The following is a 72,089-nucleotide window of genomic DNA, read 5'->3' as shown; positions in this document are numbered from 1 at the left end:
ACAGTTATTGGAAGACATGCAGCTGGACCTAAGGCAATCGGTGTGACACCAACATCATAGATGTCCCTCCCATCCCATAAAACACATAACAGAACCTCTTAAGAAACAATTTGTAGACCTTTGGAATAGTCGTTCACAAAATGCAAAATGTTCTATACGTTCACCAAACTTCTGTATTTATATATGTAGCGAAAATTGGAACAGAACTCTATTAGCAAACACTAACGACTCTTGAAGAAATGAAACATGATAGTAGTCCATTAGCGCAATACTTTACTTAATATAAATGTTCCAACATTTGGTAGCTTTCACTTTGATTGCCAGTTTCGTACTGAGTGCGACCCCCATACTGCTGTTATCCACACAAGTCGTAGCAGAATGCATATAGTCATTCCAGCTGATAACATGCCTTATCTTGCTTACAACGGATTTTCCAAGATGAACTGCAAAGTTAATGACTTTTATTTTTCTACTTTCATGAAACGTAATTTTTTAATCTCACCTAATATTGTTTTCATTAATTATTGCTATTATTTTGTGTTGATGTTTTATTATCATTAGCTATTTTTATAGTCTTTTGATTCAATTTATAACTTGTTGTGGTCACAAAAATTTGTATTGAAGGAATCACCCTTCAAGTGTTCATTCTAACTGTTACTCTTTGTTTGTAAGATGCATTAATGCAATCATGTTTTGTAGAGGTGTCATTTTATACTTTTAGATTAGATTAGACTAGATTTACTTTCATTCCAATTGATCCGTAGTGAGGAGGTCCTCCAGGATGAGGAACATGTCAGAAAAGCAACAATACATGACAAATGTTTACAACTAAAACAAATAAGCTAATGTACCATTCCACAGGTCCCAAGTGGAATGATCGTCATTTTTAATGAACAGTATATGAAAGAGTCATTTTACAAATACTAATGCACTGAATTTAAAATAAAAAAGTTTTTTATTTATTTATAAGGTAATAAACATGTAATACAACTACTATAATATTTATTTACAATGAACACATTACTGCACTGAAATGGTGCAGAAGTTAGATTGTACACACACACACACACACACACACACACACACACACACACACACACACACACACACACACACACACAAATCAGTTGGTTTTACTGAGAAATTCATCAATGGAGTAGAAGGAGTTGGCCACCAATAAATCCTTTAGGCTTCTCTTAAAGTGAATTTCATTGGTTGTTAAGCTTTTTATGGCTGCTGGCAAGTTATTGAAAATGAGTGTTCCTGATTAATGCACACCTTTTTGTACAAGACTAAGTGACTTTAAATCTTTGTGAAGATTATTCTTATTTCTAGTATTGATTGGTTTGAAAAAGTGATATATTTTTAATGACAAATTTCATTAAGGAATAAAAATAATGGGAAGCAGTAGTTAATATCCCTAGTTCCCTAAACAGGATTCTGCAGGATGTTCTTGAGTTCACACCACACATAACTCTTACTGCACGTTTTTGTGCCCGGAAAATTTTAGCTTGGCTTGATGAATAACCCCAAAAAATAATCCCATATGACATTATGGAATGAAAGTTAGCATAGTATGCCAGCTTTTTCATTTTTATATCCTGTATGTGTGACAAGATTCGCATTGCAAACAGAGATTTGTTAAGACGCTTCAGCATTTCTGTGCTGTGCTCCTCCCAGTTGAATTTATTATCAAGCTGTAATCACAAGAATTTGACACTGCCCACTTCTTCTATCTTCTTGTCATCATATGTTAGACATATACTCGTGGAACACCCCTTACAAGTTCTGAACTGTGTGTAGTGTGTTTTTTCAAAGTTTAGTGACAAAGAATTGGCTAGAAACCAGAGATTAATGTCCACAAATTTTTCATTAGCTGATCTTTCTAAGACTACACTTGATTTGCTATTTATTGCAATGTTTGTATCATCAGCAAACAAAACGAACTTGGCATCTGGCAATGTTACTGATGAAAGGTCATTGATATACACAAGAAAATGTAATGGCCCCAAAATGGAACCTTGTGGAACCCCACATGTAATTAGTTCCCAATTGGATGATGCCTGATAGCTTGATACATGTCTCTTTCCTAATAATACCCTTTGTTTCCTGCCAGAGATATAAGATTTGAACCATTTTGCAGCATTTCCTGTTACACTATAATATTCTAATTAACTTAAAATGAAATTGTGATTTACACAGTCAAATGCCTTTGACAGATCACAAAATACACCAGTTGCCTGCAATTTTTTGTCCAATGAATAAAGCACATTTTCACTGTAAGTTTAGATAGTCTTCTCAATATCAGAACCTTTTAGAAATCCAAACTGTGACTTTGACAGTATATTATTTGAGATAAGATGGTTATAAAGCCGACTGTACATTACTTTTTCTAAAATTTTTGAGTATGCTGGCAACAGAGAAATTGGACGGAAATTTGATGCTATTTCTTTATCTCCCTTCTTAAACAGTGGCTTAACTTCAGCATATTTCAACCATTCAGGAAATATTCCATTGATAAACGACTGGTTACACAGATAGCTTAATATGTACTTAGCTCAGAATCACATTCTTTAATTAACTTTGTTGATATTTCATCATACCCACTAGATGTTTTTGATTTTAAAGATTTTATGATGGACATTATTTCTGTTGGGGTAGTGAGGGTCAAATTCATATTATGGAAGTTACTTAAAATGTCTGATCTGAGGTATTCCATAGCAGTATCTACCGAACCTGACAACCCCATCTTTTCACTAACAGCTATAAAATGTTTCTTAAAAAGTTCTACAACACTATACACATCTGTCACCAATGTTTCATTTACTCTTAATGTTATTTGTTCCTCTGCATGTCTGGTTCTACCGGATTCCTCCTTCACCATATTCCATATTGTCTTTATTTTGCTATCTGATATGACTATCTTTTCCTTGTAATAGATTTGCTTTGATGTCCATATTACAATCTTTAATATTTTGCAGTATTTCTTGTAACGTGCTATAGCATCAACATCAGAACTGTTTTGGATTGACAGATACAGTTTTCTTTAACTCCCGTTAGATAAATCTATTTGATTTTGTAGTCATTCTGATTGATGCTTAGAGAGGTTTAATCAAGTAGATAACGTAGTACCTTCTGCATGTTAATAAATTTTCAGGTTCACAACTTTCATTTGGTCTATTAAATAGTTACAACGTTACTTACAGGACGTAATCAGTGGCGCTAAGGAAAGCGAAATAATTTCTTTCACGTTGTGTTTTAATCTTCGTTGTTCAAATGTTTCAGTTGCTTTTACTCTTTAAAACTGTCTGTGAAACTAGCGTAGGCTACTTTTGCAATGCTGCCACTGTTACAGTCGTTTGCCAGCAACAGTAGTCACTGTGCAGTGATAAAACAACTATACACACACTTCAAAATATGGGTTGTTGAATAAAATTAAAATATTGTTACCACTGGATTTAAGGCATTACTGAGGCTGTAAAATTCACCTGTGGTGAGTTCTTTCAGGGAAAGGGGAGGAGACATACAACGTACCCCCAGGCCCCAAAACCAACAGACCTTTATTATTTGAATTTTACAGGGAGATCGCCTTTTTGTTCATCGTCTTTCTGCCGCTACCATGACAATTGATCAGTTCACCGCAGATCGAGGTGAAACATCATTGGCAAAGCATACTTGTTAATCAGATAACACTACAGGACACCTACTTGGGAGGCTGAGGGCTCTTGGAGCCATGGCCGAAAAACGTTGCTCTCTTCTGTTCCAAGCCTCTACCAGATCTTTACCTTTACATATCCCATCTCTTCCGAGGTGGGACTGGGGCTACTGGAGCTACTTTCTCTTGTTCTCCTGGTAATCCTCACCATGTAATACCCATGGGCAAATAAACCAATGTAGTCTCTTTTTTTGAACATGTGAACCATATATTATTTACAAGCCCACACTGTTTTCCAATCCTGTCGTGTTTTAAATAGGGACCTGCAAGAAGTTTCTGCATACTGCATTTTCATTTACCATTGCAGTCCTCTCTTGTGGTATGAAACACATTTACTTTACCAGTACTTTGGCCCAAAAACTAATCCCAAATTGCAGCAGTGACTCTGACTGAGCATAATTGACAATTTTTGAGAACTCCTTCATTGTACACCTGGTGGATATTTTTGCCATGTGTTATAGTACTTAGCTTATAATTGTTGTAATTGATTTGAGTGTCCCATTTCAGGTTTTCTTGCACCCATGTTTGTAGAAATTCTGTGGAGTTAACCATTTCTAATTGTCTACTAAAGAAATTTACAGTAGGGTTAATGGATGTTTGTTTTGTATGGTACAAAGAAGCATTGCGATAGTATTAGTATTTTAACAATAAAGATGTAAGTGGTGAAACATTCTGTGATATGTGAAGTGCAATTTTGTACTTCATGTAGCAGGTCTGGAACAGTTTTGCCCTTTATTAATATATATTATTTAAACTGCAAATTTTATATATTTCTGGGAATTGCTGGATGCCTCTAGGTCAGTGAAATGAAATGACTCTATGGCATTATTGGGCAGGAGACCCCATCTGGGGTTGTTCAGCTGCCTAGTGCAGGAATTTTTATGAGACGCCACTTCAGCGATTTGCATGTCAATGATGACGAAATGATGATGAGGACAACATAGCACGCAATTCTCTTCAAATCAGCCACACTGCCGTTCAGCTACAATTGCTCTGGTCAATGATAAACATCAAGAGTAACACTCAGTTCAAAATGGAACATTATGGCACAACATGATGTTTATAATATTCTCTTTTCTCGTGTGTGATTTTTTGCTATTTGCTCCCTAACTTTCAGCTGTGATTTAACAAGTTTATGTGTAAACACCATAACTCCTACATAGTCCAATTCTGAAAACAGTGTAACCACCATAACTCCAACATAGTCCAATCTCGAAAGCAGTGCAGAGCGATCTATCAGATAAAAGGCTTTTGTGAGATTCAGGGATACTGTTGATACATGTTTTTCAGGTCCATTGCGGTTAAGAGTCCTTCACAAAATCAAAAATGATAGTTTTTATCGACTCGTGTATTCTTCATCCATGTCAGGTACTTGATGCAAAATTGTTTTTCTTCCTGAATCCAGAAAGGCCTGTTTAAAGTACTTTCTTCATTATTTTAGTAAAATTAATTGCCTAAGACTTGCACTATCAGGTGCCCGAAGCAAAAGATGTGCTTTGTTGCTGGCGTACATTTTGGCGATTTTTACTGAGATAAACTGACACTTCAATGTTCGTTTTCGTTACATAAATTTAGAAGTTGTCTCACAATCAGCTAAGTAAAGAAGCAATTCAAGGCGCACATTTATTTATACGGTATGAAAAAGCCGACATTAATAGTTTTCTTTATGTCAGACCATGTGTTCCAGATTCGTGAGCCAATTTGAAATTCTAGATTCGCGTATTTTGCTGTTCACGCCTCCTCAGCGTAAACTTTCATTGACTGTATCAGTATGCATTTGTATTGTGATGTATTGTGAAATTTCTAACTTTTGCAAGTGCCGTGATAAGCTCGTACTGTTATTGGCAATTGTAGGCTAAAAATTATTTATGCTCTTTTAAAATTTTTTAGAACAATTGTCCTATCCTCATTCAAAAAGGTGTCATATAATTTCACTGTATAATTACATGAGAAATATTTTATTTTCGAGAATTTTCGGGCGCTCACAAAACTATACTTTTGAAAATTTTCCCAAGTTACCGATATGAGTGTTTTGGATAACTTATTTAATAGAAAGTCACTATTTGTGTTTCACAGTTACTGCCAAAGAATAGGTCACCCCGAATTTCGGTGTATATCAATACAAATAAACGTGTATTTTTGAGAATGTTCGGAAATTACCGTTGTACTATGCATAAACTTATCCATAGTATTAAATTGACTTTCATGATTTAGTTATTGTAGCAGATATTGTAACTGATATACTGCATTTAATTTAGTTTTCCCTTTCAATATGAGCTTATATTATCTACATTTATCGTACATTAACTGTATTTTCGAGTTTGTTAGCGACTATAATTAACCTGAAAGAGTGGTAGGAAACTAGTAATTTTTAGCACAGGATTTTCCATTGCCGTAATAGCAATGTCATTTTGTGTATTTAGTTCAGTCAGCAGGCTTAGTTTACAATGATTTGTTGACTTTGCACCAGGCACAATACAGCACAACTGTGAATGCTGTTGTTGGTCACGGGATGAGTTGGTTGACTTTCGTTACGAACCGGAAATCGCCCTGACTATATTCAGACGATTGTCAGCTGCTGAGAATCGGTGTATGAGAGGGCATAAATACAGGGTGATTCAAAAATAACTGTACATACTACTAGTATAGATGAAATGTACGGATCAAATTAAGAGCACAATGTTAAATAATGTCTTGTCTGAAATCGCTTTGTTTCAGAGTTATGCAGTAGAGAATGGATTTCAATTGCAAGAGAACAACACAAAATTAAATCTAGCTCAGAAAGCAGCAACATGAAGGGACGAATTTCATCACAATTACGTAGTGTATGTTTACCCCAAAACATGTTCAGAATGATGTCCGTGTAGACACCGATAGCGTTGTGTTCGACTTCTCGCCACTCCCGGAATGTTTCAGGCTCCGTTCATCTCATTCTGCTCATTTGCACAGTTGTTTTTAATTCCTTGCTGTACTTGTGCTACATTTCCGATTACAACACCGTGCACAAGCTCTCTGAGAGAGCTCCAAAGTTCCAGGGGGGTAAGATCTGGAGGATCAAGCAACTAGTCTTACACGACCTCTTGCCTCCCAAGTGAAATGTGAAGGGGCATCGTCGACATAGCAACATTAGTCGATTCGCAGGCAAACACGACACGCCATAAGTCTGTACTGGCCCATGATGTAATGCCTACCACAAATGACATTATGCATCATATAACTCGGAAACAAATCAATTTCAGACGAAACTTTATTTAACATTTTTCTCTTATTCTGATCCATAAGTTACGCCCACGAAATGTGTACAGTTACTTTTGAATCACCCTTTATTCTGTGACATGTACAATTCCATGTGTTGTGTTATTCTTTTATTTTCAAATTGTTGAATATTCCATACTTCATGTATTAGGGAATCTGATGTATCTATACATGCTAGTATTAATGTAATGTAATATGTAGAAATAAATCATTAACTCTCAGTAGTTAACTACATATCGATCTGCCTTATCAACACTTCATTGAAACTGAGCCAGTGGGACTCAGTTCACTTGTTTTGGGGAAACCTGCTTTGTCCTGTGTTAAGTGCAGCCAAACGAAGAAGGTAGGGATCCATTAATCGTCGGGAGTTCAAACGTATGGCGAATAATGGTATCCCTAAGGGAAATGGCAGCAAAGGACAGAAATGAACATAAGGTGCACTCCGCGTGTATCTCTGCCAAAGCTTTCGTAAGAAAGATTCTCACGCACAGCGTAATACGACAATATAATATAAATACTATGGTAATAACGCAGTCTAGTCCACAGTCTAATATAACAGTCGCGACACTCGCTGCTATAAAAGTTGTTACCGTTTGACAGATGGAGCGACACTAGCGTTCCAAGCGGCGAGTAAGGTGAACGTCAGACGCGTCGTAAGCATAATGTTTATTTGCAACCGTTTCCTACGTAATTTACGAAATACTTGAGTTACTTTCTTGCCTCCAAGCGTTTGTGTAGTATCATATTATCACAAGGCATATATGTTTTTAAAAATGGTTCTTAAATAAGCGCAAGTGTGGACAAAAACCATGAATCGAGTGGCAAGCTACAACACATTCGTGAAGAAACACTTGTGACGCTGGACAGAATTGCAGCTTACCACGTTGATACCAAAAGAATATAAACACACAGATTCACGTGTAAGAAGCACAGACATGTACCTCTACATGCAAAAGCGATCGACAGCTCATTTATCGTTCTGTAAGCCTGCAATGTTTGTCATTGCCGCCTGTTACCACAAGTATGACCTTCATCTTTATATTATTCTAAGTGGGACAAGCAACTGCCAAATAGTGGGAGAAATATGCTGAAAACATTACAATGAGCTGATTACATTACATTTCACCAAATATTTGAATAATTTTCAAAAAATCTGTCAGTGAACAAGGTGCTAACAAAATAATGTCATCACAGGAAGGAAGCAAGAAAATTTAAGTGACTAACAACAGAAGTGACTGAAATACATACCAAAGAGGTCAGCAGCCCAAATGAGCCAACTTCTTTAGTTTATTATTTGCTTTCTTGTTGTTAGAAACTATGTCTTGATTGCAATAAACATCGGGATCCTACTGTCTTCAACATTCAGGGAAGGACATAAATAAACCGAAGGAGCAAAGTAAAGATTTTCTCAGATTATCCAACATGTGGTTCGAAGCCAGTGAGTTAGCTATTAACTATGAAAAGACTGTAAATATATCCTTCAGCTTATCCAATGCTGATACTGAGTACACTTCTACCAAACTTCTTGGCATATACTTAGATACGAAATTAATCTGCCAGAGTCACATAGACAACATATCTCGAAAGCTTTCGTGAGTTATCTATCTACTGAAAAAATTACGCACCTGTGTTTCTGAGAGCGTGCTGATTAATTCTTATTATGCATTCTTTCATTGCCATATTAGCTATGGTATTCTTCTATGGGGTAATTCTCCATGGTCTAGGAAAATTTTTATTTGGCAGAAGAAAGCCATCAGGAGCATCTCTGGGATTACCAAAAATAACATATCATGTAGGTCATACTTCAAAGAATTACAGATAATGACAGTCCCTTCTCTTTTTATATACAGCTGCCTTTTGTACATAAAAGAAAACTTTAACAGCTACAACCTTAGGCAGTCCGTTCATAATCATAACACTCGTCAAACATTTAAGATAGGCATACCAACAACTCGACACAAGAAAACACAAGTGTTATGAATACATGGGAATAAGGGCTTTTCAACACATTACCTGTGCAGGCACATTGTGTCTCTCTTAATATATATAAAAGTAAGATTAAAAAATGGCTGAAAGGCAAATCTTTTTACAGTGTTAAAGAATTTGAAAACTCTTCGAAAATAGACCTGACTTACGAAACATCTTGCAACTCTGTTTGTACCTCTTCCTAAGCTATTTTTGACTCTGTAGTTCCACATTTAAATGTTAAACATGTGGAGAAATCCTTATGTATGAAATGTGTTCTTTTATTATGCACATTCTTTAAAATGCACACTTTAGTTATGTGGGATATCTTTATGTATCAAATGTATTCCTTTATTATGTATGTTCTTTTAAAATGTATACTTTAGCTTTGTGTGATACCTCACAATAGTTATATTTCTTAATATGTAAATTGTAGATGGCTCATGACGACATCTATTGCATGTAAATGCTTAAAGATGGATAAATAAATAAATAAATAAATAAATTCATTTGTCCTTGTTCACTTGATCTTTCTGATACAGTTTCTGTCGCTGTCTGTAGGCACTTTCCTTGTCCTGTAATAGTTTTGCTCGAAGTCTAGCGATCTGCACATTCTGACACTTCACACACTTTGGTAAGACATGAATAACTGCACTCAATCTAACCACTTCATCGTCAAAGCAGGTCTGTGTTGACTATTCACACGAATCTGGCACTGATACATGGAGAGTGGAACTGGCTGCTTCTGTATCACAGGACTGTTTTACAACTTTAAATGGATTGTCGAATCTTTGTGGCAGTTTCCTTTTCGTCGTCAGTTGAGGTGGCTTATTTGGAATGTCAAACAGTGTGGATACTGATCATGGTGCACAGCTAGTTACAATATATGACATAGTTCCATTCAGCAGTACTAAACAGTCCTCCAAAGTAGTACGTTCAGTCAACGATTTAACAATTGCAAATTTCAGGGAGAGCCTACAGCAGTTAGACTAGGGTGAGGTGTACCGTGAACCTGATGCCAATTTAAAATATAATTTACTTCATGACACTTTTGTAAATGCATTTGGAAACTGCTTCCCCAAGAAAATAGTTAAATATACTCGTAAGAAACCATGTAACAAACCATGGCTTACTAAGGGTATAAAAAATCTTGTAACCGGAAAAGGGAAATGTATCTGACAGCAAGAAAGAGTAGTGACCCAGAAACTATCAAACATTATAAAAACTACTGTGGTATATTAAGAAAAGTTATTAAAAAATCCAGAAGTATGTGTATCACAACTGAAATCAGCAACTCTGATAATAAAATTAAAACAATTTGGAATATTATTAAAAGAGAAACAGGTCAACCAAGAGCACAGGAAGACAGTATTACCATCAAATTGTATGAAAACTTTACGAACAGACAGTCAGAAGTTGAAAATATTTTTAATAATCATTTTCTAAATGTTGTGGATATAGTAGGAACCAGGTGTTCATTAGAAGTGGGCTAGGCTGTTAATGGAAGAGGTCACACCTATGCAATTTGATACAATTGAAATCTCACCCACTTCTCCCTCTGAAATTAGGAAAATAATAAACTTGCTTAAAAGCAAAATCTCACATGAAATTGACGGCATTTCCAGCAAAATACTAAAAGCTTGTTCTCAACAGATAAGTAACATTCTCGGCCACCTGTGTAATAGCTCTCTGGAACAGGGCATTTTCCCTGATAGACTAAAATATGCTATTGTTATACCTTTGCATAAAAAAGGGGATAGATCTGATGTCAAAAATTACCATCCAATCTCCCTTCTAACAGCTTTATCCAAATTTTTTGAGAAAGTAATGTATTCAAGAGTAGCTTCACATATCTGTAAAAATGAAGTACTAACAAAATGTCAGTTTGGTTTACAAAAAGGTTTTTCAACAGAAAATGCCATATATGCTTTCACTAATCAAATTTTGAATCATCTGAATAACCGAACACCACCCATTGGGATTTTTTGTGATCTCTCAAAGGCTTTTGATTGTGTAAATCATGAAATTCTGCTAGACAAGCTCAAGTATTATGGCATAAGTGGGACAGTGCACAAATGGTTTAATTCGTACCTAACTGGAAGAGTGCAGAAAGTTGAAAGAAGCAGTTCTCATAATATGCAAAGATCAGCACATTCCTCAAACTGGGGAACTATCAAGAATGGGGTTCCACAAGGGTCGGTCTTGGGTCCTTTGTTGTTCTTAATACATATTAATGACTTGCCATTCTATATTCATGAAGAGGCAAAGTTAGTTCTCTTTGCTGATGATACAAGTATAGTAATCACACCTGGCAAACAAGAATTAACTGATGAAATTGTCAATAATGTCTTTCAGATAATTACTAGGTGGTTCCTTGTAAACGGACTCTCACTGAATTTTGTTAAGACTCAGTAAATACAGTCCCGTACAGTAAATGGCATGGCGCCATTAATATATATAGACCTTAATCAGAAGCATATAGCTAAGGTAGAATATTCAAAATTTTTAGGTGTGTCCATTGATGAGAGATTAAATTGGAAGAAACACATTGATGATCTATTTTCACTCATTGCTTGCATATGGCATCATATTTTGGGGTAATTCATCACTGAGGAATAAAGTATTTATTGCACAAAAGCGTGTAATCAGAATAATAGCTTGAGTCCACCCAACATCATCCTACAGACATTTATTTAAGGATCTAGGGATATTCACAATAGCTTCTCAATATATATATTCTCTTATGAAATTTGTTATTAGAAACCACACCCAATTCAAAAGTAATATCAGTGTGCTTAACTATAATACTAGGAGAAAGGATGATCTTCACTATTCAAGATTAAATTTAACTTTGGCACAGAAAGTGGTGAATTCACTGCCACTAAAGTCTTTGATCACTTACCAAATAGTATCAAAAGTCTGACAGATAACCAACAAGTATTTAAGAAGAAATTAAAAGAATTTATGAATGACAACTCCTTCTACTCCATAGAGGAATTTTTAGATAGAAATTAAGAAAAAAAAGCTGTTGTATTAACTTAATTATGTTGTCAAATTAACTTCATTACGTCATGTATTGGAAAATTTGACTCGTTCCACATGATCACGAAATATCGTATTCATGATCCATGGAACTAGTATTAATCTAATCTAATCTAACCACACGAGTTTATTATTTTCTGCGTTAACGAACTGGTTTTGTTACAAATGTAGCGAACAAAAGCTAATATTATTATACAGGTAAACCAGGTATTTTTTCGTAAGGTCGTCTCATCTGCTATTAACTAACCATTTTCTGCTCCTAAAACGAGACACGAATCATTAATACACATGTAGTTTACAAGTGAATCCTGACGATACAGTTTAGTAACATAATGGTATATACCTCTCAGGACCCTTAGGAAACCTAAAAAAAAGACAACTGTGGTGTCTTCTTCCTGTTGTTGCTTGCAAAAACAATTATAGAAATCAAACAAACATTATTCCCTTTCACGATCACGCCGAACTCACAATTTAACTTACTGGCCGCTTGGGGCGCTTCTGGCGCGGTAGGCAACAAAATCGAGGCGAAGTGTCACGACTGTTGTGAAGTGTCACGACTGTGGTCTAGACCGTGGTAATACGGGCCTATCCTTGATGTCTATGCTGCAGATGATTGAAGATCTGTGACTGGTACCCTATCGAAAAAACGACTAATCGAATGATATTTACCTCTGTCTGTGATAACAGTGTGTCAGAGGCTTAAACTGTGGTTGTAGAGTGATGTAATAAATGCAATGCGCTTGTGGGTGGGGCCTGAATGGCAGCAATAATTAAAGGTATTTGAAGAAACGTCATTATTTTATTGGTATGTATGGTGCACTGCGTTTACTTAGATGACTGGCATGTGGACATCTACCGTTTGCTGCCTAACGTGTAGTGTTTGGTAGTTATTGATGTAAATCGGCAGAAGTTTGTATTCCGTGTTAGTTCAACCGCATAGTGCAGTAATTTTCATTTAATGCTAACTAATGCGCGTCCACAGTGCCTAATGTTAGGTAGAGACAAACGGATAAAGTAGAATGGTGTGAAGGCTTGTAAGCATTTTTGGAGACAGAATTTCAGCTATTTCCCCATAATGGGTTCGTGGCAGATGATGTCGCTATTTGCTGTTAGTTCGGTGGTAAGATTCTGCATGTGAGTATTAAGAAGACATGCTTTGACAGTTGCTTTCTAAATGTAGGGACTTTTAACGAAATCACTGTATGTTGATGTGCGCTCGCTCAATTACACTACATCCTTTCCTTCCACATCCTAGTACATGATCGCCAATTCCTGTAGCTCTGGTCAGAATGCTAATACCACATGGAATGTGAAGTAGCAATCCCACCCAATAGTAGCATTCCAGCCCAAGCTGTCGAAGTAGCCTGTCATGTGTGTTTGCTTGTGTGAATGGATGATGTGTGTTCCTCTTTTTTTCCGACGAATGCTAGGGTCGAAAGCTTATGTGTAAGTGTCTTTTAATTGCGCCTGTCTGCAACTTGACATGTAATCACCACGATAAGTTACAGTGTAACAATCTCTTTTACTGCGTTGTTGATATTCGTATCTGTAGTTTCCATAGTTTTAAGTACAACTACGTGAATTCTTTTGTTTAGTTATGACATCCATTCTTTGGTTATATTGCCAGTTCTGTAAAACCCCAGTTTGTCTAGAATAATATTTTTATTCACACACAGGCTTTAAATTGGTCGCAGAAAATGCCAACCAGTGCCATTTTGTTATTTAATGCTTGCAAAATGCAGTGAGTGAACATGTAAATAACATTATCAAAGTTGATGAACAACTTATCTGAACTTCAGACTGTGATTACTGAAGATATTGTCACATTGTTACTACAATCACAACCAAATTGATAAGCAGGGTTATCACTGAAGTAAATCACTTAGCACTGAAATCACATTTATCACAAACGCCAACAAATAGAATGGAACTCCTGGGTGGAGCATGGTGCAATTTTTACAAATGTTAGTCATTCCAGAAAATACAAACTTAAGAGTTTTAAGAACCCCCCCCAGATAGCAAACAATTGCTGGTGGTAAAGTTTGAACTGGTGACGCACGGCATGCCAGGCAGTGGTGCCAACAGCTATGCTGCGTTGCATGCAATGCACCACATAGCATTGCTGTGTGTCCGAGAGAAAGTGACTCACTGCTATGGAAATTCTCATTGGAGCTTACAACAGCATCCTGGATCTAGGTCTTGTAATGGTCCTCTGTATGCCAGCACTGGTGGACCTTTGCATTGCTACAGTGTTTCGCAATGGTCTATTTCATCTGTTTTCTCTCCACTCCAGATCTGATGGCATCTGTAAAATTCTCACAGAAAAGCTGATTCTCATTGAAGTTGTTTTATGGTTTGGACTAGATCTTGTTGGCAGTTTGATAGTAGCTTCTTCCACAGTCCTTAGTGGTAGCAGAGCACGATTCTTTGTTGATGGCACTGAGCTGCCAATCCTAGACTGTTTTGGCTTTTCCTACATTCTCACATCCGGAACGAGTTGTCACTGCTCATGCCAGTTAAAGATCCTGCTGCCATTAACTGCTGTACTCTATTTCTTCTCTTACCACCTGGCGTATGACAGAGATAATATTGTGATGGTCTTCCATGGCCATAGGGACCACATTTGGGAGTTGGTCATACTTCTTTCTCCTGACTCTTTCCTGTTGCATTATTTCATGTACTTACGGTGCCTAATGAAGTCCTCATTTGTTGTGAACATCCTTACCAGAAGAGCATAGTGCATGTCTTCTATGACTCCCTTCATCAAATGTGAGATTTTGTCAGCTTCTGTCATATTCGTATTCACAATGTACCACAGGGCCAAAATGATTTGTATGGAAGGCTGTGTTGCTTCCCCAGGACATTGATTTTCTGTAAAGCAAATTTATTGCTGATTGTCTATTCGACTTGGAATTGATCCCAGAAAATGAGCTTCTCTTCTTTTTTCTCAAACCTCTGCTGGGCTGTGCCATCCATGTAGATTTCCATTTTCCACACACATCATGCTATTCCATCTGTTGTATTTGGTGATTTGGTTGATTCCTTTCAGCCATTTCACCAGGTTTTGGAAACATCTCTGGGAAACACTGATTGATGCATGATGTACAGCTGACTTGCCACTGTTTTGTATTAGTTAGTTACCTGATATATGGGCTTTGGGAATGATGTACTGTATTCCAGTTACTGTCTGTCTGAGTGACAGATTTTACATTTCCTGATTGGAGCCAGGGTGATGTAGGTGTTTTGAAGTACCTTGCACCTCTGCCAAAAATTGTTGCCATAACCTTAATCACATCAAAATCCAAAAGCTGATGTCCCTTTGATATACAGCACTTAGCACTGAAATCAGTATATCATGAACACCAGTGTACAGATAAAGAACTGAACTCGTGGACAGTGTGTGCTGCTATTTGTACAAGCCCCGAATATTTCATAATTTATTAACGTAACGAAAATGAGAAATTTTAAGAACCTCCGTGAAGTGAAAAATAGGAACAAACAAATAATTGCTGGTGGCCGGGTTTGATTGGGGGCCTGCAGAACACCAGAGAGAGATGCTAGCCACTATACCACATTCCATGCCACACAGTTCGCAGCAGAATTGGTGTTGCTCGGGTGGTATACCCTTCTGGAATACATCACCTTATCAAACAAAAAATTAGAAAATGTTGTCTGCATTAAAATGGGCAGCAGTTATTGCTTGCTCTTTGATCACATGTCTTATATACAGATTTAATGATGCCATATTTCAAAATCAGTGGGAAAATGCCCAGAGTTAGTGATCAATTACATATTTCAGAAAAGGCAACACTTATTACATAGGAACATAAGTCCTTAGCTCTGTGTTGCAAGTGCCGCCAAATTCAGATGAGCTTCTACTTTTGAGAAAATATGTATATAATTTCCTTAATTTCAGAAGGTGAGACATTTAAATGATTGAATTTTTTGAGAGTTGATTTTTCAACACACTGATTTTCATCTTGAACTGATTATCCTTATTTTTTTGTAGCACATTTAAGGAATGGTTGTTAAACATATCTACTGACTGTGGTTTGTCATCTGTAGCCCTTCCAGTTAAATCAGTAGTGATTTTATGTTTTGTGGCCTATTGTCCTCCCTCTCATTTCAAATACGAGGGTTGGTACTTAAATAGTGGCAACTATTTATTTACAGCTCATACAAAATAGATACGTGTTTCAAAGTATTACTGACCTTCAAAATAGTTGCCATCATTGTGTATAACTCGTTGCCAGTGATGTGGAAGTTGTAGGTTACTCTTAGCAATGCCAGTTGTGTTGACAGTTTGAGTGGTGCGGTCTATTGCCCAACGAATTTGTAGCAGTTCTGAAGCGAATGCTGTGAAGTGTTTCATTCAGTTTAGAAATCTAGTTGAACTTACGAGGGCTTAAGTCAGGGGAGTGCAGTAGGTGGTATAGCACTTAGCAGCCCCATCAGTCAAACAAATCAGTAACAGCTGTACGCCCTTGAGCATTGTCCTGCAAAATGATGGTCAGGTCCTACAGAAAGTGTCATCACTTCTCTCTCTATGCTGTTCATTTTTGGAACACAACCTACGACCAGCTTAGAGACAGATTATGTCATAGTGAACCCTATCGCGGTCTCCAACACCTTGGGCCACTATTTTGTGGAGATTTCGAGCTCCACTCACTATCACCCTGCCTTCCTCCATTGGAAACGGGTATGTGCGACTCGCTTGATACCCTTCTCTTTTCAGAATCGTGGTTGCTACAATGCAGCCTTTACTTTGAGGGAGCTAGATCATGCTCTCACTTCATCCTGATCCTCTGCCCCAGGACCAGATGATGGTAACATTCAGATGTTGTAGCACCCTTTCTCTTGCGGGCAAGCACTTTTTCCTTCTTATATGCATTCGCATCTGGCCAGAGAGCACATATCCCGGATACTAGCATGAAGTCACTGTCATAACCATACCTAAACCTGGTAAGGGGAAACACTTTCCTTACAGCTACCACCCCATTTCTCTGACCATCTGTGTGTGCAAGGGTGATGGAATGTATGATTCATGCCCGACTGGTGTGGTGGCTAGAGTCTCGCAATTTACCAATCACTGCACAGTGTGGATTTCGAGTGCACTGTGCTGCAGTCGACAATATTGTCACTTTGTCAACCCATGTCGTGAATAGTTTTCTGCGGAAATACCAGACTGTGCCCCTGTTTCTCAATTTGGAGGAAGCCTAAGACACCTGCTGGAGGACTGGTATCCTCCATTACTCTCTGCACGTGGGGCATCCATGGCTGCGTGCCCCATTTCAGCTACGCGTGGGTTCTGTCTTGTTGAACACCATTATGCAGGAAAATGGTGTGCCTCAGGGTACTGTCCTGAGCACCATCCTCTTTGCTATTGCCAATAACCCTATTATAGCCTGTCTCCCGTAAGGCGTCTCTGTCACCCCTTTTCTTGATGATTTTGCTGCCTATTGCAGTTCTCCATGGGCTTATTTCTTTGAATGTCATCTTCAGCATTGTCTCAATCATCATTACTCGTGAAGCATCAACAGTGGATTTTGCTTTTCCACTGTCAGGACTGTTTGTATTAATTTATAGCGGCACAATTTGTTTCTTCCACCATCTTTACATCTTGGGCCTGTTGCTCCTCCATATGTTGAAACTATGAAATTCCTGGGGCTCATGCTTAATAGAAAAGTTTCGTGGTCCAAGTGTCTTACCTGACCGCCTGATTTACCTGGTCCCTCAATGTCCGACATGTCCTCAGCTGTACTTCCTGCGGAGCGGATCAGACCACCCTCCTCTGTTTGTACCAGGCTCTTGTCCATTCGAAACTAAACTATGGATGCTTTGTGCATCCGCGTGTCTGTCCATCTTACACCACCTCTATACCACCTGCCATAGTGGACCCATTGGGCCACTGGTCCCTTTTGCACTAGCACAGTTGAGTCTGTAAGCAGAAGCTGCTGACACCCCAGGGGACTCACCACTCTTTGGCGGGTTCATGCTTGGCTATCATGTGGACACAGCCTTTGCAGCATCTTTTCCCTTCCGTGCTGCATGTCTCTCCTTTTGTTATTCTTTCCCCCTCCCATGGGGAACATGTCTGGGGTGTTATTGGGAACGTTCCACATTGTCTGTCGCTGACATCAATCTTACCACTGTTTTTCATTCCCTTTTCCTTTATTTGTTTCCCTTCTTCTATCATTCCTCAGCTTTGGCGTTTGAGGTTCCTCTTTTTCTTCTTCCTCCCTGTGCGCTCCTGAAGGCCGGCAATGTCTGACCCATTACAGGTGACTGGGTAACACGTAATTCCCAGCCCCGGGTTGACAGGGCGGGTGCATGTATCCCCTGGTACAGGCCAGGCCCAAGGTGATTGCCTGAGCTGCTACCTTTCCAAATTGCGGATTGGTCCTCCATCAGGTGTGACCTGAGGTGTGAACAATCACCTTAAGGTGAGTGTACCCCCTTGTGAAAGGGGCCCCTAGTTGGCAGGAGCACGCCATTGGAGATGCTGGCAATCATAGGTGATTCTCTCGCAATGAGCCAATCACCTTCACAATCAACATCAGTGATACATAAAAAGAATGAGGCTAACAATTCAAAGTCCTTCCAGATGCACCACGGTTCCTCGTGGTCTCACGTACTGAAGACAGTCAGTCCTTTGCGACTGTAAGCCCGTCTATTATTCAGAAAAGTGTTGATGCAGTTGCCAGCCCTGTGAAATCCTGCTCTCATTTATGGAATGGCATTTTACTTTTGGAGACTACTTCTGATTCTCAAGCACAAAAACTGCTTACTGCCTTACTTCTCCAGGGCTATCATGTTAATGTCGAGGCCCATAGAAATCTAAATTCTTCCCATGGTGTTATGTACACTAGGCTGCACAACGGTCTGACCAAGCCTGAAATCCTATCTTACCTCTATGATCAGGATGTCACTGCCATCCATCAGGTGATGAAAAAGGTAGATTCATCCTTAGTGCCCACCCAAACTCTTTTTCTAATCTGATAGTTTGGTGCTTCTGTCAAACATGAAAGTAGGCTGTGAAAGTATCACAGTCTGATCGTACATTCTGAAACTGATTCGCTGCTACAAGTGTCATTGTTTCAACCATACTAGACACCGAGCCAAATGTGTAACCTGTGGTAGGGATGTGCGTGAGGGCGATTGTGTGCCTCCGTCTCTCTGCTGTATCAACTGCAGTGGCGGTCGTGCTGCCTCCTCTTGGGATTGTCCCATGTATTTTGATGAGTAGGCTGTCCAAGTAGGCTGCTAGAAGTAGCAGCCGATGTTATTGTGGACCCTGTTGCTATCTCCAACACCTCAGGCCGCCATTTTGCGGACATTTCAAGCTCTTCCCTCCACAACCCTGCGTTCCTCCATTGGAAACGAGCGGAGGAGACTTGCGTGATAACCTTCTCTTCTCAGAATTGTGAGTGCTACAATGCTGCCTTTACTATCAGGGAGCTAGATTGTGCTCTCAGTTCATCCTGATTCTCCACGCCTTGGCCAGACACTGTCCACATTCAGATGTTGCACCTCTCTCTTGCAGGCAAGCACTTTCTGCTTAACACGTACAGCTGCATCTGGGCAGAGGGCACATTCCCTGGACATTGGCATGAAGCCACTGTCATACACATACCTAAGCCCAGTAAGGGTAAAAACCTTCCTTCTAGTTACTGCCCCATCTCTCACCAGCTGCTTTTGCAAGGAAGTATGATTCATGTCCGGCTGGTGTGGTGGCTAGAGTCCTGCAATTTAATAATGACTGCACAGTGCGGATTTTGAGCACAGCGTTCCGCAGTTGACCATCTTGTTACTTTGTTCACCCATGTCATAAATGGTTTTGTGCATAAATCACAGACTTTGTCCATGTTTTTCGATTTGGAGAAGGCCTACGACACCTGCAGAAGAACTGGTATCCTCCGTACTCTTTACACATGAGACTTCCATGGCTGCCTGTCCCATTTCCTTTAGGAATTTTTAAAAGACTGAGTTTTCAAGGTGCATGTGGACTCTGCCTTGTCGGACACCTTTATCCAGGAAAACGGTGTGCCTCAGGGTTCCGTCCTGAGCGTCATCCTCTTTGCTATCGCCATTAACCCTATAATGGCCTGTCTCCCGCGGGCATCTCCGGCTCCCCTTTTGTTGACAGTTTTGCCATCTTTTGTAGTTCTCCATGGACTTACTTCGTAGAGCATTATCTTCAATGTTGTCTCAATCATCTTTACTCGTGGAGCATCCACAATGGCTCTCATTTTTCCACTGATAAAACTGTCTGTATGAATTTCTGATGGGGCAAATTGTTTCTCCCAGCATCTTTACATCTTAGGCCTGTTGGCCTTTCATTAGTTGAAACTACGAAATTCTTGGGGCTCATGCTTGATAGCAAACACTTTTGGTTCTCCCATGTGTCTTACCTGGCATCCCGCTGTTGCAGTCCCTCAATGCCCTACGTGTCCTCAATGGTGCTTCCTGGGGTGCTGATCCAACCACCTTCCTCCATTTGTACCCATCCCTTGCCCTTTTTAAACGTGACTATAGGTGCTTTGTTAATGCATCTGCACATCCATCCCTCTTACACCATCTAAACACTAGCCACCATCGTGGCATCCATTCGGCCACAGGCACCTTTTACAATAGTCCGGTTGGGAGTCTGTATCCTGAAGCTGCTGAACTACCATTGCCCTACCTCTGTGACTTTCTCCTCAGCAGGTATGCATGCCGTTTGTCTGCCATGCGTGGCCACCCACCCTATGCCTCCGTTTTCAATGATTCTTTTGTTTGCAGTAGGGGGCACGTCCCTCTTCTCTGTTACCTCCTGGAGTCCGTTTTCGGCACTTGCTTTGGCAGCTTTATTTCGCACTACCTTCAACTTTCCTGGTGGGTGTGAACCCTTCACCATCTTGACTTTGTGAAGGGGCCTGTGTTAACCTTGGCCTTCATTCACTTGCTAAGGACACTACTCCAGCCTCGCTCTATCGCCTTCAGTTTCACGACCTTCGCGTGGAATTTCGTGATAGTACCTTTGTGTATGTTAATGATTCTTGGCCTGATCGTGGTGTTGGTTGTGCCTTCATCATTGGCGCCCATGTTTTAGATATTGGCTTCCGGAACACTGCTCTGTATTTACAGTGGAGCTCTTCGCTTTGTATCAGGCCATGCAGTACATCCGGCAGCTCAGGTTTCTAATTGTCATTTGCTCCGATTCTCTGTGCCCTTCAGAGCTTTTGTGTGCTGTACACCGCCCATCCCTTAGTGCAACGGGTCCAGGAAAGCTTTCACTTGCTCACTCCTGATGGAGCCACTGTGATATTTATGTGGGTGCCTGCTCACGCCTGTCTGAAGGGCAACGAGGCCGAGTCCTTGAACCTCGGCACGCTAGTTCTTCCATTCCCTCCGAAGATCTGTGTGTTACCCTCTGTCACAGGTGGTGTCTTTTTGGCATCACAACTTGTCTTTCCTTCATGGGAACAAGCTCCGGGAAATTAAACCTCTCCCAGCAGCTCGGCAGACCACCTCTCGGCACACTCGCCATGGGATCATGTTACCTAGGTTGCATATTGAGCACTGTCTTTCTTTTTTAGCCATTGCCATTTGTAAAGTGCTCATTGTCCTCAGCCATTGACGGTTCACCATTTCCTTACAGGATGCCTTTTTTTAACTACTTACGTTCTCCTTAGTGTTTGCTGTCTGAATTATCGGTTGTTTTAGCGAACGACATGCGGGCTACCAACAATGCTTTACTTTTTATCTGTCGTAGCAATACGGCTAAGGACAGTTCATCTTTATATCAGGACCTTCTTGTTGTCTCTGTGAAATACTTTATGGACCTTTCTCCAAGTCAATGTTTTTAGTTGTCTTTCCTTCTGTCGACAGGGCTTAATGTACAGTTGTTTTTAACTCCTTTTTTGTCTTTGTGTTCTGCAGTTCTGACATGATTGCGTATGACCCTAGTTGTTTTTTTCGCCCTAAAACAAAAGAAAATGAAGCCACCATTCCTAGTCTTGGGCACCCGTAAGCCTTTGTGGGGTGGAACAGCGATCACTGGCTTTGGTAAAGACCTCAAAACCTTGCTGGCACAAGTTGATTTTTGCCCCTTAAATTATGGTGCCCCCACACACTTCACAGTGACACATGGGACTTATTCGGCCATTGATCTCTCCTTTTGCAGTCCTGGTCTTCTCCACCTATCACTGGAGGGCCCACCATGACCTTTATGGTAATGACCACTTTCTGATCTTCCTGTCCCTCCTTCAGTGTTGCTCCCCTGGATGCCTGGCCAGATGGGTTCTCTGTAATGCTGACTAGGATGGCTACATCACTGCTGTTGTCCTTAGCTCCCCATCGCAAGACAGTTTAGATGTGGCTCTTTAGCATACAATGGCAGCCAGTCAAACCATCGCCACTTTCTCAGGATTCCTCCGTTGGAAGACGGTACCCTGGTGGACCCCAGGATTGTTGTGGCCATTGGAGTTCATAGGCAGGTTGTCCAATACCATAAGAGGCACCCTTCAGTGGAGCACCTCATTGCCCTTAAAACGGCTCCATGCCCATGTTCGCTACCTCATGAAAGGACGAAAGCAAGAACCCTGGAAATGGTATATTTTTCACCATTGGATTACGTACCTCTCCATCACAGGTATGGGCAAAGATCAGACAACTATATGGATTCCAATCTCCTGCAGGTGCACCAAGCATTTCCATAGCAGGTGCCATTTATACTGATCCAGATGCTGTTGCCAAGTATTTTACTGAGCATCACACTCGTGCATCTGCAACTGAGAACAACTCCTCCTCCTTTCGGCTCATAAAACAACGGGAGGAGCGAATGCGGTTATCTTTTACTACTCACCATCTGAAGCCATACAGTGCTCCATTCAGTCAATAGAAACTCTACAGTGCCCTAGCCCATTGCCCTGATATGGTCCCAGGGCCAGATCGCAGTCACAACCAAAAGCTGAATTATCTCTGAATAGATAGTCAGTGTCACATCCTTGCCCTCTTTAATCGGATCTAGGGTGAGGGTATGTTCCCATCTCACTGGCGAGGAAGCACAATAGTTACACTACTGAAACTGGGTAAGAATCCTCTAGAGATGGACAGTCATTGCCCAGTCAGCCTTACTGATGTCTTAAGTTGCTGGAGTGCATGGTGAGCAAGTGGCTGTGTTGACTTCTTGAGTCTCGAGGTCTACTGTGCATCTCATGACAGTTTTTGCAAAGGCCGCTCCACTGCTAATAATTTGGTTCACTTGGGAGCCCACTATCCAGACAGCCTTTGCACTTCATCAGCAGTTCATTGCTGTCTTTTTTTTTTTTTTTTTTTACCTACAGGAGGGTTATGACACGATGTGGCATCACCACATCCATACTAAGTTACGTTAATGAGGTCTCCGGGTCCACTCCCAATTTTTGCCAATAACTTCGTGTGGCCCCATACGTTCTGCATTCAAGTGGGCACTTTTACTCAGTCATCCCCCCCCCCCCCCCCTTTCCTAATCCAAGAAAACATGATCCCACAGGGCTCTGTACTGAGTGTACCCCTCTTTCTGCTGTCCATCAATGGTCTAGCAGTGGCTGTGGGGTCTGTGGTATCGCCCTCCTTATATGCTGTTGATTTTATTCTTTTCTTATTGCTTCTGAGTGTCACCTACAGGGTGCCATATGGAAAGTGGAGTCTTGGGCTCTTACCCATGGCTTTCAGTTTTCAGCCAAGACTCGTGCCATGCACTTTTGCTGCCATCGTTTTCCCCCTCTCACACCCAGAGCTTTACGTAGATGATCAGTTACTTCTTGTATTTGAGACACACCACTTCCTGGGACTAGTGTTAAATTCCCTGTTGGTGGCACCTCAATACACTTTGCCTCAGTAACACTAGCTGGGGTGCAGATCGCTTTACCCTTTTGCGGCTCTACAAAACCCTGATTCTGTCCCGTCTCAATAATGGGGGTCTTGCATATGGTTCAACATCACCCTCAGCATTGTAGATACTGGACCCCATTCATCATTGTGGGGTCTGAAGCAATGGGAGCCTCCTGGACTAGCCCTGTGAACAAAAAACTAGTCACTACTGGATTCCCACCATTATCTATCAGGTGCCAACAACAGTTGCTGAATTATGCTATACGCATTCATAGCTTCCCTGAGCATCCAAACTACAGTGTCCTTTACTGTGGAAGGGATCTCCACCTCCCACAATGGCAACCCAGAACTTTGTTTACAATTGCTGAAGGTCACAAGTGTCTATTTGGAACTGCAACTTTTCCATTGTTGCCTCTGGTCAGGGAGACATCCCTTCTGACCTCATGGCTTGTGCCCTGACCTAAGATTTGCCTCAAGGTCTCCTTTGGTTTAAAAGATTCTGTTGATCCACTGATTTTTTGCCATCTGTTCTTGGCTGTCCTTGAGAAGTAACTGGTTTTGGAAGTGGTATTCACCGATGGCTCAACAGTCAATGGACAGGCAGGCTTTGCATAAACAGGTGCACAGTGTAGTGAACTCCACTGTCTGCCAAATGGCTGCAGTGTCTTCACTGCTGAAGTGATGGCCATTAAATTAGCCTTCAGGCTGTAAACCATTGCTACTTTCCTCACCCACTGGTTACAACTATACAGGATCTTGTCTCAGACCTCCATAAAGTTGGGCAGCCAATCATTTTTGTTTGGACTCCTGTTCCTGTTGGAATTTTGGGAAATGAAAGAGCTGACTGGTTGACCAAACTGGCCACCAGGATGCCAAATCTGGAAATGGATGTCTCAGAACCGGACCTTTGGTTGTCTGATATCCCCAAACAAAGGACAATTTGGGAGACCACAACCATGTGACAGTCTTCCCTTTGTGCTTTTCTCAGCAAATCCACTGTCCGCTCTGTAGACTTTGCATTGGCTACACTTGGCTGACTCATGGCCACATTCTCAGACATGAAAATCCCCTCGCTGCCAATGTGGAGCCTCTCTGACCGTGGTCCACTTATGCATAGGCTGACCTAATTTGTCTGCTTTGAGACATCTTAATTTTCCTGACACATTCCCTCTGGTGCTAGCAGACGACACCAACTCGGCTGATCTGGTGTTAAGTTTTTCCTGTGAAGGTGGTTTCTATTTGTCCCTGTAAGATAAGGCTTTTTGGTGTCATTGACTGCTTACGGGGTTGGTAGGGCACCCCTCTCCACCTCCCCTCCCCCCTCCAGGGGTTCCACTGGCCCTTGCTGGGTGGCTCAGCCTGGCCACTGCCCTTTCCACCTTTTTATTCTCTTTGTTCTTTTCATTTCTTATTTTTTTCTTATTAAGTCAGTTACACTTAGGCTTTCCAGAATTTGTCTTTCGCCTCCTTCCTTTGACGGCTACTCGTGGTTTGCCACTTGACAGATGAAGGGAATGATGACCAGCCGTCACCACATACTAATAACTGCTTGTTGCTGCCTGACAGATAGCACAGTAAGGAATCCATATACCTCATAAACAGTTCAAAATTTCCCTGTGGAGATCTGTACAGAGTTACAATGAACACATTTCTGTGTGAAGATCACTAACCTACAAAATATACTTTTTTCAATGGTATCTTGTGTTCTATGTTTATATGCATAAACTCTTCCTTTTCCCATTTTAGTTTTATGTAACATGCTGGAGTATAATCTCTTATATTTAACACTATGGTTATATGATGTGCTGATTAGCACTGTATGTATCTGTCTTTTCAGAGCCCTCTGAATTTTCCAAACAGACAAGAATCTCTTATGTGTTGTTATTCAGTTCTCTAATATTCTCATGAAATAAACTACTGTTACTTTTCTGTGCATTCTGAAGCATTGTGTGGGGTGTTTCTGTTTTAACTTCTCTCACAACAAGGTGCTGGAATCCTTGTTCCAACCTAAAAATGGTACCCCTTTGACACCAGTAACCACAGGGATCTTGCTTTGTATGATAGTGTCTCTCTGTACATTTTTTTTACAAGAATCTCAGCCATCCTACCTTTCCCTGAATTTTTTTTTACAAGAATCTCAGCTAATGTATCTTTCCCCGATCATGCTGATTATCTTGATTATGCTTAAGGATATTGATAAATTAAGCTGCTCAAAAGTTTGTCACTACTTTGACAACAGGTGTAAGACCAACAATACAGAAACTTAAGACCACTGGTGTCACCGAAATGTCATTTTACTTCGTGTGGCTTTGCACTTTGCGGTGAGAGAATAAAAGAGAGTATTTGAAACACCTTGTTAAATTTATGCAGAGTATCAAGAAATAGATGTGTATTATGAGGAATACTCATTCCAAGAAAAGTTGAATAACGTACTTCTTCCTTCTATATGCATCTTGTGAATTGAACATTACAATGAAATTTGATCTTGAACAGTGGCTTGCAGACAGCTGTTCTTTGCGCGCACCTTTCATTTCTGGAACAGCATAAGGAAAAGGGAATGATAATGACATAATATGTACCCTCCAACAGACACTTTAAAGTGGCATATGAACTAAAAATGTAGATCTAGACACAGAAAACTGAAATACATGCTGACCACAAAGTTGGGCATAGAAGAGTGTTTTATATCTTAAACACTTGTGATTTATGTAATAATAACCTGGAAGAAAGATATTGTACCTCTGGATGCAACAACTGGAAATCACTGCTATTTGACCCCACTACCCTATGTCGATGTAAAAGTTTTAAGCCAAGAAAGTGAAGAGTAGCTGAAGATGATTGTGCATAATCCATATAAGCCATGTTCCAATTGGCTACGTGGTGGTAGTCTTGGCAATTGAAATTGATAAAGACGTGATAGGCAGCATAATGTTGGAGCAGTTGTCATATGTACCAATTACACCAAAACTGCAGATTATTATTCCTTCGTCGGATGTCTATATGTGGATCAAATTTAATTAACATTGGATGCGTAGATGAAAAGATATGCATCTGCAAAGTTGGCCAAAATTATCTATGTGCAATTTTAGGGTATTTTTTGAGGGGCAACATCTCAACTGTGTCTAGTTCAACCCTTTTTTCCTTGCCATAGCTGGAAAGAGCATGCTTTAAGCTTTAAAAGCTGGCTTTATGGATCTTGCATATTGATGTGTAAGAATACCTATCAAAAGTGGGGAAAATGGATTACTGATAAATACAAAAAATTAATACAATTTGAAGTTGTAAATGAAAAAATGTGTGATGTATTGTCTTTTAATAGTATAAGATTTGTATAAGATTTGCCTGTGGTTAGGGAATGTGACTATGATGATAAGAAGTGTTTTTACATTATTTTACAGTATAGAATATAAATATAATAAAGCCTCAGAAAATGTTCTTAAGATTATAAAATCTAAAAGATCGTAATGGAATGCTATGTCATTTTAGAACGTTTTAATCCTGCAGTGCATTGTGGTGCCTATATGCATTGTCATTCAGTTTCCATTGGCATTATAAAGCAGCAATGGTTTTTAAGGCTCTGTCCTTGCAGCAATGATACAAGGGTTGTTCAACACACATTTTTAAAAAAAGCCATTAATTTATGTAGACAAACGTCATTGTTGGTACTTCACATTTGATGTTTGTTCTGTGTGCTGAAGAAGTTTCAAACCATTTTGACAGATGACAGAACTGTAGTACAGCATCAAAGTGGTGTCTACAAATGACTCACATTATAAGCAGCATGCTGTTATTAAATTCTTGTGCGCAGAAAAAGGAAGTGTGGTGAACATCCATAGAAACATTTGTGTGCAATGTATGGTAATGCTGCAGTTGATAGGTGTACAGTTGGGTGATGGGTAAAGAGAGTTACTGCCTCAGGAAATGCAGAAACAGAACTCTATGATCAGCCACACTCGGGATCTCCTGTCGTAGCCACTGCTCATGACATGCTGAATTGTGTGGCTGCCGTTATTCATGCTGACCATTGCATCACAACTCGACAATTGGCTCTACAGTTGTCGGTCACCATTGGAAGTGTGTTGGCAATGATAGAGACTGCTGGATATTCAGAGGTGCCCATGATGGGTTCCACAAATGCTCACAGTGGACCACAAATTCAAAGAAAGGCCATTTCATCTGAATTGTTGGAGTGTTTTGAGACCGACGGAGAGGCTTTTCTGTCATGGATCATTACGGGGATGAAAGCTGGCTGCACCACTTTGCATGCTTGTACCAGCAGGGAATACATGCTCTTCCACAGTGTTGGCATATGGCCATAGAACGTGATGGAGACTACATCTACATATATACTACGCTAACCCCCAAGCGATGTGTGTGGCAGAGGGCACAATTCGCGCCAAAATCATATACCCCCCCCCCCCCCCCCCCCCTGTTCCACTTGCGGATTGCATGATGGAAAAACAACTGTGTGAACGCCTTGGTACAAGCTCTTATTTCCCTTATCTTTGAATGATGATCATTACGCGATTTGAAAGTTGGTGGTAATAAGTAATAATATATGCTCTAAATCCTCGATGAAGATTGGATTTCGGAATTTAGTGAGCAGCCCCTTCTGTTTAGCGCGTCGTCTATCTGGAAGTATGTCCCACTTCAAACTTTCTATGAGATTTGTAACGCTCTCGCGATGGCTAAATGTACCAGTCATGAATCTTGCTGCTCTTCTTTGGACTTTCTCAATTTCTTGAATCAGACCCAACTGTTAATGGTCCCATACAGACGAACAATACTCTAAGACTGGATGTAGAAAAATAGGACATGGACAAGACATGTTGATGTATATTGTCACCAAATTCTGACTCTTAACAATAGATACATTCTGACAAAAAAGGTGCGGGATTGCTTATTGAACGACCCTTGTATATTGCTGAATCACCACTTTCAGTTGTTGCTAACATTACTTGCAGTTTTCACAGCCCCCCAGGGGGTCCACAACTCTTTCGTGGATACGTGCATGGCGAGCACGGGGCCCCGAGCCATTGCAGCCTTCTTTCTCTCCCGGGCTGCATTTCCTTTCCCTTCCCCTCCTTTCCCCTCCATACCCCTTTCCCCTCGCCCTCTCCTCTCCCTCTATTGGTGTCCTTGCTTATGTTGGCCCCCGCTATCCTCCTGGTTCTGTTGGTTTTACACTCTGGCTTTGTTGCGTAATCATCTCCTCCTTTTGGCATTCCTTGGTCCCCCTCTGGGGTTTGACCTCCATTCCAAAATTTCTCTTCCGTAGTGTGAGCCATTTGGGGAAGAGCACCTTACCTAGTGTCTCCGACGTGTGCCCTCCTAGTATATTCCACCTTTTCTTCTACGTCGTTGTCTGATGCTAGGGTGCATAGCCAGCACGGTAGCCAGCCCGTGTGGTGGGGTCGCTATGTACCCTTTTGGTTGAGCCCCCTGAACACACAGGGATCACACTTCTGATACCTGAGCTGTGACCTCCTCATGCATGCCTTGGAGTGGTTGCTCGTCATCCTGGAGCATCGGAACTCCCGGCAATGGCCGCCGTGCCAGACGGCCCTTGCTGTGGCTGGGTGGCGCCCGTGAGGAGAGCCCCTGATCGGAGTGGGTGGTATCAGGGCGGACGCTATGCAGATGAAACGCATAAGGGTCCAAACCTCTGGCCGCTCTTCTGCGGCCGTCTCTCTGCGTGGTACTGATTCCTCAAGTGCTGCTTCTCTTGCCCCTTCGGCCTTCCCTTCCGTGGCTACCTCCTGGGAGGAGGGTCAGGCCCATCGTCTAGGGGCAAAACCTTTCCCCCGTTATCTAGTTTGCACCAGGACTGATGGAGATACTTTCACCAGTGTCAAACCTTTATTCTTTGTGGAACACATTGAAGACAAGTTCGGCGAAGTGGACTCCCTGAGCAAGATGCGGTCGGGTTCATTACTGATAAAAACTGCTTCGGCTGCCCAATCTGCGGCCCTTCGTGCCTGTACCCATCTTGGCACAATTCCCGTGTCCATTACCCCTCACCAGTCTCTAAATATGGTACAAGGTGTGATTTTTCACAGAGACCTCATCCTTCAAACTGATGAGGAACTTCGGGACAATCTCGGACGACGGGGTGTTCACTTTGTTCGGCGTGTTCAGAAGGGTCCTAAAGATAATCGTATTGATACTGGTGCCTTTATCCTGGCCTTTGAAGGGGATACCCTTCCTGAGAAAGTTAAGATTATGGTCTATCGCTGTGATGTGAAGCCGTACATCCCACCTCCTATGCGGTGTTTTAAGTGCTTGCGTTTTGGCCACATGTCTTCTCGCTGTACCCAGGACCCTCTCTGTGGTGACTGTGGACGTCCACTCCATGAGGGGAGTCCCTGTGTTCCCCCTCCTGTATGTGTAAATTGTCATGGTAGTCATTCTCCACGTTCAGCAGATTGCCCAGTCTATAAGAAAGAAAAAAAGATACAGGAGTATAAGTCTCTTGATCGTTTAAGCTACACAGAGGCCCGTAAGAAATATGCACGATTGCACCCTGTGTCCATGACATCTAGTTACGCCTTGGTTACATCTTCATCCCTTCCTCCCCCTTCCTTACCCCCGTCCCGGACCCCTCTCCTTCCCCCCTCCCCTGCGGCTCCCACACCTTCTCCTCTGGGCGCCGCTCCCCCTCCCCAGCCGGAGAAGTGTCCCACTCCTTCGGCGTCTGCCGGTCAAGGGCGCCTCTCCCGGGATGCCCCTTCCCGACACCTTCCAGGTCAAAGGTCTGCTGCAGCGCGGCGACCGCGAGAGCCGCGGTCTATCGGCCCCCAGGTCGCCCGGTCTCTTTCTGTTCCTGATCTTGCTGCAGCTGGCTCCATTATGCCACACAGCCCTCCTCGATCTCAGCCTGAAAAGAAGAAGAAACATAAGTCCCGGGACAAAGAGCCTCTGGTGTCACCGGAGGTCCCTTCCCCGGCTTCACAACCGGATTCTGACCTGTCGTTTATGGATGTCGCCCCCTCCTTTTTGGTGACGGGGGTATGACTGGATTTAGCGTGTTCAGCCCTCATTTAAACCATCGTTCTGTGGTTCTCCAATGGAATTGTAATGGCTACTATCGTCACCTTCCGGAATTGAAATCCCTTCTTTCGTCCTACTCAGCAGCTTGTGTGGTTCTCCAGGAATCTCATTTTACTGATGCTCACTCACCGACCCTCCGTGGGTTCCGTGTTTTCTGTCGAAATCGGGTCGGACCCTTGCGGGCTTCTGGTGGCGTTTGTACGTTGGTCCGTACAGACATTGCTAGCACGTGGATTCCTCTCCAAACTACATTGGAAGCAGTTGCTGTTAGGGTCCACTTAGACTCTGCAGTCACAGTATGCAATCTTTATCTCCCTCCTGACAGGACTCTTACACCTGCTGCCTTAACCACCCTTCTTCAGCAACTTCCTCCTCCCTTCCTCCTCCTTGGGGATTTTAATGCTCATCATCCTTTGTGGGGCAGTGCCTTTCCATCTAGACGAGGTCTTCTTATCGACCAATTTATTGCAGACCACGACCTGTGCCTTCTTAATGATGGCTCTCCTACTCATTTCAGTGCTGGTCATCGTACCTTTTCTGCCATTGATCTTTCTCTTTCTTCTCCCTCTCTCCTCCCTTCATTACACTGGTCGCCACACGACGACCTTTGTGATAGTGACCATTTCCCGTTGATTATCACGCTCCCTTCCCGCTCCCCGATGGAGAGGTTACCTCGTTGGTCTTTCCACCGCACCGATTGGCCTCTATATACTGCACAGGTCGAGTTTTCTCCCTCTTTGTCGGGTTGTATTGATGACGTCCTACGTGACGTGTCTGACGCGATTGTTCGCGCTGCTAACCTTGCTGTCCGGCGCTCATCTGGACAATTTCGTCGTCGGCAAGTCCCGTGGTGGAGTACGGCCATTGCCATTGCCATCCGTGATCGCCGTCGAGCTTTGCAACACTTTAAGAGGCACCCATCTGTAGCCAGCCTTTCTACCTTTAAGCGCCTTCGCGCTAAAGCCCGTTATTTAATCAAACAGAGCAAGCGGATATGTTGGGAACGATTCGTTTCTTCCCTTGGTTCCACTGTCCCTCTGTCACGGGTATGGGCTACACTTCGCTCTCTCCAAGGTTGCCATCGGCAGTCCACCCTCCCAGGCCTTCACCTCCCAGATGGCATTTGTACGGACCCATTAGTTCTCGCAGAACATCTTGCGACCCATTTTGCAGTGGCATCAGCGTCGGCCTCCTATCCAGCTGCTTTCCTTCATCAAAAACAGCAGGCTGAAGCTGTCACCTTATGTTTCACCACTTGTGAGTCAGAATCTTACAACGCACCTTTCACTGAATGGGAATTTCTTTCTGCTCTATCTGCTTCTCATGATACGGCTCCTGGCCCAGATTCCATTCATAACCAGCTGCTTCAACATCTCAGTGCTCCACAACGGCACCATCTTCTTCGGGTGTTTAACCGTATCTGGCTCCAGGGTGACTTCCCTTCTCAGTGGAGGGATAGCATTGTGGTTCCTGTCCTTAAGCCTGGTCAGAACCCCCTATCTGTTGACAGCTATCGGCCAATTAGTTTGACCAATGTTGGTTGTAAGTTACTTGAACGGCTGGTAGCCCGTCGGCTCACTTGGGTCCTCGAATCTCGGGATCTATTGTCCCCTTACCAGTGTGGCTTTCGAGAGGGACGATCTCCAATCGATCATTTGCTTCGCTTGGAATCCGCAGTTCGGCAGGCTTTTTCCCAGCGCCGCCATTTGGTTGCAGTGTTTTTTGACCTTCGCAAGGCCTATGACACGGCCTGGCGCCATCACATCTTACTAACCCTTCATCAGTGGGGTCTTCGGGGCCCACTCCCGATTTTTATCCGCCAGTTCCTGATCCATCGGTCATTCAGAGTTCGAGTTGGTACTGCTTTTAGTTCTCCACGGACCCAGGAGACGGGCATCCCACAGGGTTCGGTCTTGAGTGTCCTTCTTTTCCTCATTGCTATCGATGGACTTGTGGCCTCTGTCGGTCCCTTGGTCACCCCTGCCCTGTATGTGGATGATTTCTGCATTTGGGTTAGTTCCTCCTCGATGCCATCTGCAGAACGGCAGCTCCAGGTGGCTATACGGCGTGCCTCTGCATGGACCCTCTCCCACGGGTTTCAATTCTCTCCTTTAAAATCGCGGGTGGTCCACTTCTGTCGCCGTACTACGGTCCACCCTGATCCAGAGCTCTATCTCGCTGCACAAAGATTGCCTGTGGTTCCACAGTTTCGTTTCCTAGGTCTTCTTTTCGACAACAAGCTCACTTGGCTGCCCCATATCAGACTCCTGAAGGTAGGATGTTTCCGTAAACTCACTGTCCTTCGCTTCCTTGCCCACTCCTCCTGGGGTGCGGACCGTTCCCTCCTCCTCCGTCTTTATCGTGCTCTAGTTCTGTCACGTTTGGACTATGGTTGTCAAGTTTATGGTTCAGCTGCTCCTTCCACGCTGCACGTGCTGGATCCAGTCCACCATCGTGGTATCCGTTTGGCCACCGGTGCCTTCCCTACTAGCCCTGTTGATAGTCTCCTGGTTGAAGCTGGGATCCCCCCCCTTTCTGTTCGGCGGTCCCAGCTTCTGGTGTCTTATGCCCTTACTATCCGTTCTTCTCCCGCTCATCCTTCCTATTCTATCCTATTCCCAGACCATGGGCGTCGCCCGCCTGACTCCCGCCCTCGGGCGGGTTTACCGGTTGGGCTGCGCCTTGCGTCTCTTACCCGTGATTTTCGGCTTCCTTCTTTGTCCTGTCTTCCTCGCTCCCTCCCCTCCACCCCTCCTTGGTTAGTTCCTCGGCCTCGAATTCGGATGGATCTCCGCCGCGGTCCGAAAGATTCCATCCCCCCGGTGGTGTTCCGTTCCTTTTTCCGCCAAATTTTATGGGAGTTTCGGGATGCTGTTGTTTTTTACACTGATGGCTCTAAATCTGCTGATCATGTTGGGTATGCCTTCACGTCCTTTGTTGGAACGGAAAATCATCTACTGCCACCCTCATGTGGGGTGTTTACTGCGGAATTGATGGCAATTTCCCGGGCCCTTACCTTTATTAAACAATCCCAACACAACCGCGTTTTGTTATGTACGGACTCGATGAGTGGCCTTCTTGCTATTGACCGGTGTTTTTCGCGCCATCCCTTGGTCTCTGCCATCCATGACCATCTCGCTGATCTTCACCGTGCTGCTTGTTCCATTGACTTCCTATGGGTCCCGGGCCATGTGGGTATCCCGGGTAATGAGCTCGCTGATCGTTTGGCTGGGGGAGCAGTTACTTACCCCCCCGTTTTCTGTAACCCCTCCTGCAGCGGATTTACGGCTTCACATCAAATCCCACTTTGCACAGTCATGGGCCAATTCTTGGGAGGCTACTCCACTGTCTAATAAACTTCGTGCCATTAAGGTGAATACAGGCCCATGGCGTTCTTCCTTTAGCCTCTCCCGCAAGGACTCGACCACACTGTGTCGTCTCCGCATTGGCCATACCAGGCTGACCCATGGTTTCCTTTTGTGTGATGAGCCACCCCCGCTATGTGGTTGTGGAGCCTTCCAGTCAGTGGCCCACATTTTGGTTGAATGCCCCCTTCTTTTGGCTCTGCGTGCTAAGTACAGACTCCCCCACACTTTACCTTTGATGTTGGCTGACGATTCCCGGATGGTCTCTCTGGTTCTAGGTTTCCTCCGGGAGAGTGGTTTTTATTCTCAGTTTTAAAGTTTTTAATCTCCCTCTGGTGTTGGGGCAGGGCGGTGAGTGTTTGGGTGTCTCCCACTGTAGGCAGTGTTCAGAGATTCCCGATTCACCTCCCTGACCGGAATCCTCTTTTCTTTCCCTTTTACTCTGTTTTTACCCCTTCTTTTTAAGGCTTGGTTAGTTTTTCTATTCCCATACGTACTTTCTGCATTATAGCAGTTGTACCTTTTAAGTCACAGGTGGTCTTGCCTATGCTGTTTCAGCATAGTGTTGGGTTCGTTCTCTTGCCAACTTCCCTCATTTGTTTTTACTAATGACAACGTGACTGCCCTTTTACGTTTCCCCTTTATCCGTTTTATTTTTCTGACTATACTGAGATGTCCCGTTAGCAGAATGGAGTCTATTTGAAACAAGGGACTGATGACCTTGCTGTTTGGTCCCTTTAACCTCAAACAACCAACCAACCAACCAAGTTTTCACAGTGTCAGAGTTCTGTGCGGTATAGTCTTTGGTGTTGACATTTTATAATCTTAGTGTTGAGTTCTGTGTGTTTGAATAATCGATAATCATTGTTGTAGCTGAAGATAAGCACTGAAACAATATGTTTTGATATGCTAATTGGTAAATTTTATATACAAACAAGTCTGAATCTGCTATGCTTTAAACCAGAACATTCATGAGCTTTCAAAATTGCTTGTTACGGGTTAATAAACTGTTGTATAAAATGAACCAAGAGACCCTTGCACCCTGCTACTTTGGTGGATAGGATGGCACTGCTTGTCAAAAGTCATTACCATTCTATTATGAAATATCACCAGTGGACAAGGAGCTCCTTCAACATAGGTCTGGGTTTGATTTTACTGAAGATGCCCAAATTTGTCCATTTGATGATGCCTTGTTGACAAAATTTCAATTCCTGCAGAAGACTTGCTGTAACTTGTTTGGTGAAGAAAAACACGGTATCAAAGTGGTTTTAACATCGGTAACTGTCTGATACGTTGAAGTTACTGACTAATGAAGTTTTTAAACCTGGTCAGAAAATTTCCACAAAATGTAGACATGAAGTGGCCCAAAACGAATCATCCCATCAGGATAAGGAAGAATCACCATCCACTGAAGACATGGATGTTGTTGATGCTTGCTTCACTGCTAATGCTTCATTATAATCACTTAGTGTCACCATTAAAGCTTAAACAGATCAGCAAAAGGGATTCAATGGGATACATAAAGTGCAAAGTTCTGAAAGCTCAGGGCAGCATTATTAAGGTAGTTGCTACAGCTGCTGGTGTGAGCCAAGTAGATGTTGCTCAAATACAAACAGAAGAGTGCTAGAAATGAAAAGATGTGGACGTCTTAATTGAAGACTCAAGCTTCAGAATTCAAGAAATTACAGGAAAGTTCAAATTTTGACCCTGGCCTCAAATAGCTGAACTATTGAAAAAAACCACTAAATAAATTCCTGTTTCGAGTAAAATGGTGAAGTGAGCTAGGAGACTGGGGGGGGGGGGGGGGGGGGAGATGGGATTTTGGCAGTACTTGCAAAACAAAGAGGGGAAGGAGCTCAATGTTGAAGTAAAACAAAATGTCCTCACCTTTTCTGAAGATGACGAGTTTTCTCGTTTGTCCTGACAAAAAGGATTGTGTTGCAGTAAGAATAAATGGGGAAAAGATTGTCAGAAATGCCTGCTCCTTTGTAACCTGAAAAAGTGTTCATTGCTTACTGTAAGCAATATGGAAATCAACTGAGGTTCTCAATTTTGTGAGCCCAAGCCAAAATTGTGTTCTACATTTGGTGTTTCTGGAACACATTTAGTGTGTGTGTGTGTGTGTGTGTGTGTGTGTGTGTGTGGGGGGGGGGGGGCAATTATTGCTGGCATCAGCAACATGTATCCAAGACGACTGCAAGAATTTGATGAAAAAAACTGTATGCAGTTTGGAATCAAAAGATTGTATGCTGCCACATTGTGAGGAATGTCCAGGAAAAATGCAACTAGAGGCTTTTGTCAAAGATGCTTTTAAAGACTATACCCTGAAGAAACCTTGGAATACAAGCAAGAGGTTTCTACTGACAGACACAAATAACAGACATGTCAGAAGACTGTTGAAGATTTCATAGAGGCACTAATTTTGAAAATTACCAGTTTTAGAAGCCATCACTTTCTGTCAAAACACAAAAGTTCATACCTTAAGCAGCTACAAAGACACCTTGCAGAAAATTGATTAATTATATTGATGGATTTTGCTGAGAATTATTCATTTGTCCAAGATGCTATGCAAAGATTTCATTGGGAGAGTAGTCAAGCCATATCACATCCAACTGTCTCTTTTGGTGGCAAAGAATGTCAGTGGTAAACTGGTGGCTGTCTGACTTTTGCTTAACGTGACTGAGAAGAATAAAGACCTTCAGTCCAGCAACAATAACTTTATTGCGAGCGCGTATCTGACGACGCCCGGCATGCATGGACTGATCGGAGTTACAAAATTTGTTTCCGGCCTCTACAGAAGGATCCTTAATCGTGGGAAAACTTCCGTAGTTATTGGAGAGAAAACAGTACTCGTCCACACTAGCCAGGAGGCATGGAACTACCAATTAACTCAAAAAAACAAGGAATAATAATAATAAACAGAATGTATATAAAAGCTAGAAAACACAGCGCCTCTTAGAGTTTGGGGGCGGAACTACACAGACGTCGTGTACAGTAATAACGACCGCACAGCACTGCACTGACACGCGCACACACCACACATATACACACCGGTGAGCTTGAATTAGTGCGCGGCAGCGTCGCTACATCAGCGCCCCCAAGTGGCGGAAACATTTCACTGCTTGGTATACCGCCAGGAGCTCACGGTCATATGTGCTCCATTTTCTCTGTGCAGGCGAAAGCTTGTGGAAATAATACACCAGTGGCTGCCACGGGTTGTCCGACCATAGTTGTAACACGGCTCTGATCGCCGTCTGGCTCACGTCTACGACAATTGCTAATGGCACGTTGAGCCGTGGGTGTGTGGGAAGCGCCGTGTCGGCCATGCTCTTCTTTGTTGCCTTGAACGCAGAACACACGTCCTCTGTCCACTGTATCAGAGACTTGCTATTTACTTTAGGGCCTGATAATGCCGCCGTCAAAGGTTCCTGCAGCTCACAGCATGGGGAAGGTCTCGTTGATAAAAATTGAGCATCCCCAAAAAGCGACGTAATTCTTTGATCGTAGTTGGTCGAGGTCGTTGCAAGATAGCATCCATCTTCTCGGGCAGAGGAAGAGAGCCTTTGGCAGAAATCTAATGGCCAAGAAATGTCACCTCTGACTGCCCAAAAACACACTTGTCCACGTTCAAGATGACACCGTAACGCTCCAATCGCTCGAAAATCTTTCGCAGATGTTGTCGGTGTTGTTCATGGTCAGCAGAGAACACTAACACATCGTCCAGGTAGGCAAAACTAAATGGCAGCCCCTGGAGAACAGAGTCTATAAACCTTTGCCAGGTCTGAGCAGCATTGCGTAAACCGAAAGTCATAAATTTGCTTTCAAATAAACCGAAAGGCGTTATTATTGCAGTCTTTGGAATGTCGTCATTGGCCACCGGAATATGTATATACGCTTTGGCGCAGTCCAGAACTGTGAACACCGTGGCACCATGTAAAGCGTGATTATAATCCCTCAGTAATGGAACGGGATATCTGTTCGGCACTGTTCGCACGTTAAGCGCTCGGTAATCACCGCATGGGCGCCAAGCTCCACCCTTCTTCGGAACAAGATGTAATGCGGAGGACCACGGGCTCTTAGATGGTCGCATTATGCCCTCGCGAATCGTGGCGTCAAATTCTGCCTTCGCTATCGACAATCAGTCCGGAGCAAAACGCCTAGGTCGGCATGCTACTGGGGGACCATCAGTCGTTTGAATGTGATGCACCGTTTCATGTGGTATGAACCTGGGAGCGTCGGGTGGCCTGGTCAAGTTCTGATAGTTAAGCAGTAATTCAGTGTACTCACCCTCCATAGCATGGACCAACTTGGCACTGTGCGTTGCGGTGTTGTGATGGAAACCCGTGACTGCTAAGCCAGTGACGCTGTCTACCAAGCGTGCGTTCACGACGTCCGGCAGCAGGTGGTAGTGCGCCAGGTCAGCCCTGACGATCGCCTCCGTGACGTCAGCCACTGTAAAATTCCACTCGTACGGGCGACGTAGGCCGAGATTAAGCTCCTTTTTGTGTATGCCATATGTTGCGATGGAAGAATTGTTGGCAGCCGTCAGACGGAAGGCAGTTGGCGGCCGGCAACGATGTATGGCTGTTCGTGGTATGATACTCAGGTCCGACCCAGTGTCAATTAATAACTTTACGCTGGAACTCCTATCGGTAATGAACAGGTGCTTGGAGGATAACTGACAGTCAGTTGCACCTATTGTTGACCGCCGGTGGTGTTTGGGTGCGAGCATGGCGATGTGCATTTCCTTGCCTGATCGCCGAATCGTCGGTGGTACCAGCACAACAGTACCTCGCCTTGCGGAGTGGTAGTACCACTGGAAGATCTGCTTCTGGAACGTCGCAGTCTGTATCAGCTTCTTCTATTGTTGTCGTCATCGTCACGTACCAGCAGCGCACTGACCTGGGCGCACAAAAGCTCAACCTTGGCCGCGAGTGAATCATGGTCGGCCCGTGCTACGGACGCGGTATTATTTGTACTGTTGTCCAACGCTGCGACTGCGCTGACCTGAGCTGGTGTCATTGTGTCCTGAATTCGGTCTGCTTGCTGCACCACGTCATGTCCGTTTGTGAGGCGATTATGGCTTTTATTTGCGGCGGCAACCTACTGCTCCACAGCGTTCTGAGTAGACTGTCTGGCACACTAACGGTGTCAACTTTGCTGCGTAGATGTCTCAGGTATTGAGAAGGCTTCCTATCGCCAATTTCTTCCTGTGTCAGAACCTGACATATCCGGTCCTCTTGTGATGCGGCCACCGGTCGAATCAACTCTAATTTTAGCCTGGCATAAGCTCCAGTCTCGGGCGGTACTGTGATTATGTCCTGCACCTTGGCTGCTTAACATTGGTCGAGCTGGCTCACAATCAATGCAAATTTAGTTGCTTCAGCTGTTATTCCAGCGCAGCCAAAACTTGCCTCTGCCTGCACAAACCAGAGTACCGGGTTGTCGGGCCAGAACGACGGCAGACGGACTGCAATCCTGGAGACTGCCTGCTGTTCGGTCATTATGTGCTCGTTACTTACGTAGCTCACGCCTGCTTCTTCTTAATCACGTCGGTTTCTGCTTGGATCACGTCGGGGTCACCACTTGTCGGGTTCAGCTAAACTGGTGGCTGTTTAACCTTTGCTTAACATGACTCAAAAGAATAAAGACCTTCAGTTCAGCAACAATAACTTTATTGCGAGTGCGTATCTGACGACGCCCGGCATGCATGGACTGATCGGAGTTACAAAATTTGTTTCTGGTTTCTACAGAAGGATTCTTAATCCTGGGAAAACTTCCCGTAGTTATTGGAGAGAAAACAGTACTCGTCCACACAAGCCAGGTGGCACGGAACTACCAATTAACTCAAAAAAACAAGGAATAATAATAATAATAATAATAATAATAATAATAATAATAATAATCAGAACGTATATAAAAGCTAGAAAACACAGCACCTCTAGAGTTTGGGGGCGGAACTACACAGACGTCACGTACAGTAATAACGATCGCACAGCACTGCACTGACACACGCAGAAACACCACACATACACACACCGCGAGCTTGAATTGGCGCGCGGCAGCGTCACTACAGTAGCATATTTATGATCAGCAACTTTCTCTGACGTGATACCACCGCTGTTCATTCCTTTCAAATGAAGTTAATAGCATATTTAAAGACAAAATTGAAAACATTAAGAACATTTATTACTTAAGTGATGGTTCAGCTGCTCAGTATAAGAATTTCAAAAATTTCATCAATTTTTGTCTGCATTAGGATTTTGGCCTCACTACCAAATGGATTTTTTTTTTTTTTTTTTAACACGTCACGGTAATTCGTCTTGAGATGGCATTGGTGGAACAGCAAAAAGGCTAGCAGCCCATGCTAGTCTGCAGAAGCCCTTAGATAGCCAAATAGTGACTCCATATGATTTGTTCAAATTCTGTGGTGACAGTATTCCAGGCATAAAGTTTTTTCATGTACCGAAAAAAGAGATTGAAAAAATTCAGTCTGATCAGGAAACAAGGTTTGCCATGAGACACACACTATCTGGAAAAAGAGATAATCATCAATTTAAGCCAATTAATTATAATCAACTCAGAGTAAGCACCGATTCCAATGATACCACAGCAGTCATGGTTCATGACTTCAAAGTAGATGAAGAAATTCCAGCAATCTCAATTGCAGACTTACAACTAGGACAATATGTTACATGTATGTATGACAATTTTTGATGTGTTGGAAACGAGTGTGAAGTTTTACATGAACAACAAGATGTCCTCATCGGCTTTATGCACCCACACAATTCTTCTTGTTCCTTCCTGCTTCCTGCTAAAGACAGCTGCTGGATTCCTGAGCAGCATACTTTTGTGACTTTAAAAGCATCATCATCATCATCTGGAAGACAACACAGTTGTTCACAATCTGCACTTGACAAAATTGTAGAACTGTTTAACCAAAAATCGAACTGACTCTTTAGTATTTTTGTTTTGCAAATTTGCTGTGTTGTGTATTAATTATACTTGTTTTTATGGAATGTGTTACATTAACGTTTAAAACTGATTTATATACTGGTATAAAAAAATTAATTCTGGGGCTTAATGAGCAAAATATTTCACATTTCAATCTTCTGAAAGTGCTAAAATAATACCTTTTGAAATGTATTCTTACTCATCAAAATGCAAGATCCAGAAATTAAAAAATATAGCTTTGAAAGCTTAAAACATGATCTTTCCAGCTGTGACAAGAAAAAAGGATTGAACAAGACACAGTTGAGATATAGCGCCCTCCCTCCTCCCTCCCCCTCCCCCACCAAAAAAAGTATCCCAAAATTTACATGTTGAAAATTTTGACCAGCTTTGAAGGTGCATATATTTTCATGTAGGCATTCAAATTTGATTCATATGTAGACATCCACAAGCAAATGATCAAATGTTTTCTAGAACTTCTAAAAAAAAAAAAAAAAAAAAAAAAAAAAAAAAATAGAAAATAGAAAACGTGGCACATTTGCATCTTCGTATGTATTGCGAAGATGAGTAGCCTCTTTTCAGAAGCCCCCAAAAATTCAACCACTGAAGATACTGGGCTGAAATTTGGTATACAACCATCAGAGACCATATAGAACCCTCATACCAAATTTCTTTAGATTTGGATATGGTCGAGTGGGGATCCCTGGTGGACTGTGTTCCAGCAAAATTTTCTCTTATGAAGCTAGCATTTGAAATGATGGAGGGAGTAAATAATTGAATTGGTAATAATATATTTTTTCAAATTACACACTCAAATGCAAATGCTAAGCTCAGCAGCATCATTTCGTCCTATTTGGGAACACCAAAATTTACTATCACTCTGTTTTGAAAACAATCACATGCGAATTAAGTCGTCAAAGAGAGAGTTTTGTCGGCATGCATAACACTATTTACAGAAATAACAGACTGAACGGAAAAGCAGATGCAGCAGAATAATCATTAGAGTGAAACTGAGTGGGAGAGAATAAATATTTAATGACGACTTCATGAATTTTGGTATCAAAGTGGTTCTTGTGTCTCTAATTTTCAAGGAAAATAAGAAGGCAATAAATTCAGTGGTCTATGGGTATGGAAATACAGACAGCATATGATAGATTGCATATGCTTTGCCTTAGTGAGCCTAAATTTCTAATGCAAAATGGCTTATTTGCATTATGTGATACTATGTATATTCTAATATGCCACAGTATCACATATCACACACTTTATCTCTATTAGGATGCCTTCAGCTTGCCACCCAGGTAGCTGGATTACTAAGTGACTTGATAATTTTGTGAACTTTCTGGAGCCATCTGGTGTTAATCCTTTTGTGCTAATACTTGGTCATCTATCACCCCATTCCACACACACAATGCAAATTCATGTATGGAATTCATTGAACTGTTTAAAACACATTGTTCCCAAGAAATATAAGAGTGGGGTCAGAGAGAAATGAACACAGTGCATGGAATGCTATCCTTGGGCTTCTGAGGAATATTAACTTGAAAAAAAAGCTTTTGTATGCTCCGACTGCACTTCTCTTGCATAGTAAGTGTAGAAAATGTTCAAGGGGCAACAACGAAGAGAAAATTATTTTAGGGTGTACTTGTTCTCATGTTGGTCAATATCAAGTGTTGTTTCTGACACTCCTATTGGGACACAATTTCTATTTAGAAGCAGATTGACTATCACATAGATTTTCAGTTAACAAACATACAGTTACATCAAATGTTGTAAAATAAAGTAGAGTAATGTTTCACATTGCATATGAGGCTAATATGATGTCCACCCACCATTGGCATCAATTACTGTCCTCACCTGACGAGGCATGGTGGTGGCAGTCAGTCTCTGGTAATGTGTCACATCGTTCGTGAGACTGCCATGTATCCAACGTTACGTCACACAGTTTGTCAAGTGTGTGTAGGGCTGGTGTGGGCCAGGGTGGGTTCATGTGATGCTTCATTTTGGCCCACATATTTTCATTGTCCCTCAAGACCATCATTTAAACAGGCCAGTCGATGCGGTTGACACCAGTCTGTTGCGGAAACCACAGCTGAACAGACTAATGTGAACAGGTGAGTGGTCGTCCTGGAACTGAATTGCTCCATTGGGATAATTCACTATCAGACTAGGCACCGTAACTTGTTTCATCGGTGTACACACAGATTCATGGTGTGAGAACCATAAGTTCAATGAAATATCTCTGATCCACCTGATAACATCCAGCACAAAACAGTGATGTGGTCGACATGCCAATCTTGCGCCCTGTGCAGTGCATCGTAACTTGCTCCCAGTGACCCATAGACCATCACCAGACCCTCATTTACTGTGCTAAATATTGACTCATCTGAAAGATAATGTGGTACCAGTTGTGGTCTACATTCAGTCAATGCAAAAAAGCCTATAAAGTTTGTGATCATTGGGGAGGGACTCTTTATTAGCAGCCCAATGGACTCCATGGTGAGCATTGTGTAAGCAGTTGTGAATGGTTTACAAGCATCCAGTGAAATTTGTCTTATTGATTCTCGTCATTGAATAGCTTTTAAAAATGGATGTTCCAAAGAAGTGAACAAACACGTTGTCTTGCGGAGTTGTTAACACATCTTTCCTAAGTCCAACACTCAGTCAGCCAGTTACCCCTATCTTGCTCAATCATTTCAACCACTTATGGGCACAGTGAGGCTACAGGTATGTGTGCACTGAAACCATTGTATTGGATGAGTACCAGGACACTGTCTCATGGCCTACATATGGGGAGTCATTCTGGCAATAAATGACTATTTGATATATCCCATCTGTGGCACAGTGTTATCGTATTCAGCATACCTCAGCTGCATTTGTGTTAAGCTTGTAACACATCAGCAAACAATAAAATGTTATAAAAGAAAGTATGGTATCTAGGAGATGAGAATCCTAATTACTTTGGAATTCCAAAGGCCCTGCTGTTGCCATGTAATTGTACAGATTTGCTGCAGGAGGAGGACTGATTTCCTTTTTGTACTATTCATTATTCCATCCTGGATTTTTCATAGTTTGATCTTACATTTAGTTGCTATGAATAAGAAGTGAAATGTAATGTTCACCTCAATAGAAGAGACTGAAAGTATATTACAGAATAATCATGAACTTGAATGTGGCTGAACTAAATATTCATGTTGTTGTTGTTGTTGTTGTGGTCTTCAGTCCTGAGACTGGTTTGATGCAGCTCTCCATGCTACTCTATACTGTGCAAGCTTCATCATCTCCCAGTACCTACTGCAACCTACATCCTTCTGAATCTGCTTAGTGTATTCACCTCTTGGTCTCCCTCTACGATTTTTACCATCCACGCTGCCCTCCAGTGCTAAATTTGTGATCCCTTGATGCCTCAAAACATGTCCTACCAACCGATCCCTTCTTCTGGTCAAGTTGTACCACAAACTTCTCTTCTCCCCAATCCTATTCAAAACCTCCTCATTAGTTACGTGATCTACCCACCTTATCTTCAGCATTCTTCTGTAGCACCACATTTCGAAAGCTTCTATTCTCTTCTTGTCCAAACTGGTTATCGTCCATGTTTCACTTCCATACATGGCTACACTCCATACAAATACTTTCAGAAACGACTTCCTGACACTTAAATCTATAATCGATGTTAACAAATTTCTCTTCTTCAGAAACGATTTCCTTTCCATTGCCAGTCTACATTTTATATCCTCTCTACATCGACCATCATCAGTAATTTTACTCCCTAAATAGCAAAACTCCTTTACTACTTTAAGTGTCTCATTTCCTAATCTAATCCCCTCGGCATCACTCGATTTATTTTGACTACATTCCATTATCCTCGTTTTGCTTTTGTTGATGTTCATCTTATATCCTCCTTTCAAGACACTGTCCATTCCGTTCAACTGCTCTTCCAAGTCCTTTGCTGTCTCTGACAGAATTACAATGTGTCACATCGTTCGTGAGACTGCCATGTATCCAACGCTAGGTCACACAGTTTGTCAAGTGTGTGTAGGGTATTAAATTTGGCAGATTTGTTTCTTGTAGTTTGTGTTGAGTACTGTAGCAAATAAACATTACAAAGTATGCTGAAACATGTGAATTACTGTTTTGTTCATATGTGAGGTCTGTTATTTTGAATTTCATTTTCCAGACACGGGGGAGCTATGGACACGCCTGTTTGATCATAGGCCTTTTTTAAATGGAGAGATCAAATTTGTTCTGAGAGAATTTGAAGTAAGTTTTCACATGCTTTTACCTATGTCATTTTACTATTTTCGGATTTTCTGTGTTAGTAACAGTTTGCTCAACTATCATTCATGAAATGTTAGCAGTATGTTTAAGTAAAAGTGTGGGAAGAAGAGAGTACATAGCAAGTGTAATATTTTAAAAGTTACTAATGTTAAATACCTGAGAAGTGATCAATGGGTAAAGCATAGCTTTCATGTTTTTAATAGCTTACTTGCTGTTCAGAGCTTGCCTGACAGCTGACATGTCCCTAATCTTCTTTTGTTACCTTTACATTTGCAACATTTTATATTAACCCTAAAATAAAAATGTAGTAGTGTTATAAAAGACTGTTGCTTAATATATTCTGAAGCAAGCTACAGCAACCAGAATATAGCTGAACATTCTCAAACAATAAGAGATGGATTGAATCAAGTTGTTCCTTTCTCAAATTGCTCAGAATGCTGCAGTAGAATACGAAAGAGGCACGAGATACAAGCTACTAATAATAATCAATCAACAGCTAAGGTTCCAATTCTTTGTACTTGCATTTCCCCCTAACAAAGGAATTATCATGAAGTTTAAGAAGCTAAACAGTGGAAAATCCAGGGAGGATGTGTGTGGGAGTTGCGTTTGTGAAGTGCGAGTGAGTGTTTGCGTGTGCGTTTGTTTAAATCTGGGAAGACCTGTTTGGTCAAAAGCTTTGTTTGACAGTCTTATTGTTGTGCCTATCCGGGACTCAGGATATCTCCTGTATGTTGAGTTTAAAAAGCTTAATATTTAATATAGTAAGGAAAGTTCTGGTAGAATGCAAATAATTTAGAAGTAAAGGAGACCAGTCACTGCATATCAAAGGTGTTGAGTCGTTGTCAGGCACACACAGAAGAAGAGGCATTGGGGAGGGTAGCTCTTGGCTTGAAGGAAGGCAGCAGGTTTGCTGGGGAGGAATTTAGGAGGCAGGGGTGCCGGGTGCAAGGGCTAGGCATGTGGTGCACTTGTACGGGTGCCTGTGGGGTGTCGTTCATGATAAACATTACATGGAGGTGTGGATAAGGATGGGGTGACAGGACAGAGGAAGAGGACACTGTTGGGTGGAGGGTGTGATGTCAATGGGTTAGTAAAGATTGAGGCCAGGAGGGTTTTGGAAGCAAATGAATTGCTGCAAGGAAAAGTCCCAGCTTTAGTCGGCAGCATTTTCCATCAATCATACATGCAACAAGTAATTTGGTTATATTTGAAACATATTTTCTCAGTAGAAATATGTGTATTTAAAACATATATGAATGGCTTTTATGGTAGTCTTGAACTTGGATTAAATTCAATATTTGAACCTATCCAGAAACTCATGTTTGAATAACACAAGTTAACAAACTAAAATGATGTTAATTTGTTTTTAAAACCAATTTATATATCAGTACCTTCAATTCACAGGGGCGATTGTCAAATATTTTAATAGTTGAATACTTTGGTATCTTTTATGCAAGAGAGATTAAGTTGAGGCCATTTTTCCTAATATTAAGAGTGTTTCTCTTATTTTCAAATTGTGAGCAGGTTTTAACAAGAAATCGTCTGTAGCATGCAAATGTATTAAAAAATGTCACAACAGTGGAGTGCGCCTCTATTTTGCTCGTTACAGCAGCTACTGAATGCAGAAAAAATTAAGGGTTTCAACATCAATGCTCCTGTTCATATATCTCATCTTACATAATGGTAAAAGTTCCTGATCACCATGGATAAGTAGGAGTAGCATGAAATTGCTCAAATGCTAATGATATAGATTCTCACAAATACTCAGAATTTTTCATTTTTGAGCTGACTATAAACAGTTCCTCTCTTAAGTTTATGAAGTAACTCGTAAAGAAGTTGCAGTCGTCAATTATTTGATCATTTTCTTCAGTTAAAGCTAAAAAAATGCCATTGACATATTGCAGTTGCTGAGAGCAATGCTGCCTGCATGTTAACAAACTAAAATGATGTTAATTTGTTTTTAAAACCAATTTATCTATCAGTATCTTCAATTCACAGGGGCGATTGTCAAATATTTTAATAGTTGAATACTTTGGTATGCTTGTCAATAAAAATAGTTAATTGTAGACTATGATAGTTATTGCACAGATGCGATTATACGGACATTTTCATGTATTTCTCTTTTTCTGTTTCGTGATACTTAGATGCATTTTTTATATCTCATGGTTGTCATATTGAACACTTTTCATTATGACGGAATTATTAGAGCTGAAATAAGTACATTTTAAAGTGAGTTAAGTTATATATCATACCTTATATACCGTCAAGAGACACTCTGTACATTCCTTCTAAAGCTGTCTGTCTGGTCTGTCTGGTCTGTCTGGTCTGTCTGGTCTGTCTGGTCTGTCTGGTCTGTCTGGTCTGTCTGGTCTGTTGTTAATTCATCTGATAGCTTAGTAAATATTTGAAATTGGGTTCTGTCATGGTGTGTAGTTCATCTTTGCTGTATTCCACATTTTTGAGTAATACTTGTTCAACTGGTTGGATTTACTAAAACACAGTAGTTATGAGTCAGTGCAAATTGTGGCATCTTTAAACTACAAAATTTAACATTGATCACCTTTCTTTGATGGTGCTGTGGAGTGGAATTAATTCACTGACTGACATGAAAAATGCAACACTCAATAAATGATGTAATTATTGTGTAATTGTCTATTTAATCAAAGTGAAGCACTTCAACCAATTTTTTTAGACATAATACATCGTTGGTACAGCTTTGCGAACAAGCAATGGGGTGTTGATTGTTCATTGCACTACCCTCAATTATTGTTTCCTGCGCAGCGTGGAAAACACACTACTGAATGTGAGCAAATAATGTTTTCCCACTCTTGTGCATTTATTGTTGTACCCTGAATTGTTCCCCTTTCAATCACGTGTTTGTAGAATCTTTTTGTATGATGTTGTAATCAGCTTTCTGCATTAAACATGCCGTGAAGTCCTGGACAAGCTGCAAAAGCTGTTGCTTTGATGGAAGATGGCTGCAGCATCCATTATGTTGCAGAAGTGTTGACAACTATTCATTTCTGGAACTGTACAAAGGCACAGGGAAACTGGAGGCTTTGCAAGGAGGGCAGTACAGGCTTGAGAAGAGCAACATCAGAGAGATGACTGCTTCTTACAACTTAAAGTTCTCCGCAACCATCACACCACCCCTACTGCAGTACGAAATCAACTCCACCAGCTTCGAGAGGTCATTGTTAGTGATAGTACCATTTGAACAGAACTGGAAGAAGCCAATCATCAGTCCAGAAGACTTGCTACAGATCTGGAACTCACCAGAGACCATTGCACAGCTCTAGAATGTTTCACAAGGGAACATCTTGGCTGGACAGTATAACAATGGGATCAAGTGTTGTTCACTGATGAGTCGTGATTTGTCCTCCAATCACTTGACAGAAGAGAGAGGGTCTAGAGAAGGCCAGGGGAAAGGTATTCCCCTTGCACAATATCATCCAGGTCGCCTTTTCAGGGTGGATCTGTGATGGTGTGAACAGGAATCAATACAGCTGCAAGGATGGATTTGGTCTTCGTGGAGCATGGGAGCCTTACCACACATCGGTATGTGGAGGAAATCCTTCTGGAGCATGTTGTTCCTTTCGCTCCATTTATTGGTTATGATTTTACGGTAATGCATGACAATGCATGCCCACGTATTGCGAGAATTGTGGAAGAGTTCTTAGATGAGCAAGGATTCATGTTATGGGTTGGCCTGCTTGAAGCCCTGATTTGAATCCCATTGAGCACGTTGGGGGCAGCCAGGGAGAAGAGCCTGTCAGCACTATCCAGAGACCCTACAGGACCTACAGAATGCCCTCCTGGAAGAATGGGATATGATTCATCAATAGGACATTTCCACATTAATCTGGAACATGCCTGAAAGGTTGAATGCCATCATTGGTGCAAGAGGTGGCACTACATGCTTTTGAAGATGCTGACAGAGGTCTCCTCAGTAGTCTCTGAGGTCTTTGAAGGAAAGTGTGAAGTGTATAACTTCAAGACAGACATGCATAACCTTTATGAGCTTACTCAGAATTCCCTCGAATGTTCATCTCTGGCTTGATTTGTTAAATTTGTTTATAATCATCTTCTGTTTTTCATTATTGGATACTTAGATGGGACCGTACCATAATATTCCATCATAATATAGCAGATTAGTGTCATTAAATTGTCGCAAATTTAAAATAAATTTCAGTTTTTGTAAGAAATTGAAGTGTGGTGTTTCTTGTGCCAGTCAGTGTATAAGGGGCATTCAAATGAAACCCGGTCACTAGTGTTAAGTAACAGTAATTATTTTACTAACTCAAAAATGTTGTTACACACAGTACACATCCTAAAAAGTGGTCGCCAAAACTGTTGGCACATTTATCCCATTGCGACACTAGCCGGTCGATTGCATCCTTCAAGAAACTAGTTGGCTGCTGTTGGCTCCACGCCTGGACCCAGTCACACACTTTGTCGTATGTTGCGAATCGATGCCCGTGAAGAGCTTGTTTTAGAGGTCCAAATGCATGAGTCACACAGTGACAGATCGGGACTGTACGGTGGATGGAAATTCAGCATTTCCCACTGAAACTGCTGCAATGTTGTCTTTACCACATTGGCCGTGTGTGGGCGAGCATTATCATGCAGGAGGATAACGCCATTGGACAACCTTCCTCGCCGTTTAGACTTGATGGCTTGTCTAAGGTTCCGTAAAGTGGCTTGATAACGCTGGGCATTGATGGTGGTTCGCCGTTCCAGGAATTTGACAAGCAGTGGGCCTTTGTGATAAAAAAAAGGACATCTTGACCTTACCAGAAATGGTGTGTATACAGTCATTGATTTCTTTGGAGGTGGTGAAGTCGCATGTTTCCACTGCTTGCTCTGACGCACGCTTTTTGGTTCAAAATGATGACAATACGCGACAGACTGGCTGCGTTCCTCCTCATGATAATGTTGTAGATGACACAGACAGCGCCATTCGGGTATTGCAGTGTTCGGCGGTCAGTTGGTGGGGAACCCACTACCCGCAGATTTATTCGAAAGTTCAATTGATGATGCATTATGGTGTGGGCGGTGCCCACGCTAGTACCATTGGATCTTGTCCACGGTGATTCTACGGTTGTCAAAGACTAAAGCATTCACTTCTGCAACCATTTCTGATAAGCCTGTCCAGGACAAGCATTGTCTTCCAGTGACACGTGCCTTTCAAGGATTCGTTTGTACCATTCCACAACATTTGAACGAATCACTGTACTCACCGTACACAGCCTTCATCCGTTAGTACATTTCATGGCCTCCAACTCCCTCTGCCACCAAAAATCGACTCACTACTCGTTGTTCCTGCTTACTCACCTGCATGTTCGTTAGTGGACGATAACTTGTGTGACCACCTTCTCTTCAGTGTGAAACCACACTGGCACTATGCAACATCAAACAGTGCACATGTCAGTCTCTACCACTAGATGGTGACACCATATCCGCAGTTACATGGTGCCACCTTATGTGTAAGGCAGAGGTAGATGAACTGACCAGGTTTCATTTGAATGAACCTCATATTTTGTTTTTCCTGCAGGAAACTGACTGTCAGAATGTGTTGATACTCCTGGAAAACCACCATGGCTTGCCAGCAGACAACTCTGCCCTGCAGATAACTTGAAGTCTGTCAATGTAGCCATCTTATACGTTGTGCTACAATATAGATAGAAGTTTTAAGTTAAAAGTACTATTCAGCAGATGGAGAGTATTCATTAAAATTTCATAAAGTATTCTTAGAGAGAAAGCAATTATCAAACAATTGCAGATTAATGTGAGGTCTGGTTGAATTACAGGACAAGTTGGAAAATAAGGAAAAGAATGGCCATATACACACTCACGCACGCACTCACTCACTACAAAGTAGAGGAGAGGTTAGTGACAAAAGCAAAACAGTAAAATGAACAACAGTTCAACAGTTTTCTTTGGGGTTTTGTAACCCAAGCTGGTCTTAAGAAAATTAAAAATTAAAAAAGCAAATTAAATTTTTTAATATAAAACTAGAGTAAAAGCACATTCACATATTGTCTGCACGTACGTTTTACACTCTTTCAACTGTGTTACATTTTGAACTTTTTTCAATTTTCCCTGTACAATACAGGTAAAACTGTCTCACTTAGGGTTTGCGTTCACAATGAACAGAAATAACTTGGCCTCAGAGTGCTAATTCCTCTCTCTTACAGATGGACCTACTGTTAGGTTTGGAGGAGTGCGCTTTCTTTTCCTATGTCGACCCTTCACTAACAACTGTACAACTGACAATCAGTTGTACAGTGCATTAGCATCCGCATTGTCACTGTGATTGTTGTACCTTAATGAAGTATGCCTAAGTAACAATGCACATTTTACAACATTGGCTGACCATTGTGCAGTAACATCAGTACTGTTGAGAGTCTACCCGTGACACATTAATTTTAAAGTTTTGTATTTATGAACAATGAGTGGTCGGAGTAAGAGAAAATTTGTGCCTGTGAATGTGAAACTGGAGGCTTTGATAAGACAAGACAAAAGAGAAACATACAAAAATGCTGCTTAGTATGGACAGTTGGAGATTGACGTAGGAACAGACAAAATTGAGAAGTTTTCATCAAACAATTGTTCTATTTTGCATTTAAATGGAAGTCAGTGAAGAAATCTGTGTATAAAAAATGAGGGAGGCTTTGTTCATTTAGTTTACTCAATAGAGACCAAATGGAAATCCAATATCAGTTTTTGTTCCGCAAGAAAAAGCTGTATTTTGTAGAAATGAGTTAAAGGAAGGTGAGGGAAGATTTTATTGCAAGTACAGGATGGTTGGATAGGTGAAAGAAGCGATGCAATGTAAGGCAGCTTGAAATTCGTGGTGGAAAAACCTTCTGCAGTTTCTCAGACTGTTACACAATTTTGTGAGAAATTAAGAAAAAATATACAAGAAGAAATTCTTACTCCTGATGAAGTGTGCAACTGTGATTAAACAGAACTAAATTATAAAATGCTTCTGTCTAAAATTTGAGCCTTGAAAGAAGAAAAGGCTGCCCCGGGCTACAAAAAATGTAAAGAGAGGTTAACAGTTCTTGCTGCATTGAATGCAAGTGGAGATGATAAACCGAAGCTGCTGGTAATAGGGAAGTATGCTAAGTATAGAACTGTAAAAATATCACTGCTTCTGCACCGCCAGTTACATATGTCTGCCAAAAATCTGCTTGGATCAACAAAAATATTTTTAAGAAGAGGGTTTTTGAAGATTGTTTCAGAAACCAAAAGCTACCTAAAGCAAAAAGTGCTTGGCTTCCAAAGCAATCTCAATGCTTGGCAATGCTGGTTCACACCCTGATGAGGAAGAAGTACTATATGACTGTATTCACACATTGTTCTTACCCCCTAATGTGATGAGTTTAATACAAGCTATGGACCAAGGGTTGTGTTTTTTAAAAAAAAGATATAATCATTGTTCCCTTCGGATGCTTCTACACACAACAGAAGGTGAAGGAACCATCAGAGAATTTATAAAAATAGCTACAATAGAAGACAATTTATTGGATAGCCTATTCATGGTCTGAGATAAAGGTGCACAAAAGTCTTGGAACCAGATTTTACAAAATGAAATGGATACCTACTGTACAGTCGAAGATGGCCTTCCATTGGCAGAACTGAAGAAAAAGCGGAATTGCCTGAAGAAATTGTACCAGTGATCTTTCACACCGAGGGTTTGACAGTGCTAAATGTGGCATTGCTTTATATCGAGCAGCAAGTGGAAGCCATTCCTGCTGAGGTCAGACATACCAACAATTAAAGGGAACAGCCATGGGTACCAGGATGGTCCCCTCGTATGCCAACCTATTCGTGGGTCACTTAGAGGAAGCCTTCTTGGTTACCCAGGCCTGCCAACCCAAAGTTTGGTACAGATTTATTGATGACATCTTCATGATATGGACTCACAGTGAAGAACAACTCCAGAATTTCCTCTCCAACCTCAACTCCTTTGGTTCCATCTGATTCACCTGGTCCTACTCCAAATCCCCTGCCACTTTCCTAGACGTTGACCTCCATCTGTCCAATGGCCAGCTTCACATGTCCGTCCACATCAAACCCACCAACAAGCAACAGTACCTCCATTATGACAGCTGCCACCCATTCCACATCAAACGGTCCCTTCCCTACAGCCTAGGTCTTCGTGGCAAATGAATCTGCTCCAGTCCGGAATCCCTGAATCACTACACCAACAACCTGAAAACAGTTTTTGCATCCCGCAACTACCCTCCCGACCTGGTACAGAAGCAAATAACCAGAGCCACTTCCTCATCCCCTCAAACCCAGAACCTCCCACAGAAGAACCCCAAAAGTGCCCCACTTGTGACAGGATATTTTCCGGGACTGGATCAGACTCTGAATGTGGCTCTCCAACAGGGATACGACTTCCTCAAATCCTGCCCTGAAATGAGATCCATCCTTCATGAAATCCTCCCCACTCCACCAAGAGTGTCTTTCCGCCATCCACCTAACCTTCGTAACCTCTTAGTTCATCCCTATGAAATCCCCAAACCACCTTCCTTACCCTCTGGCTCCTACCCTTGTAACCGCCCCCGGTGAAAACCTGTCCAATGCACCCTCCCACCACCACCTACTCCAGTCCTGTAACCCGGAAGGTGTACACGCTCAAAGGCAGAGCCACGTGTGAAAGCACCCACGTGATTTACCAACTGACCTGCCCACACTGTAATGCATTCTATGTGGGAATGACCAGCAACAAACTGTCCATTCGCATGAATGGACACAGGCAGAAAGTGTTTGTTGGTAATGAGGATCACCCTGTGGCTAAACATGCCTTGGTGCACGGTCAGCACATCTTGGCACAGTGTTACACCATCCGGTTCCCACTAACACCAACCTGTCAGAACTCCGGAGATGGGAACTTGCCCTTCAGTATATCCTCTCTTCTTGTTATCCGCCAGGCCTCAACCTCCGCTAATTTCAAGTTGCCGCCCCTCATACCTCACCTATCTTTCAACATCTTTGCCTCTTTACTTCCGCCTTGACTGACATCTCTGCCCAAACTCTTTGCCTTTACAAATGTCATGCTTGTGTGTGTGTGTGTGTGTGTGTGTGTGTGTGTGTGTGTGTGTGTGTGTGTGTGTGTGTGTACCTGTCCTTTTTTCCCCCTAAGGTAAGTCTTTCCGCTCCCGGGATTGGAATGACTCCTTACCCTCTCCCTTAAAACCCACATCCTTTTGACTTTCCCTCTCCTTACCTCTTTCCTGATGAAGCAACCTGTGGTTGCGAAAGCTTGAATTTTGTGTGTATGTTTGTGTGTCTATTGACCTGCCAGCACTTTTGTTTGGTAAGTCTCATCATCTTTGTTTTTATATATGACTATGGACAGTTTCTTTAAAATGTGACTTTTATTTTTGCAACTTGAAAATGTGTGCCCATACGTCTACATATGACCTGGGTACGTACTATATTGTTTTTTATTTATTTTCCTATGATTATTGTTCTCATTTAACATTTATTCATGATTTACCCATTGATTTAGTGATATTTTCATATTATCTGGTTATTTTTTTTTTTTTGTAGCCTCAGCCCCAATTAGCTTGAATTACTGGAGCTGTACTGTGTATTTTAGTATCCAGGCAACTTCTAAAATAACATAAGGCTGTCACATTATGTGCTTTCATTTTGCCATGGGTAACATTATATAGTCTCCACTTTGCTCTAGTCTGTGTGTTGTTTGTGACAGTCTTTAGAGTTAGAGTTCAGGGTGGTGCTGTTTTTGTTTTGTCATTAGAAGTTGGGTCTATTTCATTTTTAACCTCAGCTGTAAATTGATTTTGTTTCTGGAAGCTCAGAAGTTCAGGTTCATCTTTATTGTGTACTGAAAATGTATTCTATCTTCAAATTACCTTGGAATTACTTCTTAGTATCATCTTTAGACTTTGAGTTGTTAAGAATTGTCAGTTGTTTTTTCTTGCATTTTTATGTTTTTCTGAAACATCCTTGTTTCTTTATTTTCAGGAGAAGAGATCAGATGGGGAAGTAGAAAAGCTGTTCAAAATACTTGAGTGTGTATCAGAGATTAAAGACACTCAGATTGAGAGAGTAAAATTAGCTTCTGATATTCATTTACCGAATCTGAATGGGAACCTGGAAGTAGCTGTGAGCATGTGTAATCGGATTCTTGAGAAAGAACAAAAACATCGTTCGGTTAGTGGCTACTACTGACTTAGCTTATTTTATTAATTTTAAGTAACTGAATGCTAGTTGTTAATATTTTTCTGTTTCCACTTGTCTTCAGGATACAACATTGGAAGCTAAGAGGGAAATTCGAAAGGCTGAATGGGAAAATTTTATAGAAGATATGGCTCAAAAATGTGCTAAAGTTGATACAACTTTCCAAGAAAAAGAACAAGAACTGAAGGACTTTTACTTAGACCTTGAGAAGAAGCTTCACATAACAAAATAAGAGTTGGCCTGGTTTGTGCAATAAATTGTCAAAATGGGATCCATAAATGATCCTACAATAAAAATAAAACCTTCGAAGAAGCTTGAGAATTTCATAGTAGAGTGCTTAGGAGAGTGCAGTGATGTTTCAGAAGGAATTAAACAGATTCAGCTGGGTGAATATTCAGATAGTGAAGTTTTACTAAGTATTTCGGACATAAAATGGTTATATCAATATCTACAGCATGGAAGTGTACGGAAGGATGGAACAGTGGTTTATATCCATGAGCTCCTGGAAGGTAGTGAAATTAAATTACCGGAACTGGAAGTCATTCCTCGAAATCCAGAGCTAGAAGCAAGAATCCAAAAACTCAAGGTTGAGCAAGCGGAACGTGAATATAAGGCGATGACAAAAGCTGTTGATGGAGTCCGAGTGAGGCTACCGGAAGATTCCATTGGCTATCAGTGTAAGTCAAATTCTGCTCTTGAGTAGATTTTTGCTTGCATTTTGGAAGTTTAGGATTTGTGAAGAGAGCATAATACGTGGACCACACTCGACATGTCAAATATTATGTTCAGTCTTGGATTTTTCATACAAACTTAAGTCTTTATTGTAACAGATCTTTTAAACTCATTGTCTTCATACCACCTTTAAACAACACTGAAAAAAATCAAGCCACTCTGCTTATCAGCATTTCTTGGCCACTTGTAGTTTCTATCCTATGAAGCTATAAAATAGGCTGCATCATATAAAGAAAATGGTCATCAAACATATGAAAGTTGATTGTGTTTACGAAAATGTTAATTTGAGAAAGTGAGCTTCCTTGGTTTTGACCTGGGTAACGTACTCATTTGATTAGTATTTTATTATGTTAAGAAATAACTGGATAATCACTATTTAGAATTGCTGTTCAGAGTCTGGTGTGCACTTATGGGTGAATGTTTCACGATCTCTTAGAAATACATACATATTATCAACTGAATACTTCTTTTGAGTTGAGGACATTATTTTAAGAAAGGTACATATCTTTGTGACACTGTTCTATATAGAGTTCCTGTGTTTTACATTGTTGTGTAATCTTTCTGCCATTTTGTTTTGAAAATATGCTTTCATTTCTACTTTATGCTTAACTATTAGTCACAAATGCAGTTTTAATTTCAATAATTTTAATAAGAACAAAGTCCTCCATCTTCCCTAGATGTTCATATGTATTCATAGGTAAAGACTACTAATGGAAAGTACTAGAGTGTACATGTCAAACTAACGTTTCCTTTATATATTCACCTTCTTACATCATCGGACACAAATCCCAATTTCTATTTCGGATCAAATTTTTCATTTATGAAATATTCAGTCAGACTTACAGGTATGTAAACATATTGAAAACTGAAACACACAGTATTAATGTTCCAAAATAATATTTATTTTGTTGTGAACCAGCTTTCAACTTCTAGCCATCAGACAGTATGAGTGTGGCTTCTGTTGCCAGAGACTGCAGTCATGTGTGCATGAGGGGTGTGTGTGTGTGTGTGTGTGTGTGTGTGTGTGTGTGTGTGTGTGTGTGTGTGTGTGTGATCTATTTTTTTTGACTAAGGCCTTGCTAGCCGAAAGCTTATTTGTGACAGTCTTTTTGTTGTGCTCATCTGCGACTCAGCACCTCCGCTATATGGTGCGTAGTAACTTTCCTTCTCAAAATATTGTTATCAGACAGTGTAAGACAGATCAGACAGTTCACACAACATTGAGGGCTTCTGACTGTACGAAGATTATTTCCAAAGATGTGTGAAATTGTAAGATTATGCATCTATACGAGAAACACAAAATAGTGGTGTTTCAATTTTAAATGGGCACAAAACAAGAAATAGTACACCCTGTGATCAAAAGTATCCAGACACCTGGCTGAAAATGACTTAAAAGTTCATGGCACCCTCCATTGGTAATGCTGGAATTCAGTATGGTGTTGGCCCACTCTTAACCTTGATGAGAGCTTCCACTCTCACAGGCATTAGTTCATTCGGGTGCTGGAAGGTTTTTTGGGGAATGACAGTCCATTCTCCATGGAGTGCTGCACTGAGGAGGGGTATTTATGTCAGTTAGTGAGGCCTGGCATGAAGTCATTCCAAAACATCCCAAAGGTATTCCATAGGATTCAGGTCAGGACTCTGTGCAGGCCAGTCCATTACAGGGATGTTATTGTCGTGTAACCATTTCTCCACAGGCCGTGCGTTATGAACAGGTGCTCGATCGTGTTGAAAGATGCAATCACCATCTCCGAATTGCTCTTAAACAGTGGGAAGCAAGAAGGTGCTTAAAACATCAATGTAGGCCTGTGCTGTGATAGTGCCACGCAAAACAACAAGGGCTGGAAGCCCCCTCCGTGAAAAACGCCACGACACCATAACACCCATGTCCATGAATTTTACTGTTGGCACTAAACATGCTGGCAGATTTTTGCCTCGCATTCGCCCCACACCCTGCCGTCAGATCACCACATTGTGTACTGTGATTCGTCATTCCACACAACAGGTTTTCCACTGTTCAATTGTCCAATGTTTACACTCCTTACACCAAGCAAGGCATTACACCAAGCAAGGCATCGTTTAGCATTTAGCAGCGTGATGTGTGGCTTAAGAGCAGCTGCTCGACCATTAATTCAAAGTTTTTTCGCCTGCTGCCTAACTGTCATAGTACTTGCAGTGGATCCTGATGCAGTTTGGAATTCCTGTGTGATGGTCTGGGTAGACGTCTGCCTATTACACATTACGACCCTCTTAAACTGTCTGTGGTCTCAGTCAACAGGTGAGGTCAGCCTGCATGCTATTGTGCTGTATGTGCTCCTTCAAGTTCCCACTTTACTATCACATTGGAAACAGTGGACCTAGGGATGTTTAGGATCGTGGAAAACTCGCATACAGACACAAGTGAGACCCAATCAACTGACCACGTTCGGAGTCGATGAGTTCCGCGGAGCGCCCCAATCTGCTGTCTCACGATGTTTAATGACTACTGAGGTCGCTGATGCGGTGTACCTGGCAGTAGGTAACAGCACTATGCATGTAATATGAAAAACGATATTATGAGAAGGAAAGTTGCTGCTCACCATATAGCAGAGATGCTGAGTCGCAGATAGGCACAACAAAAAGATTTTTACACTTAAAGTTTTCGACCAATGGACTTTGTCAACAATACACACACATGCGCACATGCACACACACGACACGCGCACGCACAAGACATGCGCATGCACAACTGCAGTCTGAGGCAACTGAAACCACATTTATGTTTTTGGAGGTGTCCTGATACTTTTGCTCACATAGTGCATGTAATGATGTACTGAATGTTTTATATTCTACAGATATCACTGTAAGTCCCTAATCCTACTGTTTGATTGACCTGAAAATATTGTGCTGCACAAGTTATACAGATATTAAAATCTCTGTACTATACACAAACTGTCTTTAGAATATTGAAAGAGATACAAAGAAAATATGTATCAATATGCCCTTATATTACATTGTATCAAAGATTAAAAGTATATGAATATAAATGGCGAAACAGTACACTAGTTGAGTAGTGGCACAGGCTACTATCATATAGGGACAAAAATACAGAGGTTGGTGAATGTGATGAAATGGACAAGGGGGAGGGTTGGGAAGTCAAGTTTCTGTAATTGGCGTGTACTGACAGCCAGAATTTGCTGTAGTATTAGTTGTGTGCCTATATTTGATAGAAAATACTTTGTCTAATATCATAAGAATTAACATTAATTTACAGCATGCTGTACAAAGATGGATCATTGTTTTTTAGTCTCCAGCTCGTTTCATGCTGAGTCAGTCTATTCGTTTTATCCGTATGTGATTGACCTAGTCATAATTAGCCTCTCAAACTGCAGGAATTCCTATAAGTTTCACTCTGTAGTAAAGGTGGTGTCTTGTCGTTGTAAGGGCTGTGAACAACAGAATATAAAATAAATATTATTGCGGAACATTAATACTGTGTATTTCAGTTTTTAATGTTAGTTTTTCTTACCTCACAGACCAAACTTATCCTCCTTCAGGTTAAATATGGCACTAACACTTGGTCTCTTCTCATATTCTGTAGTAAATTTTGTCATATTTTCATAGGCGACCTCCTTCACCAAAATCATGAAATGACTATCTCGTGGCATACTTTCCATCTTTGATCAGTTGGTAATTAAAGTTTCTGTAATTGGTGTGTACTGACAGCCAGAATTTGCTATAATATTAGTTGTTACTAAAAGATGGAGACTATTGCTCTGTTCCAGACTTCATTCATCTAATCCAAGGCCCACATGTTTAATATGGATATTACCAAAGCTTGCCATTCAGCGGAAATGTTAGTGCCTCATGAGCTGTTATTAAACACATTTTGGAGCAGATGAGACATTCTCCCAGTGTTAGATTCTCGGCTGTTCATATTCTCTGAGTGCCCTTTACTCTATCCAGTGTTTGTACCCTGCAGATAAAGTAACCCAGACTATTCAGGACACCCTTGTCCAACTACAGCAACTGGGGAAGGTGTCTTTCTACGGGTACCAGGGCATGTGGGAAATCAGAGGAACGAAAGGGCGGATCGAGCAGCCAAAGAGGCATGTCGTGACCGTCAGGTCTTTTGGTGTGCTATCCCCCTGCATTCTCTCACTTCGCTGTTGAGGTACAAAGTCCTCTGTCGATGGGAAGACGACCAACAACAAGCTCTGTATCGTCAAGCCCACAACTCGGTTGTGGCGTTCCTCCCTGCCAGCCACGTTGACGGAACGAGGTCCTCCATACTCGTCATTGCATTGGCCACAGACCTATGATGCATCAGATTTTTACTCTGGCAAGAGGACCCTCTGATGTGTGGTGCTTGTGGCGTACAGATCATGGTGTGCCACATTTTATTGGACTGCATTTTATTTGCTTGCTGACCAGCGGATTTGCCGGCAGATCTGCAGTCTATTTTATGTAATGAGCAAACTAATGTGGTTCGTGTTTTAAAGTTCTGTGAATTGTCCCACATTTTTAACAAGATTGTGGGGAGATGTTTTTAATGTGTCAACAGGGTGGCTGGCTCACCCAAGTTTTTTGTAAGTGGTCAGCCAGTCACATTTCCCTGTGTTGTTCTTTTAGCTCTTCTGTGTGTTGTTTTCCATCTGTTTTACTTTCTTGATTAGCTATCTTCCCTCCTCGTTGGTTTTAGTGCATATGAGAGTGCCTGTGGAATAGGGAGATTGTGTGCTCATTTAGAGTGAATCCGTGTATGACAATTTTAGTTTTTATCCACATTCGTTTATTTCAGTAAATGTCAGGGCGCTGATAACCTCGCTGTTGGATGCCCATTAGATCCGAAAACACACACACACACACACACACACACACACACACACACACACACACACACTTAATGCCCTACTAATCAGTGACTATCTCAACATCTTTGGGTGATGTTCATTAAATGATTATCCTGACATTTAGCCAACCACTCGAGCTGATGAAACCCCAGGACGATTGTAAAACAGCTGCACTGAATGTGATCTGCTATTGCTTACAAAACATTCAGTTGATCAGGAGTACCAACTTTCTCTAACTAGCGCTAATGACACTCTTACTTATTATAAAAAAATTGAGGCTTTTGTGGCACTTGTTGACGTCTTACCTGTTGGATTCTGTCTCAGGATCTTGACTGGTATTTTGTGATTTTTCTGAGGTTTAACCAGCATGAATGGTTGGTGAAATATCACAAAAATCATTAAATGAACATCAATCAAAGATGTCGAGAAAGAAGTCAATAGCGATATGACTGCATCTTGCATCAAATGTTCTAAACTTGAATCTTGATTGGATTTCATATTGCACTCTTCCTCAATGTTCTAGCAGTATAAACAAATTAAATAAAATTTGGTTCAATGCAGGCAGTCAGTGTACAATTAATTATTTGTATTGTACAAAATTTCATATGAGATGGGTGTCAGTCATGTCATTCCACTGCTGAACTCATTATAACTTCAGTCAGTCAGCCTGTCAGTCAGTCCTGAAAAGGGAATTAGTCACAAAATGTGTTGGTGCTGGGCTTAGAAAGGAAAAAAAAGAGAATTAGTAGCTGAAAACATTATTGATGTAGTTTCAACCGAAATTCATTTCATTTATATGTGCAACTAATTGCCAGATGTTATATGAGATGCAGGTTCAGAATACTTTTTGTTGGCTTTCCTAAGTAATTAGTATCAGAAAATAATTTCCAGAATCGATACTGATACAGTATTTGCAGCTTTGCACATATTTAAAGAGAAAATTGTTGATAAACTCAGCCAAATTTTCCACCAGTACTTGGCTTAAATTGTCCTACGTATTCAGTTCAGGACCAAGTAGAAATTACTCTTGTTTCTATAGGCTCAGTCCTGAGTAATCGGTTGTCTATGAAATGGCTTGGCTGTAACATGGATCATTATTGATTGCTATAGAGACTGCCTGTCAAAAAAAGTGAAGTACCCAGATGGGGAGGAGGAAATGAAATGAGATGAAACTACACAGGTTGAGAGGGTATGTGACCTTATTTCAGCAGTTAAAATATGAAGTCAGATTAACAGACAACTTGTTAGTAGGAGCCAACTTGTTGCACACTGCTACCCACTGCCTCCCCTAACTTGGATGTGTGCATCAGTTTCATTGGGAAGGGTGTCATAAAGCCCTGGTATCCTCTCCTGAGGCAAGCAGGCTCACAGCTGTAATAACTGATTGTTGATATGCCTAATATTGAGATGGAGTTGACGTGCAAGTTGGTCCCACATGTGTAGAGGGTAGATCTGGGGATCTTGCTGGCCATGGCAGTACCTCAAACGATGGTAACAGTTCATAAACTCACGGGCTGTGAGTGGGTGAGCAGTGTCCTGTTGGAAAAATGGGATTGTGATACAGTCGCATGAAAGGTAACATTTGAGTCTGTGGGATGTCTGTGATGTGTGTTGTGCTGTCAAAGTTCCCTTAATCACTACCCACCATTACCTCATTTCATACCCAATGGCTCCTGAAACCATGGCACCTGTTGTAACACTGCTGTGGCACTTCAAAACATTGTAAGAATTGAACCTGTCCTTAGGTTGTTGCCATACCTGCCACTGATAGTCATCCATGATAGTGCAGAACCGTGATCTGTTGCGGAATTCAGTGTGATATCATTCATTAGCAGTCTGTGCTTTTCAGTCATGGTGCCTCTTCAAATAAAGCTGTTCGTGTTGGGGTGTTAACGACAGTCTACACATGGGATAGTAATTCCAATGTCCAGATACTTCTAGTCTCTGACCAATGGTTCACAGTGAAAGTAAAAAAAATGTAGATTAATTATGTTAAAATTATGAGACAGAATTTCTGGCCAGTGCTTATATTCACAATGAGTGCTGCCTATAGACACACAAAAATATGATATATCCTAGCATTCAGAACTATTAGTCTTCCTTGGGGAGGAGAGAGGGACAGGTTGGGTTGTAAATGATTATAAAAGGGCAGGTCACTTGGACACTAGACTGAAAGGGGCCAACATGTTGTGAGGAGAAGGGACAAAGATAAAACACCACTCAATGATAATAGCACAGGTCATTTTACAAGTGACACCGTCTTTAACAGGATAGGTAATATTAGTGGCTGGACTGCAGCAGGGAGTGTGGGTTTATGAGACTGGTCTTGTGCCTGGATCGTCTGCTGTAGTATAAGTTGCAGGTGCAGCACTCGAAGTTGGGCTGGTACAGGGATGTTATGTAGGTATGTATGGTGGGTGACAAGAAACTGGATGGGCAGTGTAGGTAAAATTTTGGGCATGATGCCTCTCATTTCAGTATACAATGAAAAGACAGAAGACCTGCTAATAACAGTGTGATGTTTTTCAAGTTCTGTGTGATGTTGCTTGTCAGTAGTTGGTTCACATAGTGGTGACAGGAGCAATGCTTGTTGTGTCCATGGTGTTTCTGATAAAGGCCCCCCCCCCCCCCCCCTCCCGTTGTTCTAAATGGTGAACACCTTGGGGAGCTCAGCCTACATTTTCTGGCTACAGGTTTGACACACAAATTTCCAGAGCTGAGGACTAGTAAGTGTTGCCAGTCCTCTGTACTGTAAACTCTGGACATGCTGCAGTGACCATTTTGCCACAGGGCAGTAGAACATTGTATGTCACAAGGAAAGGGGATCATAGATTAACTGCTTGGATCATGACATGGTATAAAACTTTATTTAGCCATATAAAAACAAAAAGCAAAAAACCTTCAATCTCAAGGTGTGTCGTGTATGAGGCTTACCTAGACAAATGGGGCTTTGTCTGGGTGGACACTTTTCCCCTTACTGCTCTTGGCATCGAGATTGAACCATTGAACTTTTTAGTCACCTCCCAGTGCAATGGGAGTACTGCTGAGGGCTTTCTCAACATCCAACACAGCAACAAGACTCCTGTAACCAATCCTCCTGGAACAGGAATTAGTCCAAATACTTCAGTAGTAGAACACATGCTGCCAGGCAGAATGTGTTAAACACAAAAAAAACAAAAACAAGGCAGCTTTATAAATTTCACCTTTCTAACATTTGAAAGGATTTATAGGGCTTTGCCATGCACCTTAAAACATTTAAAGTGATTTAGAAAAGGGACTCTGATAGTTGAAACATTTAGTTCTGTCAAGCACCGAACCTCCGGGCAGTAGAAAATTAACGGGTTCAGGACACGTGATCCTGTAAGAGGACCCTCCAGTGTGTGGTACTTGTGGTGTGTGCATCACAGTGCAGGATATTTTAGCTGACTGTTTTATATTCAGATAAGAGGGCAGCAGTTAATTTACTAACAGATTTGTCATTATGTTTTAGCTGAATGGGATGAATGTAGTGCAACTTTTAAGGTTACTTTCAATGTCTGATTTGATCCTTAAAATTTTAGGGAGAAATTTTTAATGGTGCCAGGTTTGTTGGTGTCATGGGGGGAAAAATAGAGCAAAGCATTTGTTTCTAGATTAGCTCTACAGGTAATGTCTGCCTGTGGAGGAGGCTATAGCATGGTCATCAGGATATTCAGAAAACATTCATTTCCCACTGCAGATGCTGTGTTCGGAGTGGCTTGGTGGAATTTGTGGAGGAGCATGGGTGGAGAGAGGTTGGAACCTCTTAAGACAAGGTTCAATGTGTGATTTTGGCTTACTTTGGTCATTACGGAGAATGGTGAAAAAACACTTTCACTGAAGAAATGCAGCTCATTGAATGTCCAGCATGGTTAAATCTTGTTTTAGGGCTGCAGGAGACTACTGACTTCTGTGTGGATCAGGTTTCTGGTAGATAGTTTGATAACTATGTTGAGAGGTGGGAAGTGCATTTAGAGTAATGTGTTTAATGCGGGTGGTGGAAGTTTGTGGATGTGTGAAAGGTGGAGTTGGTTAACAATGCAGGGTCGGAAACCTATGATGTTGGATGTGGCTGTTGGGCCCTTTGATGGCTGTTAAACAGGTGAGAGTAGGGGATAAATACCTTCTATATCCCGCTAAGATATTTTGAGAGTGCAGTTCCAGCTGTTGAAGGGCAATGGGCCTAATTTCAGATATAGGATGCAGGAAACTTCTCACAAAGTAAAATAATTTTGTAATAAAAGCAGAGGCTGTTAGGTAAGGTCTGTGGTTGGTGGTGAAATGGCATAGTACGATGTCTTTAAGGAATAGGGAATGACAGAATTGGAAGGGTGAAAGTATTTGCAAAAGTGCAGATGGCAGAAGAGTACATGCAAGAGGATTTTTGTTTTGGATATTTTACATTTCCAAATGTTGGTTAAATGTCCATGGTTATTGGGTGGTGCTGTTTGGAGCCCAAGTATGTTAGAAATGCAATTGAAAATGCAAAAAACCAATAAGGTAAATAATTATGAAAGAAGTTATTGTTGTGATAATAGAAAAGGGACTGAAATTGCTTAAAGAGGGAAGAGGACAGTATAGAATCTTCACAGTTTAAAAAGATTGTGAGCGTGCTTAAAGATGTGTGAGACACTGTGTATGAGAACATAATTAAATATGTGGGATCAAGAAGCTGAGGTTGGTAGCTTGAGCCGAGGTAATATTACACAGCCAGAATCCTTTCTTCTCCCCACCCCACCCCACATACAGTATCTGAGTAGGTGGCCTGGAAAAAAGGAGTAGCTTGTTCTAAACTTAATATTACAAGTTTTTTGTAAATCATATTTTGTATAAAGGTATATAGAGATTGATTTCTTTATTTTATTATTTTTTGTTGCAGTGAAGCAGATAAACAGACAGCTAATAGCTGTTCTCCAGTTTGTATTTTCTGTGATTGCTGCCTTTGTTTTTGGATTTTTGGGAATCCAGCTGATTGTGGGAGAACTGGATTTTGGTTTTCGCCTTCTGTTAGGTGTAATTTGTGGACTTATTGTTGCTCTTGCTGAGATATATTTCCTTGCTAAAAAGCTCAGTGAAGAAGATATTTGTGAACCTGATCTTACATATGGTAAATTGCACCAGGAATAAAAACTGTTTGTTAATCATGTTGTCATTGTAGTACTCATATTTATAAACAAATAATAATTTATATTGTGTGATATGCATCTAATAGTATTGTACAGAATAAAATAAAATGTAATTTAAAATTAACATTCCCTTCTTCCCTTTACTTGCTAACTTACATGTAAATTCATTGCATCTGTTCAGAGATATAACAGGAACGTTAAGACTTTCTTGTTATTGATGTTAAATGTTATTATAAATTCCCTTGATTATGGCATAATGAAGGTTATAACAAATATTACGATGTCACAAGAAGATCCCCTAACACAAGTGCAGTGTTGTTCAACAAATATGAGTATTTAAAGTAAGGCTTTCACCTGAAGAAAAAAAAATCGTGGCTAAATAAATAAAAACTTAAGTGTAGGCGTTTAAGATTTATTTTTTAAAATATTATCTGCCATGGGCTCACAACAATTTTCTCTGATAAAAATGGAGATAATCAGGAGTGGATTCGAGTGGCTTGCATCTTATTAACAACAGAAACTGAAATCAAAGTGAAAATATAATGCTATATAGCTTAACAATGAAATAAATCAATGAGGGCATGTCCCATGTCTTTTTGTTATAGACCTAAACTATATAAGAAAGTACATGGGTGCTTTGCAATGCCATGAGAATTGTTTGTCATATGGTATGAGGCATAAGATATGTTTTTGCAGTTTCATAACATTAAGCAATAACTGTCAAGATGTTTAGAAAAGGAAAATATCCCATTATTGCAAAGATTTTACACAAAATTGCAAAATTTATGCAGTAATTTAAAATGACAATAGGCTGTCATAACACCATGGCATTGGGTGTTACTAACTAAAGGTGTAGTGTCATTTGCCTAACAGAAGTTGGATTCCTGCAATAAATTGAATGTATACTGGGGAACCATGGATTTTGATGGGGTGGGGCAGCTTGTGTGCCTCACTGATACAGATAGCTGTACTGTTGGTAAAACCACATGGTATGGTATCTGTGGAGAGGCTAAGGTAACATACAGTTTCTCAAGAGTGACTGCAATCTTTTCAGTAGTTGCAGAGGCAACAGTCTGATATAACAACAAAAATAATAAATTTTTCAAAATATTATGTAATTGGATCGATAACAAATTTACTCAACATGTAGTGGCAGGGGCATGAGGTATTAAAATTTGTGAGCTTTTGGAGCCAGTGATTCCTTCTTCTGGTAGAGGGCTGAAGAAGAAGGAAGGTGGTGAAGAAAAAGGACTGGTGAGGTTTGAGAAAAAAGGTAAAAGTTTGGAAAAGTCACTCAGAACTGTGGGTCAGGAGACACTTGTTGGATGGGACAAGAAGGAAAGATTAATTATTGGGACTGCACCAGATGAGACTTGAAAACCTGAGAGCTTAAAGGTGGAAGATAGGGTAACACTCAAGACAGAAATTGTTGCCAAAATATTGTGCACAATTTAATAGAAGCAGAAAGCTAAATACAGATTTCTGCTCTTAGTAACTCGTGCATGATGTTTTGGCAGCACTCTGTCTTGTGTATTACCCTATCTTCCATGTTTAAGCTCTCAGGTTTACAAACCTTGTCCGGTGCAGTACCCAACAATCAGCCCTTCCTTCTCATCCAGTCTGCTAAGTCTCCTTTGACCCGGAGTTCTGGGTGACTTTTCCAAACTCTACCCCTTTTCCTAAACCACACAGTCCTTTTCCTTCACTTCTTTCTTTTCCTTCATCCCTTCTACCAGGAGGAGGAGCCACTGACACTGGAAGCTTGCATACTTTAATACCTTTATGTGTGTGCGTTCTGTCACCATATACTAAATAGATTCTTTATATACCCAATTACATTATAAAGGCAACAGTCTGCATGATTGACTAACTTGCATTGTAACATAAGCCAGCTTGACCTAACTGTGTTGGTACTGCAGCCTGGTTGAGAATAGCCATTATTTCCCAAAGATATCCAGCTCTATTGTAAGGTTTAATGATGATGGAAGCCATTTGGGAAAAATATTGCAGAGATGAAATAGTCCCCCATTCAGTGTACGTTTTGGGGACTGCTGAGAAGAATACTGTAATCAGACAAAATGAATCTGGCATTCCAGGGGTCAGTGCATTGAATATCACATCCTTTAATTTTGTAGTCAGTTTAAAGAACAAAATCATGAAAATAGAAATCTCTGAACTGAAGTTATAGTGAGAATTATTTACTTATAATGGTGGGAAGAACTGGGCATATGGTCAGGTCAGTGCGAGGTTATCAATACAAAATCAGGTTGGGTAGCACAAGAAAGAGTAGGTCTGATTAAGATGACGATCAAGGAAATGTGAGAAAACTGCTATGAGCGACATTGTGAACAGATGATCATAGCCAACCTAGACAAGAGGCCACGACCAAACTGTAAGGTACCATCATACACGTCTACTAGCTCTGAAGGCAGGGATCAGATGAAAATGTATTAAGAGATAAAAAATCAATATGTTAAAAAAGAGGCAAAAATTTGTGCTCAGGAGTGGAGGAGATCTCTAATTTGATGTCGGTAAAAAGAAAAGAGGGTAAGTAGTGGGTGAATGTGGACTGGGAGGAAAAAACCTAAGGGGAAGCTGCCTGGTAGACTTGAGTAAAGCACAATTGAACACTCGTAGTTTAAGGATCATGAGAAAAGGTTGTATAAATGGAAGAGACATAGGAAAACTGGAAGGTTTCAGATTTATTATGTAATAATGAGACAGAGATTTAGAAACCTGTTCTTAAACTGACCATGATAATTTATTATGAAATACAGATTAATAAAACTGAACAAATTGCAAAAAGATAGAAAATTAAGCAAATGGGATCTGGATAATTTGAAACTTCTAGAAATTTTGGAGAGTTTCAAAGACAGCATAAAGCAACAATTTACTGAAACAAGGGAAAGAAATGCAACAGGAGATGAATGGGTAACATTTAGAGATGAAATTATAAAGCAACAGAGGAAAATCTGCTCAAAAAAGACATAGTAGGTACCTTAAATGCTGTAAGCTATTTTAAATATGGTTATGAAGCAAACCGAAAATGAAATGGGTAAAATGAAATATAGACTACAGAAAATTACTATAAGTTTGCAAAGAAAAAATGGTTAGATGAGAAATGTAAATGTGTAGAAGGAGATGTGATTATAGGAAAGGAATACAACACATAAATTAAAGAAATCTTATGACAATTGAGAACGAGAAAGTAGATGAAAATAAAGTGGATGCTATGGTACTGAGAGAAGATTTTGACATAGCGTTGAAAGATCTAAGTTGAAACAAGGCACCTGAAGCTGAATTTATTCAAAGTTATTAGTCCCTCAGGAGAACCAACCATCTCAGTACTGGAGTGTCCGAATGACATGAACTTATATCTCAAGAAGAAGACTGTGCTAGGGAAGACTAATGAGAATAATACCAAACTTTCGATTGAGTAAATCCATGCTTGCAAAATACTATCAGAAATTAGCTGCAGAAGGATATAATGACCCTAAAAGCTGGATCTAGGGTAGATAAGCATGAGAAACTTGACAGTACCTAGTACGTTCAGTTGCATGGCAAAAGCCCCCAAGATGACCGCTGCAGTGTAACGCGTGTTAAGTTCGGCTCGCGAAATTTAGTTTAATTCGAAGGTGCTCTCGCAGGTGGTGGTGTCTAGCACTAGTGAAAATTGTGTAAACCACAGTGTTCTGTGCAGTAGTGCTATTTTTTCTATGCTCCACCAATATCTATGCTGAAGAAAATGGTAAACAGGAGAGTCAACAGCAGTGCGTCCAGCAGTGGGGAAGCAGCAGTTGCGGCGGGTCTGCTCTTGGGGGAAGGTGTGGCCGCAGCTCCCGGTATAGCGGAGCTGGTCCGCTCTGAGATAAACCCTGGGCTTCGCGATAAAGACAATCTCGATCTGATAGCAGGCACTATATCAGATACTGTAACGGCAGCAGTATTGGCCAAAATGCATGAAAATGAAAATGTTGAGGCCAACCAATACTGCTGAAATTACAGCATTAAAAAAAGTCTGTGTCTGAATACGAGAAAAAGGCACGAGAATTGGAAGTAAAACTATCTGCCGCAACAGACGAGCTAGAACAGTACCAAAGGCGAAATAGTCTACTACTGTTTGGAGTAGCAGAAAATAAGGAAGAAGACACAGACAAACTGCTTATACAGGTTGCACATGAAAAATTAGGCGTTGAAGTGACTAAGGCAGACATTGACAGGAGCCATCGAGTGGGACGAAAACTACCAGGTGCTACCAAACCTCGTCCAATAATAGTTAAATTTGTCTCATACCGAAAAAGGGCAGAGATATTTACCCAGAAGAAGAGGTTAGCAAGGACAGTGCTTACAATAAGGGAAGATCTGACACACGAACGGCTAAAGATTTTAAACGGTGCTATATCCCATTTCGGTCTTCAGAATTTGTGGACTCAGGATGGCAGAGTAATCATTAAGACAGCAGCTGGAAAAAAGACAGTCTAAACATGGCAGAACTTAATGGTATTAAGTGAAGCTACTCGAGCCAAAAGTGCAAACTTAACACTATTTGCAAATTGTAACATCCCTATACTCATATATACTGTCTTGTAATTGTATTAACTTTTTAATTGTCCCATATTTGTACCTTCAACTAACTGTTTTTGTAATTGTATTAACTCTGTATTATTTTTTGTACCTGTAGCTCTAACGTTTACTTAATTTTAGTTACTGCTAATACTATTTTTATTTGCTCAATTTATTCTCTTCCACTCTGTAATAGTACTTTTGCAATTATTAGTCTCTGCTTTAGTTCATTAATCACCCATCTCTTTGGTTTAAATTGTTCATCACAAAAATCTCTATCAGTATCACTTTAGTAAATTTCAATCTAATTGTATCTTCCTACGACAATCACCATTAGTATCACTTTAGTAAATTTCAATTTTATTCTAGCTTCCTGCAATAATCTGTTAGTTACTAAGCTCACTTCTCTCTGCTGGCAGCATCGGCCTTTTAAATCGCACCCCTTTTCCTTATTTCCACCCCAAGCTGTTTCAAATACACTAATTACATTCCACCACTTATGACAGAGGACACACAGCCATCACTGTTTTGGCCATATTCTCCTTGCACCGAATACCACTACTCCATTTGCTATACGCCTGCAACTTCAGGCAACCTCTTGCGATTGCCTTTCTTTCGGCGCTCGCGTAGTCACAAACAGGGCGTGCAAAATCTCGGACACCCCTGTGTTATGTCAGTTTGCAGAAGCAGCAGCCAGTGCCCCTCGCAGCAGGTAGTGCTTAACAAAGGGACAAACCAGTCTGCCACCCTACTCCAGGCTGCCCAGCGGAACGCGTCAGAACTTTCAGTAGCGCACTGCAACATCCGGTCTTTACCTGCACATTACGAAGAACTTAGCCTCCTCTTCAACCAACTAAACTACCACGTAATCCTTTTATCCAAAACATGGTTAAAACCACATATATCCTCTGCATCTATTCATCTCCCAGGGTACACATTTCTTAGGGCATACAGATAAAAAAAGCTAGGTGAGGGGGTCTGCGCGTACATAAGAACAGATCTCAAGTCTTATGTATGTCAAACCCTGCTGAAGAAAAAGAGGCTGAATTCATGTTCACTGAAATAAATATACAAAGTTGGAAGTTTTTGACTGGTGTTGTGTACAAGCCGCCAAAAATAA

General features: G+C 41.3%; 2 protein-coding genes across 2 annotated transcripts; both read left to right on the top strand.

Annotated features, from left to right (window-relative positions):
- The first annotated feature begins 12,514 nt into the window (after positions 1 to 12,514).
- LOC124622523 (biogenesis of lysosome-related organelles complex 1 subunit 5) lies at positions 12,515 to 55,930 on the top strand. Its single transcript, XM_047148258.1, has 4 exons — positions 12,515 to 12,753; positions 45,377 to 45,459; positions 55,483 to 55,671; positions 55,763 to 55,930. Exons 1-4 carry the CDS (start codon positions 12,735 to 12,737, stop codon positions 55,928 to 55,930), a joined length of 459 nt encoding a protein of 152 aa, XP_047004214.1. The 5' UTR covers positions 12,515 to 12,734.
- A 33-nt stretch (positions 55,931 to 55,963) lies between these two features.
- On the top strand, positions 55,964 to 66,530 carry LOC124622518 (transmembrane protein 199). The gene is made up of 2 exons (XM_047148245.1): positions 55,964 to 56,375; positions 66,160 to 66,530. Exons 1-2 carry the CDS (start codon positions 55,964 to 55,966, stop codon positions 66,405 to 66,407), a joined length of 660 nt encoding a protein of 219 aa, XP_047004201.1. The 3' UTR covers positions 66,408 to 66,530.
- The last annotated feature ends 5,559 nt before the right edge of the window (positions 66,531 to 72,089 follow it).

Source organism: Schistocerca americana, chromosome 1 (genome assembly GCF_021461395.2).
Source record: "Schistocerca americana isolate TAMUIC-IGC-003095 chromosome 1, iqSchAmer2.1, whole genome shotgun sequence".
Classification (NCBI taxonomy): Eukaryota; Metazoa; Arthropoda; class Insecta; order Orthoptera; family Acrididae; genus Schistocerca; species Schistocerca americana.
Note: the sequence above shows the minus strand (reverse complement) of the source record. Positions and strands in the feature narration are given on the sequence as shown.

Coding starts and splice junctions, on each gene's coding strand:
- LOC124622523 (XM_047148258.1), top strand. Junction 45,460..55,482: donor TTGTTCTGAGAGAATTTGAA/GTAAGTTTTCAC, acceptor CTTTATTTTCAG/GAGAAGAGATCAGATGGGGA. Junction 55,672..55,762: donor AAGAACAAAAACATCGTTCG/GTTAGTGGCTAC, acceptor ACTTGTCTTCAG/GATACAACATTGGAAGCTAA.
- LOC124622518 (XM_047148245.1), top strand. CDS start 55,964: ATGGGATCCATAAATGATCCTACAATAAAAATAAAACCTTCGAAGAAG. Junction 56,376..66,159: donor AGATTCCATTGGCTATCAGT/GTAAGTCAAATT, acceptor TTTTTGTTGCAG/TGAAGCAGATAAACAGACAG.